The following is a 72089-nucleotide window of genomic DNA, read 5'->3' on the forward strand; positions in this document are numbered from 1 at the left end:
CACATTTCATCAGCATCTGTATATGAACCCTGGCTTTGCACTCCATCCTCGCCAGAAACTCTGCAAACCTTCCACGGTAAGCCTGGCTCCTTTGCTTATACTTACATATCTTTGTCTCTCAATGTTTCCACACATCAGCCTGAAGAACTACAGCTTATCACTGAAGCAACCTGATTGCTATCAATACTCTTCTGCAGCCTGTTATGGAGCTCCCAGGCTCACATCAGCCAAGCTAAGTGTTTGCTCTCCTTTTTGATCATATGAGCTGCTGCTCACTGAACACTGCCTGGAATAATCATATGAACTGAACTGTGAACTTTTCCTGATAAGAACCACTAGAAGAAGCTGAATTGAACCATCCTGTCTAATTGCCTGCATATCTGGACCAGCTGTGATAGTCGTTTCTGATTGATTGTGAAAACCACTTCAGTGACTGGCTCAGCACTCACCCTTCTGTGTATCTTCCTCAGCCTTGTCGACAGCTTGCGGCCACCTGGCTCCGGATCCAACCACTGGGACTGAAGTAGTCCGGACTGCGGACTCCCTGGTTCCACCTTTCAGCGGGCCGGTCTCCACTCGGCTAGGCAGCCTAGTTTATTTTGCACATTCTGTACTGTTACATTCCGAGCAATAAATCCGTGTTAACTGCTCATTTCTGCTTCCTGCTTCTGGGTCCGTCTTCCACTCGCGCCCGAACCATAACACTGAATTTTTGAAAAGTTCATAAGAAGACTTCTAATATTAAAATGTACAATAGAGAATATCCCATTGGTCAAAGAATAATCCTTAAATTGTTCTTCAGTAAAGTATTTACAATGATGAATAATATTTTTTAAGAAATAAACAATCTGGATCTATGTTATATTCAATATTATGAAAACTATGCTCAGTGTAATCAAAAATTTCCTGTGCAGAAGTAATTTTAAAGAATCAAGCTGACATCAGATAACAACAATAATAATGATAATAAAGCCACAGTCCAAAAAATGCAGTTAAGTAAAGTCTAACTTCACAATGTGAACTTAAAGATGATATACAATCAAGATACGTCCCATAACAAAAGATGAAACATCCTCATTCAGACCCCTCCAACTGACTCATGCTCCTAATGCACAGACCTCTGGCATTTTCAGGTGCATCCTTTTGTTTGATAAGAAAAACCTTACAGTTTCGGACCCAAGCTGAGTGGATTTTACCTGACCTAGGGACAACCAACAGGTTCTGGTCGGAGGATCTGAGAGACCTGCTTGTTATATAAGGGTGCAAGAGTTCACTTATGTAGAGTGGCATTTGACCGTGCAGAGCCCTAAAAGTCATCACGAGTATTTTTAATGCAAAGAGGACAGAATGGGTGTTATGTGAGGACCCTGTAAGAAGCTTTGCAGCAGCATTCTGGACCATCTGTAAGTGATCCAGGGAAAACTCACTGAGGTTAGGGAATAGTGAATTACAATAGTCGAAACTACGGCTGCAGCTATTGATTATTTTAGTAATCGAGTATTCTATCGATTATTCTGGTGATTAATCAAGTATTTGCATAAAAACAATTCATTAATTTACTTAAGTTGAATTTAACAGTTAAAGTATACCTGACAGAGAAAATGTCAGTTTAATGAACAACCAATTCAACTCCTATTAAAATAAACGTTTTTATTGGCAGACTTTGGTAGCATAACGTAACTTGTAGCTGCTTCTTTAAAGAAAGAAAAGGAGTCCATTTAAGTGGCATTGGTGTATTCTGGATTAATTTTATTTAAAGATGGCAAAAAAGATGACCAAAAAAACTTAAAACATGTTGTCATTTTAGGCCTGAATAGGCCTGAAAGAAGTTTCTGTTAGAAGTATTTTAGAAATAGGATGAGCAGGTTAGGTGAATTGGAAACTTTTATCATTGTCCAGGGCCCCCGTGACGAAATCCAGGCCGATGTGGGACCAGGGGCGATGAGGCACCGGTAGCGGCTGGAGAAGTCCTTGGGACCTTTTATGGTCTGCCTTGCCCCTGGTACAGGTCGTGCAGGCCTGGATATACTCACGGACGTCGGCCTCCAAAGACGCCCACCAGAAGCGCTGCCGGACAACTGCCACGGTCCTTCGCACCCCTGGATGACAGGAGAGCTTGGAACCGTGACAGAAGTCCAAGACTGCAGCTCTGGCCTCTGGTGGGACGTACAAACGGTTCTTCGGACCTGTTCCTGGGTCCGGGCTCCGTGCCAGGGCCTCCCGGACGATCTTCTCCACGTCCCACTTTAGGGTGGCCACGATAGTGGACTCCGGCAGGATGGGCTCCGGTGGATCCGACAGTGCAGTTTTGACCTCCTCTTCGTGTACCCGGGACAAGGCATCCGACCTCTGGTTCTTGGTCCCGGGGTGATAGGTGATCCGGAAGTCAAAACGCCCGAAGAACAATGACCAGCGGACTTGCCTGGGGTTCAGCCACTTGGCGGTCCTGATATACTCCAGGTTCCGATGGTCAGTGAAAACCGTGAACGGCACAGACGCTCCCTCCAACAGGTGTCTCCACTCCTCAAGAGCCTCTTTCACCGCAAGGAGTTCTCGATTGCCGATGTCATAGTTCCGTTCAGCCGGGGTCAACCTGCGTGAAAAGTAGGCACACGGGTGAAGAACCTTATCGGTCTCTCCACTCTGGGACAGCACGGCTCCTATCCCTGAGTCAGAGGCGTCCACTTCAACCACGAACTGGCAGCTAGGGTCGGGCTGCACCAAAACTGGCGCAGTAGAGAACCGTCGTTTCAACTCCTTGAACGCGGCTTCGCACCGATCCGACCAGGTGAAGGGGACTTTTGGAGAGGTCAGGGCTGTCAGGGGGCTAACTACCTGACTGTAGCCCTTAATGAACCTGCTATAGAAATTAGCGAAGCCGAGGAACTGTTGCAGCTTCCTACGGCTTGTTGGTTGGGGCCAATCTCTCACCGCCGCAACCTTGGCCGGATCAGGGGCGACGGAGTTAGAGGAGATGATAAACCCCAGGAAGGACAAAGACGTGCGGTGAAACTCGCACTTCTCGCCCTTCACAAACAGTCGGTTCTCTAACAACCGCTGCAGGACCTGACGTACATGCTGGACATGGGTCTCAGGATCCGGAGAAAAGATGAGAATATCGTCCAGATATACGAAGACGAATCGGTGTAGGAAGTCCCGCAAGACGTCGTTAACCAAGGCTTGGAACGTCGCGGGGGCGTTGGTGAGGCCGAACGGCATGACCAGGTACTCAAAGTGACCTAACGGGGTGTTAAATGCCGTCTTCCATTCGTCTCCCTTCCGGATCCGAACCAGGTGATACGCATTTCTAAGATCCAGCTTAGTAAAGATTTTGGCTCCATGCAGGGGGGTGAACACGGAATCCAACAATGGCAACGGGTATCGATTGCGAACCGTAATCTCATTCAGCCCCCTGTAATCAATGCAAGGACAGAGTCCGCCATCTTTCTTGCCCACAAAAAAGAAACCTGCCCCCATCGGGGAGGTGGAGTTCCGGATCAGCCCGGCAGCTAATGAGTCCCGGATGTAGGTCTCCATTGATTCGCGCTCAGGTCGTGAGAGGTTGTACAGCCTGCTGGACGGGAACTCAACGCCTGGAACCAAATCAATGGCACAATCGTACGGACGGTGCGGGGGAAGGGTGAGTGCCAGATCCTTGCTGAAGACGTCAGCAAGATCGTGGTACTCAACCGGCACTGCCGTCAGATTGGGAGGGACTTTGACCTCCTCCTTAGCCTGTAAACCGGGAGGAACCGAGGATCCTAAACACACCCGATGGCAGGTTTCGCTCCACTGAACCACCACCCCAGACGGCCAATCAATCCGGGGATTGTGCTTCAACATCCATGGGAAGCCCAAAATCACGCGGGAGGTAGAAGGAGTTACAAAAAACTCAATCTCCTCCCGATGGTTTCCAGACACCACCAGAGTTACTGGTTGTGTCTTGTGTGTGATTAAAGGGAGGAGGGTGCCATCTAGTGCCCGAACCTGCAATGGCGAAGAAAGCGCCACCAGAGGGAGCCCTACCTCCCTTGCCCATCTGCTGTCTAGCAAATTCCCTTCTGACCCCGTGTCCACCAGTGCTGGGGCTTGAAGGGTTAAATCCCCGCTCAGGATTGTAACTGGGAGTCGTTTGGCAATCTGTGTGGGTCTCACGTGAATGTTTTGACCCCCCCTTAGCCCAGTCTCTGAGGGCGGTTGTTGTTGTGGCCGTTTGGGGCAGTTTTTCTGTGTGTGCTCTTTTGAGCTGCAGAGAAAACACTCCCCGCGGATCAGCCTCACAGAGCGCTGCGGCTGTGGAGCGTGGGGAGGGCGGCCCCTTTTCGAAACCGGAAGGGAGAGGGGCGGCGCGTATCTGGCCACGTCCTTCACCTCGCTCCCAACGGCGTTCCTCCAACCGATTGTCTAACTGTATAACGAGATCGATAAGCCCATCTAAATCCCGCGGTTCCTCCTTAGCAACCAGATGCCCCTTCAGGACTAACGACAGTCCGTTTATGAAGGCGGCGCGGAGCGCAACGTCATTCCAGCCGGACCTCGCAGCCGCGATGCGGAAGTCGACTGCAAATTCGGCTGCACATCGGCGCCCCTGTCGCATTGACAGCAGCATTGTTGAAGCGGTCTCTCCTCTGTTAGGGTGATCAAACACTGTTCTGAACTCCCCCACAAACCCAGTGTATGCTGATAACAACCGTGAGTTCTGTTCCCAGAGCGCCGTAGCCCAGGCGCGTGCCTTACCCCGAAGCAGAGCAATCACATAAGCTATTTTACTAGCATCTGATGCATACATGACGGGACGTTGTGCGAAGATGAGCGAACACTGCATGAGAAAGTCCGCGCACGTCTCCACACAACCTCCGTACGGCTCAGGAGGGCTTATGTATGCTTCAGGGGATGGTGGGAGGGGTTGTTGAACCACCACTGGAACGTTCATATCCGGCACAGGGTCGGCAGGAGGAGGAGCTGCAGCAGCGCCCTGAGCGCTCGCCGCCATCTGCGCGGAGAGAGCCTCCACCCTGCGGTTCAGGAGGATGTTTTGCTCGGTCATTTGATCCAACCGAGCCGTAAAGGCGGTGAGAATGTGCTGTAGCTCACCAATCACGCCTCCTGCAGACGCCTGCGCTTCCTGCTCTACCATTGGTCGTTCAACAGCCGGGTGATGCCCCTCGGAGTCCATGACGCTGGCCGAGATATCCTGTTGTGAAAGTGTAGTGACACGGACCCACAACAGGGGGCGCAAATGAACAGTCAATAGATGAGCCAAAAAGTAACAATTTAATGTTGTGAAATGTGCACAACGAAATACAGACAATCTCAGAATATAATTACAGTCAAATCACAAAGGTGACGTGTGGGCAGGCTCGAGGACAGAAGACGTCTGTCCTGAGAAGAGCCGGAACCACACGATTTCCGCCACCACCGAACCTGGTGAATACTGGAGCCGCCAAGTCCCGAATTCCCAGGTGATCACCGTCCCCGACTGTCGGATCTGGTACTGCTGGCGAGAACAAAGACAGTCAAGTGTAGGTGTGTGTACACCCAGTAACAATAACGGTGGGAATGCCACCTCCACCTCTCACTCTATAACTTGCAGAGTACTGTAGATTCCTCAGGGGAAAAGAGTGCCTTCTAGTGCTCTCTCAGCTTCCACTGACAACGGTACCGGTACTCCTGCAAACACTCACAATATACAAACAATATTGTAACACAAAACCGCTGAGGATATTACCTCCAATGAAGTATGATATCTCGGCGATGAGGTGGAGATGACGTCTGGGTTTTATGGAGTGAGATGATGAAGAATGAGTGACAGCTGTCAGGAAGTAATGAGTAACAGCTGTCACTCCCGGCTGTGTCCGTGACGGCAGCGCCCTCTCCTGCCTGAAGCCCGCACTTCAGGCAGGGCGCCCTCTGGTGGTGGGCCAGCAGTACCTCCTCTTCTGGCGGCCCACACAACAACTGGCCATTCATTTGAAAGTAATGGCTCAGCATTTATTATTATTCAGTTCAGTGGACCTGCCAAGCAGACACTTGGAAAAAGTTGTGCATATGGTCCTCATTATTTTCTGGAACTATGTACTTTCGACTAGCTCACGCCTGTGCATGCACATCGCTCCGTTCAGTGACTTCTGTACAAAGACTAGACGATGGACACTTTCGCCCTTGACTTTTAATTTTTTTGAAAGACTCTGTCCAGAGATGTGTGGAGTGTGCTGTCTGTACCGGAGCACCACACTGTTTTAACCCAGCTATAACTGCCACTGCAGCAGCTGGAACTCTCCATGATGCTGTTTTTAAAGGCTGCCTGAACAGCTGTATTTCTTACACTCAGACACTGTCACTGCATTAACGATGGACACATGAGTGTGCACAAAACTCGCTCTAACAGACATTGTGATTTTAACAGGTTGCATTCATGACTGATCGACATGCACGTACATGCAAGCACGTCTCCTCACAGCGAAGAACAGCTGCTGTATTACCTCGACTGCATCAAAATGAACAGTTATCACTTTAAAAGCAAGTCATCATGACACAAAATCATACTTGTGCAAACTCTGGAGTTAATTGGTGGTTCCATTATTTTCATTAGCAGCAGTTTGTCTACATTCCATCCAGCTGCTACTGGCTGACAAAATTGTTCATGGACTGACACCTCCCTACCTGGCGGTCCGGGTTAGGCCCTACGTACTGGCTCGGGCCCTGCGTTTGCAGGGTATGGGACTTCTCTGTGTTCCCAGGGTGAATAAAAAGTCTGTCGGACACAGGGCTTTTACTTATCGTGTGCCTGCCCTGTGGAACAATCTCCCAGTGCATATAAGGAAATGAGACACTGAGAAGACTTTTAAATCAACACTTAAGACCCATCTGTTTTCCCAGTTTTATTATTGGTATTTTATGTATGTTATTATGTATATTATATTATTTTTATTATTTGTACTTTTTATGGGTTGCTTTTTTATTATGTTTTAATCTTTTAATTCCTTTTGTTGTGTTTTTCATGTTGTGTTATGTGAACCGCCTTGAGGCAATTTTATCGTGAATTGGTGCTATATATGTTAATACATTTAAAATTTGAACAGTGCATTCTGGGACATTTGCTCAGAGTGACATGCAAACACTTTCATAAACACAGAAACATTCGGAAAAAAACGTTTGGGTCATGGAAGTGCAGAAATTAATACTGGTATGCCATCATACGAGGTCTATTAGACAATAAACCGACCCTTTTATTTTTTTTTAACTATATGGATTTGAATGACGTGCGATTACACCAATCATGCTTGAACCCTCGTGCGCATGCGTGAGTTTTTTCACGTGTGTCCGTGACGTCATTTCCCTGTGGGCAGGCCTTGAGTGAGATGTGGTCCCGCCCTCTCGGCTGAATTCCTTTGTTTCACACGCTACTCGAGATGGCGCTCGTTGCTTTATCAAAATTTTTTCTGGACCTGTGAGGAATATCCGAGTGGACACTATTCAAAAAATTAAGCTGGTTTTCGGTGAAAAGTTTAACGGCTGATGAGAGATTATGGGGTGTTTCTGTCGGTGTAAGGACTTCCCACGGAGCGGGACGTCCTGCAGCGCTTCCAGGCGCCATCGTCGGCCTGTTTCGACCTGAAAACATCCTAATTTAAGGCTTAATTCACCCAGGACGTCGTGAGAGAACAGACAAGATTCAGAAGAGGCAGAAAAGGTTGGAAAACAATCCTAGTGAGACACAGTAATTTATTTATGTCTCAGCACAGAGAATGTTAAAAGACACATTAAAAGAGTTCAAATTAATTCAGCAGTTTGAAGGACATTTTAACACTACTGTGCTGCAGTACTTTGCAGTAAATTATGATTTAACGGACACTTTTAGCAACACAACATTGGAGTATTGGTTTACATTGCTGTCTTGTACACAGTAAAAATATACAGTAGTGTTCCAAATAATAGTCCCTCTGTTAAATAAAAGACATGTGCAGAAGAGGTTACAATTTGCCAAAGAACACATCAACTGGCCTAAAGAGAAATGGAGGAATATTTTGTGGACTGATGAGAGTAAAATTGTTCTTTTTAGGTCCAAGGGCCACAGACAGTTTGTGAGACGACCCCCAAACTCTTAATTCAAGCCACAGTTCACAGTGAAGACAGTGAAGCATGGTGGTGCAAGCATCATGATATGGGCATGTTTCTCCTACTATGGTGTTGGGCCTATATATTGCATACCAGGTATCATGGATCAGTTTGGATATGTCAAAATATTTGAAGAGGTCATGTTGCCTTATGCTGAAGAGGACATGCCCTTGAAATGGGTGTTTCAACAAGACAATGACCCCAAGCACACTAGTAAACGAGCAAAATCTTGGTTCCAAACCAACAAAATTAATGCCTCGCAGATGTGAAGAAATCATGAAAAACCATGGTTATACAACTAAATACTAGTTTAGTGATTCACAGGATTGCTAAAAAAGCAGTTTGAACATAATAGTTTTGAGTTTGTAGCGTCAACAAGCAGATGCTACTATTATTGTGAACACCCCCTTTTCTACTTTTTTTTACTAATAGCCCAATTTCATAGCCTTAAGGTGCATTTACACATAACCAAGACGCGTTACGAATGTCATTTTTCTGTAATTCGTGACATATTCCTGACATTCTTAACGTGACTTAACGCATCTGAATAGGTTTCTTAATAGGGCGTGTTGGTGCATGATATTCTTGATATTCGTGGAGCATGTTTTTGCCTGTCAAAAAATCTTCCACGAATGTCACACACCACCCTCATTTCGTCTCACGTCGTGGAGGTCGCAACTGAGCGTATTGATCCGTCTTGATGAGTAGTGATCCTTAATAGAACGTGACAACGTTCGTAGTGGTTCCTGTGATGGTTCTTGGAGTCCAAACTGTCACGCGTTATTACGAAGTGACACGGAAACTGTCAAGTTTTGACATGACTTGTAACGCGGCGTCACATTTCACTGCGCGCCACGACAAATCAGTTTTCTGTCACGTGTGCACAATTAAACTCAGCTCAGCTCAGCTCAGCTCAAACTCAGCAAGAATGTGTACTTCGTGGCATTCGTGACGTCGTTATGTGTAAACGCAGCATTAAGAGTGTGCATATCATGAATGCTTGGTCTTGTTGGATTTGTGAGACTACTGAATCTACTGGTACCTTGTTTCCCATGTAACAATAAGAAATATACTCAAAACCTGGATTAATCTTTTTAGTCACATAGCACTACTATTATTCTGAACACTACTGAACTTCTGTTATCAATTTAAAAAGTTAGTGTGAGCAGCAAGGTGGCTTAGTGCTTAGTACTGAAGCAAGGGCTTCATGGGTTCAATTCACACCTGAGGCCTTTCTGTGTGGAGTTCGCATGCTCTCTCCATCTGTGTGTTCTCTCCAGGTGCTCCAGCTTCCTCCCACATCCAAAAACCCGCGTGTTAGGTGAATTGAAAACGTTCGTAGGTATGCATGCAGGTGTGAATGTGTTTGTCTGTCTATATATGACCCTGTGATACACTCACGTCCTGCCCAGGATGTACCCTGCCTCATGCCATATGACTGCTGGGATTGGCCCCAAATCTACCAACCCCCGGTGACCCTGAACTGGAGTAAGTGAGTACTGAAAATGGATGGATGATGGATGGATCAATGGACGTTAATGTGAGCTGACGTAAAGTTTTAAGTCACTCCCTTGAGGTAACTGTTATAATAATTCAACCAACACAGTATCATGTCCATTTGTATCACAGTCACAAATGGTTTGTGCTCAGTGGCACCTATATTAGGAAAACAAATATAAGTACTTCACAACAGAAAATACAAACCAGGTAACTTTGTGTCTCTCTCTTATGTTCTGATCACTTTTTTTCACAATCTGTTTTGTATCCTACCCTAACCACCACAGACTTCTTTGTTGTAAAGCAAGTGCACTACTATATGCAAAGAAGAATATGTAATAGAAGTTATGGTTATTATTTCCCTTAACAGCATGATAGTGTGCTCTTAATGCATGTGGCTTACAGTAATGAAGTCATGGTTCAAAGCCAGCGGTGCACCTGTTTTCGTTGTGGAGTGTACTGGAGATACCTAATATCCCAGCAGGAAAATCAGTCTTAAACAACTGTCGCCGACCCAGTGGGACAGTACAACGGAGGTGTCAGTCAGTACCAAGGGGGAGGAACAAAGGGCTTTCATTTTTCTGTAAACAGGCTGAAGATCAATAGACCAAAGTCATTCAATTGCCTCACTGCAGATTCCTCAAACAAATGCATCCTTGTCTACCCTCAGAGCTTTCACAGCTGACTTTTTCAGCTCCCTATACAGCCTGGAAGTTCCCTCAAGTCATGCACTACACTATGACTCTTTTGTATGATTTTTAACATGCCATCAGACATGAAACACTTCCTCCTGTGGACACTGGTGACCCCAGCACAATACCCTGTAGGTTTCTGGGTCTAGCTGTGGAAGTCCAGACTTTTTAACACAATTTTTGTAATATGTGACTTTCACATTAATTTAGTTTAATTCAGTTTATTTGCATAGTGCCAAATCACAACAAACTGCTAGAAGGCATTTCACACGGGTAAGGTCTAACTTTATCATGTCCCCTGAGCATGCGCATAAGTGACAGTGATAAGGAAAAACTCCCTCTGTTTTTTGAGGAAGAAACCTTAAGCAGACCAGACTCAGAGGGGTGACCTACTACTTAGGCCATTATAACAGTAAGAGAGAACAAAAAGTACAATGAACAAAATGCAGACATAAACATCATCAGCATGCAAAACACAGTCCAGAACAAACGTGATTCAAAAAGTCCCAATTTTGTCCCAAAAGTCCCAAGTCAGTGTTGAATGTTTTGGGTCAGCAGTATCCTTCTAGCCAGTTTTGTCAGGCAAATGAGTGGTCATCCAGTGGTAGTATCCAGGCGTTAACAAAATCACTGGTCCCTGGTCCAGTTTCAACAACAGCAACAGCACCTCAGACAAAGAGAGAGAGACCCCAATTAGTCAGCTGGAGATAACAGCCCCTAAAGCAGTGGATCACATCAGTAAACCAACAGAGAAGCACAAGGGGTACTAATGTGTTTGCTGATAGTTATCCTTTTGCTGACAGACCCATAATTTAGATTATTACATCTTGGTTGTTTATGTATCCCTGCAGTAAGTGACACAGATGAAGTGATTGCATTGTGTTTGGCTGCAACATTGCCACTCATCAGTCCAGTAACAGTCCAGAGTATGTGCAAATGGTGCGAATTTCATCAGACAGAGACTAAATGGATTTTGCAGTGATGCCTCACATTTGCTTCCTCAGGCAAACCCATTTTCCATTGGGTGGACAGAGAAAATTCAGACTAAGATTAGGCTTAAAACTTTTCTTTTTGCTAAAGCTTATAGTTAGGGCTGGATCAGGTGACCCTGAACCATCCCTTAGTTGTGCTGCTGTAGACTTAGACTGCTGGGGGGTTCCAATGATGCACTGAGTGTTTCTTTCTCTTTTTGCTCTGTATGGTTTTTTCTGTAATTATTGTATGGCTTTTGCCTTACAATATAAAGCGCCTTGGGGCAACTGTTTGTTGTGATTTGTCGCTATATAAATAAAATTGATTTGAATTGATTTGACTAACTCAATCAATCAATCAATCAATTTTTTTATATAGCGCCAAATCAGAACAAACAGTTGCCCCAAGGCGCTTTATATTGTAAGGCAAGGCCATACAATAATTATGTAAAACCCCAATGGTCAAAACGACCCCCTGTGAGCAAGCACTTGGCTACAGTGGGAAGGAAAAACTCCCTTTTAACAGGAAGAAACCTCCAGCAGAACCAGGCTCAGGGAGGGGCAGTCTTCTGCTGGGACTGGTTGGGGCTGAGGGAGAGAACCAGGAAAAAGACATGCTGTGGAGGGGAGCAGAGATCGATCACTAATGATTAAATGCAGAGTGGTGCATACAGAACAAAAAGAGAAAGAAACACTCAGTGCATCATGGGAACCCCCCAGCAGTCTAAGTCTATAGCAGCATAACTAAGGGATGGTTCAGGGTCACCTGATCCAGCCCTAACTATAAGCTTTAGCAAAAAGGAAAGTTTTAAGCCTAATCTTAAAAGTAGAGAGGGTGTCTGTCTCCCTGATCTGAATTGGGAGCTGGTTCCACAGGAGAGGAGCCTGAAAGCTGAAGGCTCTGCCTCCCATTCTACTCTTACAAACCCTAGGAACTACAAGTAAGCCTGCAGTCTGAGAGCGAAGCGCTCTATCGTAGTACCATATCACCCCATATGGTACTACGAGGTCCCTAAGATAAGATGGGACCTGATTATTCAAAACCTTATAAGTAAGAAGAAGAATTTTAAATTCTATTCTAGAATTAACAGGAAGCCAATGAAGAGAGGCCAATATGGGTGAGATATGCTCTCTCCTTCTAGTCCCCGTCAGTACTCTAGCTGCAGCATTTTGAATTAACTGAAGGCTTTTTAGGGAACCTTTAGGACAACCTGATAATAATGAATTACAATAGTCCAGCCTAGAGGAAATAAATGCATGAATTAGTTTTTCAGCATCACTCTGAGACAAGACCTTTCTGATTTTAGAGATATTGCGTAAATGCAAAAAAGCAGTCCTACATATTTGTTTAATATGCGCTTTGAATGACATATCCTGATCAAAAATGACTCCAAGATTTCTCACAGTATTACTAGAGGTCAGGGTAATGCCATCCAGAGTAAGGATCTGGTTAGACACCATGTTTCTAAGATTTGTGGGGCCAAGTACAATAACTTCAGTTTTATCTGAATTTAAAAGCAGGAAATTAGAGGTCATCCATGTCTTTATGTCTGTAAGACAATCCTGCAGTTTAGCTAATTGGTGTGTGTCCTCTGGCTTCATGGATAGATAAAGCTGGGTATCATCTGCGTAACAATGAAAATTTAAGCAATACCGTCTAATAATACTGCCTAAGGGAAGCATGTATAAAGTGAATAAAATTGGTCCTAGCACAGAACCTTGTGGAACGCCATAATTAACTTTAGTCTGTGAAGAAGATTCCCCATTTACATCAACAAATTGTAATCTATTAGACAAATATGATTCAAACCACCGCAGCGCAGTGCCTTTAATACCTATGGCATGCTCTAATCTCTGTAATAAAATTTTATGGTCAACAGTATCAAAAGCAGCACTGAGGTCTAACAGAACAAGCACAGAGATGAGTCCACTGTCTGAGGCCATAAGAAGATCATTTGTAACCTTCACTAATGCTGTTTCTGTACTATGATGAATTCTAAAACCTGACTGAAACTCTTCAAATAGACCATTCCTCTGCAGATGATCAGTTAGCTGTTTTACAACTACCCTTTCAAGAATTTTTGAGAGAAAAGGAAGGTTGGAGATTGGCCTATAATTAGCTAAGATAACCGGGATCAAGTGATGGCTTTTTAAGTAATGGTTTAATTACTGCCACCTTAAAAGCCTGCGGTACATAGCCAACTAACAAAGATAGATTGATCAAATTTAAGATCGAAGCATTAAATAATGGTAGGGCTTCCTTGAGCAGCCTGGTAGGAATGGGGTCTAATAAACATGTTGATGGTTTGGATGAAGTAACTAATGAAAATAACTCAGACAGAACAATCGGAGAGAAAGAGTCTAACCAAATACCGGCATCACTGAAAGCAGCCAAAGATAACGATACGTCTTTGGGATGGTTATGAGTAATTTTTTCTCTAATAGTTAAAATTTTGTTAGCAAAGAAAGTCATGAAGTCATTACTAGTTAAAGTTAATGGAATACTCAGCTCAATAGAGCTCTGACTCTTTGTCAGCCTGGCTACAGTGCTGAAAAGAAACCTGGGGTTGTTCTTATTTTCTTCAATTAGTGATGAGTAGAAAGATGTCCTAGCTTTACGGAGGGCTTTTTTATAGAGCAACAGACTCTTTTTCCAGGCTAAGTGAAGATCTTCTAAATTAGTGAGACGCCATTTCCTCTCCAACTTATGGGTTATCTGCTTTAAGCTACGAGTTTGTGAGTTATACCACGGAGTCAGACACTTCTGATTTAAAGCTCTCTTTTTCAGAGGAGCTACAGCATCCAAAGTTGTCTTCAATGAGGATGTAAAACTATTGACGAGATACTCTATCTCCCTTACAGAGTTTAGGTAGCTACTCTGCACTGTGTTGGTATATGGCATTAGAGAACATAAAGAAGGAATCATATCCTTAAACCTAGTTACAGCACTTTCTGAAAGACTTCTAGTGTAATGAAACTTATTCCCCACTGCTGGGTAGTCCATCAGAGTAAATGTAAATGTTATTAAGAAATGATCAGACAGAAGGGAGTTTTCAGGGAATACTGTTAAGTCTTCTATTTCCATACCATAAGTCAGAACAAGATCTAAAATATGATTAAAGTGGTGGGTGGACTCATTTACATTTTGAGCAAAGCCAATTGAGTCTAATAATAGATTAAATGCAGTGTTGAGGCTGTCATTCTCAGCATCTGTGTGGATGTTAAAATCGCCCACTATAATTATCTTATCTGAGCTAAGCACTAAGTCAGACAAAAGGTCTGAAAATTCACAGAGAAACTCACAGTAACGACCAGGTGGACGATAGATAATAACAAATAAAACTGGTTTTTGGGACTTCCAATTTGGATGGACAAGACTAAGAGACAAGCTTTCAAATGAATTAAAGCTCTGTCTGGGTTTTTGATTAATTAATAAGCTGGAATGGAAGATTGCTGCTAATCCTCCGCCCCGGCCCGTGCTACGAGCATTCTGACAGTTAGTGTGACTCGGGGGTGTTGACTCATTTAAACTAATATATTCATCCTGCTGTAACCAGGTTTCTGTAAGGCAGAATAAATCAATATGTTGATCAATTATTATATCATTTACTAACAGGGACTTAGAAGAGAGAGACCTAATGTTTAACAGACCACATTTAACTGTTTTAGTCTGTGGTGCAGTTGAAGGTGCTATATTATTTTTTCTTTTTGAATTTTTATGCTTAAATAGATTTTTGCTGGTTATTGGTAGTCTGGGAGCAGGCACCGTCTCTACGGGGATGGGGTAATGAGGGGATGGCAGGGGGAGAGAAGCTGCAGAGAGGTGTGTAAGACTACAACTCTGCTTCCTGGTCCCAACCCTGGATAGTCACGGTTTGGAGGATTTAAGAAAATTGGCCAGATTTCTAGAAATGAGAGCTGCTCCATCCAAAGTGGGATGGATGCCGTCTCTCCTAACAAGACCAGGTTTTCCCCAGAAGCTTTGCCAATTATCTATGAAGCCCACCTCATTTTTTGGACACCACTCAGACAGCCAGCAATTCAAGGAGAACATGCGGCTAAACATGTCACTCCCGGTCCGATTGGGGAGGGGCCCAGAGAAAACTACAGAGTGTCATGTCCAAGGACATACTGTACAGGTATTTTCACTGCCAACTCATTGCCTTCTTGTGCTTGGTCAGTGCCCCTTTTCATCACTGTGTGATGAGTTATGTACCCCCATAGTGTCATTTAGTGGTGAGTGGTGGTTTTGAGAGCTGTGTCAATTCTGACAGTGCACAGAACTATCTGCTTCACTTGCAGGTCTTCAGGGAACTTCTATCTATGTTATGTTAGTGTTTCTCTGTGCCTTGTGGGCAAAAATGCACTATTTCTGTCCAAATGTGACTATCTGGGTGGACAGTCCGGAACATGAGCAGCATTTGAATGCTGGTCTTCACACTGGCAGGCCAACTCCTTGCCCACCAGACTAAATGCTCTATAAAGTACAGGCTCTTGATATTGTTGGTGGTTCATCAAGCTTTGCAAAAACTGGAAAAATACTTGTTTCTCAATTTCTTATGAAAAGTGAAGCTTCCCCAATGTCAAAAATCTAGAAGGAACAAGAGCCAGGAATCTAAATTCACTAATTACAACATTGCTGCTCCCCTTCTCTGCAGAAAGGGGGCAGAGTCTAGCAATAGCTCCTTTATATTTAAAATTACAGAAGAAGTGTTTCTTACAGAGTAGCGTTTTTTAAAGGATACATAAACTCAGTATCATTGGTTTAATTGCAGATGCAGATGTTAAAATCTGTCATTAAAACCCCTGGTTTCCCATATTAGCTTGATAAAAAATATTCACAATATGGCCCATTTCACTTATATAATTCAATTTAATTGAAGGGCTGTACAGGGCAGGTGCTAGACATTTGGGTGTCCTAAGCACAAATGCTTTGTGGTGCTCCTGCCCTCCCAAAATGAACAGTAATTCAGAATTTGTCAGTGCGGTTCTCTTTATTTCCAAAATAACTTCTCAATACTCAATATTAAATTAATCCTGAGTTATTATTTTATTAATAATTTATTAATATTTTGAAAATGGCTGCAAATAAATAATTTTGCATTAACAATGGCACTGAACATGACAAGAATATAAAATTCAAAATAAATAAATACCACTGCCATTACTTAAAAATGTAATTAACTGCAGTCTGTAGTTAATTAATTAAACTCCTCTCAGAAAAAAAAAAAGTTAGACTTTTTTCATGTTCCAGCTTTTAAAACAGGATTTTGTGGTTTTCATCCATTTAGATCATTGTCATTTCAATTCAGTTCATATTTTTGGATAATTTAATGGACGAAACATAAAGTCAATGGAAATTTTTTATTTGACATTTTACACACTAAATTAATTCTGAAAAAAAAAATCAGAGTAATAATGAAAAGAATCAGCAGCTGCAGCGTTAAACATGACGTACAGAGCGAAGACTTTTAGCAGGATCTACAACCGCAATTACAATGAAGTTGGGGCATTGTGTAAAATGTAAATAAAAACAGAATACGATTTGCAAATCCTCTTCAACCTATATTCAATTGAATAAACCACAAAGACAAGATATTTAATGTTCAAACTGTGCAAATTTTTGCTCATTTTGAAATGGATGCCTGCAACAGGTTTCAAAGTGGTATGTTTGCCACTGTGTTACGTCACCTTTCCTTCTAACAACACTCAAGCTTTGTAGGTGGAATTCTTTCCAATTCTTGCTTGATGTACAACTTCAGTTGTTCAACAGTCCGGGGTCTCCATTGTCGTATTTTGTGCTTCATAATGTGTCACACATTCTCAATGGGCGACAGGTCTGGACTGCAGGCAGGTCAGTCTAGTAGCCGCACTCTTTTCTACGAAGCCACGCTGTTGTAACACGTACAGAATGTGGCTTGGCATTGTCTTGCTGAAATAAGCAGGGACGTCCCTGAAAAAGATGTTGTTTGGATGGCAGCATGTGCTGCTCCAAAACCTGGATGTACCTTTCAGCATTGATGGTGCCATCAGAGATGTGGAAGTTGCCCATGCCATGGGCAATAACACACCCCCATATCATCACAGATGCTGGCTACTGAACTTTGGCTGGTAACAAACTGGATGGTCTTTTTCTTCTTTTGTCCAGAGGATACGACATCCATGAATTCCAAAAACAATTTGAAATGTGGACTCATCAGACCACAGCACACTTTTCCACTTTGTGTCTGTCTATTTCAAATGAGCTCGGGCCCAGAGTAGGTGACCGCGTTTCTGGATGTTGTTGATGTTTGGCTTTCGCTTAGTAGAGTAGTAGAGTTTTAACTTGCACTTGTAGATGTAATGACAAAGTGTGTTAAATGGTTTTCTGAAGTGTTCCTGAGCCCACGCTTTAAGAACCTTTGTACAATGATGTCGGTTTTTAATGCAGTGCCACCTGGAGGATCAAAGGTCACGGGCATTCGGTGTTGGTTTTTGGCCTTGCCGCTTACATGTAGAAAGTTCTCCAGATTCTCTGAATCTTCTGATTATATTATGGACTGTAGATGATGGAATCCCTAACTTCCTTGCAATTGAACGTTGAGAAACATTGTTCTTAAACTGTTGGACTATTTTTTCATGTAGTTGTTCACAAAGTGGTGATCCTCACCCCATCTTTGCTTGTGAATGGCTGAGACTTTTTGGGGATACTCCTTTTATACCCAATCATGAGTGTCCTCAGTTCCAAAACACTTATTGAGTGTTGTTAGAAGGAAAGGTGATGTAACACTGTGGTAAAAGTACCACTGTCCCTGGCATCCATTTCAAAATGGGCAAATATTTGCACAAAAACAATAAAGTTGATCAGTTTGAACATTAAATATCTTGTATTTGTGGTGTATTCAATTGAATATAGGTTGAAGAAGATTTGCAAATCATTGTATTATGTTTTTATTTACATTTCATACAACGTCCCAACTTCATTGGAATTTGGGTTGTAAACCATGAATTCGAAGTAAAATTTTCAATTACACAGCAATTAAGGATTATTTAACATCAGTGAGCAAAAGTGGGAAAGCATTAAGTGTTTCAAAGCCCTGGCTGTGAACAAAGGCTCATTCAGCTCTCTGTAGCCTAATTCCAGATCCGGGTGAGGTTGCACTACAGACTATTAAAGTGATGCAGTGGCTTAACAAAAATATAATCTGGATCTGAAAGATTCAAGTTCTTACATGAAAAACAGCAGAAAAAACCCTCACTAATCTTCCAAGTCATTATACTTTCGCTCTCCTGAAATGTTAAAGACGAGAACAGCACAGTTTTCTTCTTTAAAAAAATAAAACTGGCAACATTCCGATGTGGCAACAATGATTCTGGTGCACAGTCCGGATCATCACCTTCACGATCAATCGGGCAACCTGATAATAATGAATTACAATAGTCCAGCCTAGAGGAAATAAATGCATGAATTAGTTTTTCAGCATCACTCTGAGACAAGACCTTTCTAATTTTAGAGATATTGCGTAAATGCAAAAAAGCAGTCCTACATATTTGTTTAATATGCGCTTTGAATGACATATCCTGATCAAAAATGACTCCAAGATTTCTCACAGTATTACTAGATGTCAGGGTAATGCCATCCAGAGTAAGGATCTGGTTAGACACCATGTTTCTAAGATTTGTGGGGCCAAGTACAATAACTTCAGTTTTACCTGAGTTTAAAAGCAGGAAATTAGAGGTCATCCATGTCTTTATGTCTGTAAGACAATCCTGCAGTTTAGCTAATTGGTGTGTGTCCTCTGGCTTAATGGACAGATAAAGCTGGGTATCATCTGCGTAACAATGAAAATTTAAGCAATGCCGTCTAATAATACTGCCTAAGGGAAGCATGTATAAAGTGAATAAAATTGGTCCTAGCACAGAACCTTGTGGAACTCCATAATTAACCTTAGTCTGTGAAGAAGATTCCCCATTTACATGAACAAATTGTAATCTATTAGATAAATATGATTCAAACCACCGCAGCACAGTGCCTTTAATACCTATGGCATGCTCTAATCTCTGTAATAAAATTTTATGGTCAACAGTATCAAAAGCAGCACTGAGGTCTAACAGAACAAGCACAGAGATGAGTCCACTGTCTGAGGCCATAAGATCATTTGTAACCTTCACTAATGCTGTTTCTGTACTATGATGAATTCTAAAACCTGACTGAAACTTTTCAAATAGACCATTCCTCTGCAGATGATCAGTTAGCTGTTTTACAACTACCCTTTCAAGATTTTTTGAGAGAAAAGGAAGCTTGGAAATTGGCCTATAATTAGCTAAGATAGCTGGGTTAAGTGATGGCTTTTTAAGTAATGGTTTAATTACTGCCACCTTAAAAGCCTGTGGTACATAGCCAACTAATAAAGATACATTGATCATATTTAAGATTGAAGCATTAAATAATGGTAGGGCTTCCTTGAGCAGCCTGGTAGGAATGGTTTGGATGAAGTAACTAATGAAAATAACTCAGACAGAACAATCAGAGAGTAAGAGTCTAACCAAATACCGGCATCACTGAAAGCAGCCAAAGATAACGATACGTCTTTGGGATGGTTATGAGTAATTTTTTCTCTAATAGTTAAAATTTTATTAGCAAAGAAAGTCATGAAGTCATTACTAGTTAAAGTTAAAGGAATACTCAGCTCAATAGAGCTCTGACTCTTTGTCAGCCTGGCTACAGTGCTGAAAAGAAACCTGGGGTTGTTCTTATTTTCTTCAATTAGTGATGAGTAGTAAGATGTCCTAGCTTTACGGAGGGCTTTTTTATAGAGCAACAGACTCTTTTTCCAGGCTAAGTGAAGATCTTCTAAATTAGTGAGATGCCATTTCCTCTCCAACTTACAGGTTATCTGCTTTAAGCTGCGAGTTTGTGAGTTATACCACAGAGTCAGGCACTTCTGATTTAAAGCTCTCTTTTTCAGAGGAGCTACAGCATCCAAAGTTGTCTTCAGCGAGGATGTAAAACTATTGACGAGATACTCTATCTCACTTACAGAGTTTAGGTAGCTACTCTGCACTGTGTTGGTATATGGCACTGGAGAACATAAAGAAGGAATGATATCCTTAAACCTAGTTACAGCGCTTTCTGAAAGACTTCTAGTGTAATGAAACTTATTCCCCACTGCTGGGTAGTCCATCAGAGTAAATGTAAATGTTATTAAGAAATGATCAGACAGAAGGGAGTTTTCAGGGAATACTGTAAAGTCTTCAATTTCCATACCATAAGTCAGAACAAGATCTAAGATATGATTAAAGTGGTGGGTGGACTCATTTACATTTTGAGCAAAGCCAATTGAGTCTAATAATAGATTAAATGCAGTGTTGAGGCTGTCATTCTCAGCATCTGTGTGGATGTTAAAATCGCCCACTATAATTATTTTACCTGAGCTAAGCACTAAGTCAGACAAAAGGTCTGAAAATTCACAGAGAAACTCACAGTAACGACCAGGTGGACGATAGATAATAACAAATAAAACTGGTTTTTGGGACTTCCAATTTGGATGGACAAGACTAAGAGTCAAGCTTTCAAATGAATTAAAGCTCTGTCTGGGTTTTTGATTAATTAATAAGCTGGAATGGAAGATTGCTGCTAATCCTCCGCCTCGGCCCGTGCTACGAGCATTCTGGCAGTTAGTGTGACTCGGGGGTGTTGACTCATTTAAACTAACATATTCATCCTGCTGTAATCAGGTTTTTGTAAGGCAGAATAAATCAATATGTTGATCAATTATTATATCATTTACTAACAGGGACTTAGAAGAGAGAGACCTAATGTTTAATAGACCACATTTAACTGTTTTAGTCTGTGGTGCAGTTGAAGGTGCTATATTATTTTTTTCTTTTTTAATTTTTATGCTTAAATAGTTTTTTGCTGGTTATTGGTGGTCTGGGAGCAGGCACCGTCTCTATGGGGATGGGGTAATGAGGGGATGGCAGGGGGAGAGAAGCTGCAGAGAGGTGTGTAAGACTACAACTCTGCTTCCTGGTCCCAACCCTGGATAGTCACGGTTTGGAGGATTTAAGAAAATTGGCCAGATTTCTAGAAATGAGAGCTGCTCCATCCAAAGTGGGATGGATGCCGTCTCTCCTAACAAGACCAGGTTTTCCCCAGAAGCTTTGCCAATTATCTATGAAGCCCACCTCATTTTTTGGACACCACTCAGACAGCCAGCAATTCAAGGAGAACATGCGGCTAAACATGTCACTCCCGGTCCGATTGGGGAGGGGCCCAGAGAAAACTACAGAGTCCGACATTGTTTTTGCAAAGTTACACACCGATTCAATGTTAATTTTAGTGACCTCCGATTGGTGTAACCGGGTGTCATTACTGCCGACGTGAATTACAATCTTACCAAATTTACGCTTAGCCTTAGCCAGCAGTTTCAAATTTCCTTCGATGTCACCTGCTCTGGCCCCCGGAAGACAATTGACTATGGTTGCTGGTGTCGCTAACTTCACATTTCTCAAAACAGAGTCGCCAATAACCAGAGTTTGATCCTCGGCGGGTGTGTCGTCGAGTGGGGAAAAACGGTTAGAAATGTGAACGGGTCGGCGGTGTACACGGGGCTTCTGTTTAGAACTACGCTTCCTCCTCACAGTCACCCAGTCGGCCTGCTTTCCCGGCTGCTCGGGATCTGCCAGAGGGAAACTAACGGCGGCTAAGCTACCTTGGTCCGCACCGACTACAGGGGCCTGGCTAGCTGTAGAATTTTCCACGGTGCGGAGCCGAGTCTCCAATTCGCCCAGCCTGGCCTCCAAAGCTACGAATAAGCTACACTTATTACAAGTACCATTACTGCTAAAGGAGGCCGAGGAATAACTAAACATTTCACACCCAGAGCAGAAAAGTGCGGGAGAGACAGGAGAAGCCGTCATGCTAAATCGGCTAAGAGCTAGTAGCTGCGCTAAGCTAGCGGATTCCTAAAGACACACAAAGTGAATAATGTGTAAATAATTTAGAGGTGATTCAGCAGAGGGAGTGCTTTAGTTAAGGCACGTGAAGATTACACTGTGAAACAAATCGTTATCTAGTTAACTAGATCAATCTAACTGCGCAGATTAAACAGCTAACAGATACAGAAAAACACTGCTGTGCTCCAGAACAGGAAGTGATACAATACCGCAGTGACAGCCAACCACCAGTAGAGGCAAGCTCTTGCTTCCCCCTTGTGCAGGATGCAATGAACGAGCAATCAAGAAGAAACAGATGCATCAAGGGGGTTGGAAGACAAAGGAAAGTATGGAGATGTAAATAAGGAGGCACAGGAGAAGATGGATGAAGAACTGCAAACACAGGTGAGAGACAGACAGAAAGGTTTTGGGAAAAGCGGTAGCAAGTTAAAACAAGAGCAAACTGAGATTTCTGACATCCGCCAATCCGGAGTGGGATCACCTCCAAAATTTAGTGGAGTTGCCCATGCCCTAAAATCTATCTGTGGTGCAAATTGGGTGAGAATCCGTGAAGTAGTTTTGACCTAATAGCCTATGAAGTGAAATCCTGACCCAGAATCTGGATCCAGATCTGGATCACCTCTCAAATTCAGTGGAATCTTCTACGCCTTAATATCTATCTGTGGTGAAATTTTTTTTTCAAAATCCAGGCAGTAGTTTTTTAATCCTGCTAACAGACAGACAAATAAATAAATAAACACTGATAATTTTATTACATCCTTGACAAATGTAAAAATGTGAGGAAGGATTTCAGCCAGATAACACAGACTCACATGAACAATTTTGGTTTTGAGTGAACAGTGTCATGGACTGATCTGGCAAGTACAAGGAGACACTAAAAAAATAAAAATAAGAGTTTTGTTTTACCCAATAATCAAAAAATATTTACAAACATATAAGGCCCCATTAAAGAGGTCAAATAAACAGAACTCAACCTATAATAATTAGTGATGGAGAAACCAAAGCTTTTTGTCATGGTTTGCCTTTGTCTGCCTCTCTCCTTCCCTTTTTTAACCTTGTGTGTAGTTTGTTAGTTCTCTCCCCAGATGGCACGCTGCAGAGCCGAGGAACACCTGTAACTCATCATCTCCTCGCATCTGAAGCTTAAGCACAGCTCATCAGGAGCGGGCGACTTAATCCCTGGCTTTCAGCTCATTCACTGCCAGATTCTTGCACTGCATCCTGATTGTGAAGCTTCCATGACCGTGACCTCATCTTTCCTGCCGCTTCCATGCGCTCTGACGTCTGAACTCTCTGCAGCTTGTCCCAAGGTAATCTGGCCAATTCGAGTTTCCGTATTACAGCTCGTTGATGTTTTTGGTGTTTCCAGACACTCTCTTCCTTGTCGCATACGTTCCTGGCTCCCGCGCACCACATTCTACACGACCTCACTTTGGAACTCTCCAGCTCTCAGCTACAGAGCAGGTAGCTCTGCCACACTTAAGTTCCTGCTTGTCTGTGAGATCCCGTTCTCACGCTGTTCCTGTTTCTGACTGTGCGTGACTAAGAACTGTTTCCAAGAACTGTTTTCTCAGAACTCAAACCAATAACTACTTCCAAGAGCTGTTTTCCAAGAACTGTATGAACTCTGATATCGAACCACTGAGAACTTTCCAAGTCGTTACAAAAGTCAAGTCTTGCTTAACTGGAACTGTGTCACAAGACGCACCTGACCTCTGAACACCGAAGATATTCATGAACTGTGAACTATTCCTGAACAGCAAACCTTGTTTCCTCGAAAGCGAACTTTATTTCTGGACCTGTGAACATTAAGTCTATCACCTGTAGCAGTCTGGTTCCGTCCGGACCCCTAACCTCAACATTTTTTGAAGCACTGAATCAATATGAAGCAGTTGTGTTGAAATTGTTCAGTGTTTCAAAGCATTTAATACAGTTAAATATGGCCACATCTGATGGCCAATATTCAACAGAGCACTTGCATGTAACAATATAGGGCAAGGTGTCATGAAACACAAAAGGCAGTTAAGCATGTTTAATAAATAAAGGTTCTAGTATGTTCTAGTATGTTCCGGGCATGTCCCACTGGGAGGAGGCCCCGGGGAAGACCCAGGACACGCTGGAGGGGCTACATCTCTCGGCTGGCTTGGAAACGCCTTGGGGTTCCCCCGGAGGAGCTGGGGGAGGTGTGTGTGGATCGGGAGGTCTGGGCGGCTTTGCTTGAGCTGCTGCCCCCGCGACCCGACTCCGGATAAAGCGGAAGAAAATGGATGGATGGATGGTTCTAGTATGTGCATCTTGAAATTTTTGAATGCAGGGAGTCAATGTTGGTATGTGCTAATAAAGTTTGGCTTGTTCCAGTGCTCACTTGTCAACTTACTTTGGCAATATTCGAACAACACTTCTGTACAGAACAGAAATTGGCGATGAGGGTTGGGATACTACCTTGGAAGTGAGCTTTGAGCTGAAGCATGAACTCTGGTGAGATGAGCTTATGAAATGGGCACAAGTTCCTGAAAGCCAACAGCATTTTCAAGAGAGCTGTTCCTTTTGGTGCAGGTGCAAAGGAAAAGGACACGTGCCAGATAACTGCCATTTTAAGGAAGCGGAGTGCTGGAGCTGCAACAAGAAAGGGCACATCGCTAGGGCTCACAACCCACTCACAACCAGGCCATGCACAACCAGAGGAGGTGGATCATTCCTGACTGGCAAAGAAAGGTGCCAGACAGCCTAAGTGGGCCAATCATCTGACAACAGCAAAGCAGAATGATGATCGCAATCGGGAGGCATCACATGAGGTGCCACATGCAACAGTCAACACTCTGACAGAGGTGAAAGCTTCATCTTCATTCATCTGAAATGCCCAAGGTCACATCCAAACCAGACCCAACATGTAAAACAGAGAAGATAAATACAAGGGTCTGGAGCTGTTTGAACTAGAGCCAACTGGTGAGATTAAACGTTATTATGTCTATGTAAACAAATGAAAATGGAGTTTGACACTGGGGCAGCCATATCAGTTATATTTGAGTCATTGTACAAGCATAGGTTTAAAACTTTTAACTTGTACATTCCACCTGCAAACTAAGAACTTACAGCAAACAAACACTGGAGGTTAAAGGGCACCTACCAGTGGTGGTAAAATGTAAGGGAATCAGTCATACACTAACCTTGTTTGTCGTAAAAGGAAATGGTCCAGCCTTAATGGGAGGAGATTGGATTGAAATATTAAAATTGGATTGGTCTTGTGTAAACAGAGTGACACCAGAGAGTGTACACTCAACCTGAATTAGTTGAGTTTACTAGAAAATTGCGTGGTAACCCGTTGCCTTAAACCGCTTTAGCTATAAGCTAAAACTAATCAGGTTAAGTTGTAGTAACAAATCACAGTAGTAGTTGCTACTCAAAATCATTAGTTCACATAAATGGTTTCTCATTGGTGTATAAAATTGTTATGTGTCGACGCGGGTTGAGGAGCGGACCTGCGTCAGACAGAACCCAGCGCTAAAAATAACCAGAAAGCGGTTCCAACAACAGAAACAATTTATTTTTCACCTATGCATAATAATGTGTACAAAACTGAAAGAACGTCCTTCTGGTGGAGTGACTGTTGGCGCGCTCTTAAGCGCCCAAAAGGATAGAAGCCCGGCGTTCCTGGACCCACTACCACCAGACAAACACCCCCCAGGTGGACACGACAAACTGACTCTCTGTGAAGCAAAGAAGAGGTGAGGTAAGTCAGCAGTTACAACAATATCTTTCAAAAGACACATGCTATCAGCAACACATTCAGGTCTGTATCTTTTTAACTTTATGCAAATGAGCAGCTTCTCACAACAGGTGGAGGATCACTTATCCGCACGCCACAGCAGTGAGAAGCAAACTGCACAATTCTCATCACAATTCAAGTATACTGTGTAACAAAACACCAAGTTACTATCAACAATTAATCAAACACTTAATTACCTTTAACGTGTGCTGACAGCATGTGTCCTCACCCTTCCTTGCTTCACGGGCTCGATGTGTCAAACCCAGGCGCGGTCCTCAGCATCTCACAAACGAACATCACAAGGTCGAGTTCCCGGCAGTTCTGCTTGAATCACACATGACTTAAATGCAGAACGCCATCCAATTATCTGCTTCAGCTGAAAGTCTTTAAGGTTGCATGTGAGCACCAGTCACAGGTGCTACACATGATGTTGATGAGGGTGAGGACTCTTCAGCCAGCACCTTCTCCACAGACAAATCAGTTTCCATGCCACCTGAAGAGCAAAGAAAAGAAAAGAACACCAAAACATCCAGCCACACCCCCCAACACACAACAGTACCCCCCCATCAACAGGAAGCCTCCCGGCGACCGAACAGACCAGGCCCGAGAACAGCACCTCCCTCCGGGGTCCTTGTCAGGAAGCAGACAGCACCACGCTCCTAAGGTCCACCACAGACAGCAGGACAGGCACCGCAGCTGGAAGGCCGGCTGGAATCAACAAAAGCCCCAAAACATTCCCCAGTACAATTCCACACACACACAAAAACATAAAACCCACCCAAAACCTCCCCAGGGGACCGTCCCATCAAACCCCGGGAAGAAAAGAAAAACTCCCAAACGCAAAAACCCAACACAGCCCCACAAACACAATACAAACGTAAATGCATAAAAGAAAAATAACAAACAACCCCCCCAGAATGACCTGCAGAGCCCAACCCCCCCCAGAAGGCCTTCATCGCCAGTTCCAGGAGGAACAGCCAGAACCATAATCCCACAAAGGTCCCCAGGTGTACATGGAGCAAAACGGCGCCCCCCAGGGGACCGTACCATCAACCCCAGGAGGTACCCTCCCCACAACCCCGGAACCCCAGACCCGGTCACACTTGGCTAGTTGGCCCCAAGCCAATTCCCCCCCAGAGGACCGTCCCATCAACCCTGGAGGTGGAACCCGGAAGGAAACAGAACAAAATCAAAAATCAACCCCCGGAGGACTACCAAAAACAACCCCGGGGGGATATAAAACGACTGTAAACCCTGTTACCCTCCCCGGCACCCCGAAAGACCCCGGGTCCCTCCCAGAGCCCCTTGGCGGCTCAACTTTGGCGAACGGCTCAAAACATTAAGCCGGAGAAGGGAACAGGAAAAGACTAACCCAGCTCCAACCCCAAGGCACAGCAGAGAACCGGAAATACGTCCGGTGCCCCAACTCGACCATACCCCAGCCTCTCGGGAGGGGTGGAACTACCGAAATGGCGAACGGCAACAGATCAGCCCACCCCTCCGACCGAGGTAAGTCTCCGCTGCACCACACCCCGGCAACACCAATAACGAACGGTACAAAGGCTCACCGAGGCTGGAGTGGAACCGGGCCCTAACCAAACCAAGAAAAACGCCTCTAACACCCCCCCCCCCCCCCTAGGTGCAGAGGTCTTCTGAGAATGCTCAGCGTGACCAACCTGCACCACCCCACAACTCACAAGACAAACGGTCTTGGGGCAAGTGAGGTTGGGGTTAGGGATGTAGAGAAATAAAAAACAACAAAATAAAACGACCCAACAACCCAAACACAAAATACCTAAAAACACATAAAAAATTAACGATTAAGTGAGCCCAGGCGGACTTCTAACCGCATAACAATCACTCCACCAGATACGCCTCTGACTCCCCATACAATTATAACTGTTGGGAAGGTGTCGTAGCACGGACCCACAACAGGGGGCGCAAATGAACGGACAATGTTTAAGCCAAAAGGTAACAATTTAATGTTGTGACAATACACAACTAAACACACAAAATCTGCAAAGTCAATTAACACCAGGTGACGTGTGGGCAGGCTCGAAGATAGGAGACCCCGATGAGAGAGAGGCCGTGTCCCACACGGCTTCCACCACCAACGGACTGAAGAACACCGGAGCCGCCAAGTCCCGAATCCCCAGGTGACCTCTGTCTTCGGCTGTCGACCCTGGTACTGCTGGTAAAAAGCAGAAACAAGATGAATGAGTGTAAGTCTGTACACTCAGTGGTCCTCGGTCTGTACACCGTTAGGAGGGGGAACCTCCACCTCCGAATCACACACTCGTGCAACTCTTGTGTAACCACTTATCTGTCCAGAGAGTAAGGCGCAGTCGTCGTCGTTACGCCAAACGCCGAAGTCCCAGATAAGGCTCCGTCCACAAGAATAGGGCTGCAAATGAGAACTGGATTATAACACAATGTGTCAGTAGCAGAGAACGTACCTCTCGGTAGTCGATTTCTCGGCGGGGAGGTGGAGTTGCAGTCCGGCTTAAGTGGTGGTGTAGATGAGTGACAGCTGGGGTGATGAGTGACAGCTGTCACTTCCTCTGGGTCTGGCGCCCTCTCGTGCTTGGAGCCCGCACTCCAAGCAGGGCGCCCTCTGGTGGTAGTGGGCCAGCAGTACCTCTTCTTCAGCGGCCCACACAACAATAACCCCTATTTAAAGAAAACAAAACATTTACTCGTGCTAGATTTTTTTTTTTTTTTTTATGTGTGTTATTTCAAATTTGTCTATATTAATAGCACCAGTGACTGGGTTGCAACACGATGTCAAAAGGGAGTGGACAGAATCATGTCAAAAGGATTTTAGGGAAGCCAAGAAACAGCTGATTTCAGACAATCTTTCAACCTAGATCTGCCACTCATACTGGCATGTGATGCTTCACCAGTAGGTGTCGGCACAGTATCCTCTCACCAAATGCCAAATGGAAGTGAAAAGCCAATAGCGTTTGCTTATAGAATGCTCACAAAAGCAGACAAAAAATACTCAAAAAATGGAAAAGAAGCATTAGGCCTAATTTTTGAGGAATGAAGTTTCACAAGCACTCTGATTACTGATAACAAAACATTACTAAAAATCTTAGGTCCAAAAACAGGAGTACCACAATTAGCAGCAGCGAGGATGCAGAGATGGTCCTTGATTTTAGCAGCATACTCCTATGAAATCAGGTACAAATCTTCAGAACAACATGGGAATGCAGATTCATTATCCAGACTGCCAATAGCAGATGAAAAATTTCCAAAGTCAAATCCAGTATTTCGAGTTTCTTACCTAGACAGTCTGCCTATCACAGCTCAGCAGATTGCACGTGAAATCGAGAGACATCCCACACTGGTGAAGGGGAAACAATATGTTTTGTCAGGTTGGACAAAACATGTGTCTGAAGTTATTCGGCCATATGTAAGACAACAATTTGATGTGACTGTGGAAGATGATTGTTTACTTTGTGGATTCAGAGTAATCATTCCAGATAGTCTTGAAAACAGGTTACTGTCAGCGCTACATGAGAGCCACTGGGGCATGGTAAAAATGAAGTCCTTGGCTAGGAGTTTACTGTGGTGGGCTTCATTGGATGAAGACATTGGAAATGAGGTAAATCAGTGTGATGTCTGCAAACATCAGTGTAGTGTTCCAGGTACACTCCAGCATTGCATCGCTCAGCTGGGGACTCATGAGTATCCCCCCATCCGCCCGGCACCTCACACCCTGGGCAACTCTAGAGAAGAATAAGGTCCAACCCCTATCAAGGAGAGTGGTTATGGAGCCGAGGCTGTGCGTGGAGGCGAGGCCCTCCAGATCTAACTGGTATCACTCCACCTCCACACAAGCTCCCGCTCATTACCCCACAGCAAGCTGATGTTCCACACCGCCAGAGCTAGCCCCTGCTGCTCATCTTTGTAACAATGTATTGCAAATTTCTTGTGTGGTTCTCGAAATATGCCACACGTGACAACTGGAAAACACTGGTAGAACTCTTTTTGAAAAAGAGGTTGTCTTCACCAGGTTGTCTTGGCTGAAATCAAATTTCTCTCAATTCATCCAGGATCGGCAGGTTCAGAAACAGTCAAATGCGAAGGGTAGGAGTTTCACTGTGGGACAAGCAGTGCTTGCAAGGAACTACAGGGGAGGAGAGAAATGTGTGAATGGTGAAATTACCCCGGTTTTGGGTCCAGTTACATATTTGGTGTCGGCAAATGGAAACAACATGTGACTCAATTATTGGAAGAAAACAAATAGATGGTAAATCCAGACATTGTCAATGATGATGATGATCATTTTGCTTATGAGTTTGAAAATGAACTGAATGATTTGGAAAATGAGTCAAAGGATACTGCGGGTGGACAAATAATCATTTGTCCTCAGAATGAGGTTCCTCAAGTTTTAGTGGAAATAGACCAAGCTGAGGAAAATCCAGCGGGTACACAACATGTGGAGCGTCCAACAAGAAATGTCCATCCTCCACAACATCTTGACTTGTAACGGGATGTTGCTAGAAAAATGTAAGTAATGACAATGTGTAAGTTGTAGTATGTTGAGAAAAACTGCACGTGTATTATTATTGCATGGCCTTGCCTTACAATATAAAGCGCCTTGGGGCAACTGTTTGTTGTGATTTGGCGCTATATAAATAAAATTGATTTGATTTGATGTATGTTAAAGAAAAGAAAAAAGACAAGTGCAGTTAACATACAGAGGAGGTCACAGTGGCATTTGGAAGGTTCCATGGGTGCAGTACCTCAGGTTAACTGCAGGGGCGCTAAGTGCCACTGTATAATTTTGTGGCTATGAAGAGCCCAAAGCTAAAGCAGGAGGAAAGTGAATGGAGACCAGTCGGTTGCTACATGTAAATATAGACCTGGAATGGACGTGCGCACCTCAGTCTATTAGCATAGCTCAGGACAGGAAGGCGCCATTGCTAAGGGTGGAGATGTGCCGATAATAAATAATAAACTTACCGCTTTTTTTGCACTAGAGTCAATATTTCTTAACGGATTTTAATAAATGTAGGTGTTGTGAAAGTGTAGGAACACGGACCCACAACAGGGGGCGCAAATGAACGGACAATGGAGGAAGTCAAATAACAACACTTTACTGTTGTGAATAAGCACAACAAACACAACGGATCACAACAATAGACAGAGAAGTCAATTCACAAGAATGTGTCACGTGGGCAGGCTCGAAGATAAGAGACGTCTGTCCAAAGTAGAACCGGAACCACACGATTTCCTCCGCCACCGAACCCCGGGAATACTGGAGCCGCCAAGTCCCGAACTCCCAGGTGGCCACTGCCTCCACGTGTCGGATCTGGTACTGCTGGCGAGGAACAAAAACAGTTAAATGTGGGTGCGTTTGCACCCAGTAATCCGTAAAGCGGGAAAACCACCTCCACCTCTCGTTGGAAGAATATCTGCTAGTTAACGCACAAAAGTAGTAAAGGGTTACTGTCAAAAAACACAGTCAGCTGAGTACGGTACCTTCTAGGTAGAGCGATATCTCGGCAAAGAGGTGGAGATGTCGTCCTGCTGATGTACCCCTGCTGATCAGGTGATTGGTAACAGCTGTTGCAGGTGATGCGTGACAGCTGTCACCCTGGCTGCTCCTGTGAGGCGGCTGCGCCCTCTGGTGCCTGGAGCCCGCACTCCAGACAGGGCGCCCTCTGGTGGTGGGCCAGCAGTACCTCCTCTTCTGGCGGCCCACACAACAGTAGGCTTGTTTTAAAGCCCCTTGAAAGCGCTTTCCAATGAACCTATGCATGTGTGAGTGAAAAAAAAACTTTTATATAAATTGCAGAAATTTGGGGAAATTATGACAAACTGTGCTGCTTTTCTCACTCTATTGTCGCTATTTGTTAACAGATTTTAATAAAAGCAGGCTTGTTTTAAAGCCCTTTACTTAAAAAAATGTAGAAAAAAATGTTTTACATTAAGTGTGGAAATTTGGGGAATTTACTGTTTTTTGTTTTTTTTTTCCTGACATAATTCTCGATGGATTTTTATAAATGAAGTCTTGTAAGTTGTATTCAAGCTGATTAAAAGCTCGGATAAAAATAATCCTTATGTATTAAAATATAAATCTGAAGTATGCCTTGCCATTATGGTCATTTACCTTGCTTTTTTTCCACTGTAATATTACTGCTAGTCTTTTAATGACAACAACATATATATATATATATATATATATATATATATATATATATATATATATGATTTTTACTAGCATTTTATTACAAGTAGATATAAAGCCATTCACCATTCCTGGTTCTCAAGACCAGGCACCTAAGTGGCTCTACTCTACTCTTTATACTCTCCTATTTTACTCCTCCTTTTAAGATACCTTTATATACTAGCATAGTTCCACCTTAGAATTGGAATATAATATATAAGATATATCTTACTGAATTCTAATATCATATTAAACAACTGCAACTATATATATATATATATATATATATATATATATATATATATATATATATATATATATATATATATATATATATATATATATATATATATATATGAACATTTTTGTTTCCGTATTTGTATGCATGTGAACGCAGCTTAATCAATCAATCAATCAATTTTATTTATATAGCCCCAAATCACAACAAACAGTTGCTCCAAGGCGCTTTATATTGTAAGGCAAGGCCATACAAAAATTACGTAAAAACCCCAACGGTCAAAACTGTTGTGAAAGTGACGTGACACGGACCCACAACAGGGGGCGTTAATGAACGGACAATGGATAAGCCAAAAAGTAACAATTTAATGTTGTGAATCACACAACGAAATACAGACAATAACAATATAGTGACTGTCAATCATACACCAGGTGACGTGTGGGCAGGCTCGACGATAGAAGACGCCTGGCGAGAGAGAGGCCGGATCCACACAGCTTCCACCACCAACGGAGCTGAAGAACACCGGAGCCGCCAAGCCCTGCGCCCCAGGTGGACGCTGTCTTCAGCAGTCAGACCCGGTACTGCTGGCAGAGAACAAAGACAGTCCTGATGAGTGTGAGGATACACACTCAGTAATCCCACAGTCTGTATGCAGTAAGGAGGGAGAACCTCCACCTCCAATCACACACACTCGTGCAGCTCCTGGTCAACCACTTATCTGGGTTGGGGTGTGAGGCGAAGCCGTCGCTGTCACACCAAACGCCAATCCTCCAGATAAGGCAACACTCCAGGAAAACGGCTGCAATAGAAGTTCAGGTTATTACACACAAAGTGTTAGTCAGCAGAGAAATTACCTGATTGGTAGTTGATTTCTCGGTGGGGAGGTGGAGTTGCAGTCCGGTCTTTATGGTGGTGGTGATGAGTAGTGGATGAGTGACAGCTGGTACGGATGATGAGTGACAGCTGACACTCCTGGTCGCTCCGACGCCCTCTCGTGCTTGAAGCCCGCACTTCAAGCAGGGCGCCATCTTGTGGTGGTGGGCCTGCAGTACCTCCTCTTCAGCGGCCCACACAACAAAAACGACCCCCTGTGAGCAAGCACTTGGTGAAAGTGGGAAGGAAAAACTCCCTTTTAACAGGAAGAAACCTCCAGCAGAACCAGGCTCAGGGAGGGGCAGTCTTCTGCTGGGACTGGTTGGGGCTGAGGGAGAGAACCAGGAAAAAGACATGCTGTGGAGGGGAGCAGAGATCAATCACTAATGATTAAATGCAGAGTGGTGCATACAGAGCAAAAAGAGAAAGAAACACTGAATTGGGAGCTGGTTCCAGAGGAGAGGAGCCTGAAAGCTGCAGGCTCTGCCTCCCATTCTACTCTTACAAACCCTAGGAACAAGTAAGCCTGCAGTCTGAGAGCGAAGCGCTCTATTGGGGTGATATGGTACTATGAGGTCCCTAAGATAAGATGGGACCTGATTATTCAAAACCTTATAAGTAAGAAGAAGAATTTTAAATTCTATTCTAGAATTAACAGGAAGCCAATGAAGAGAGGCCAATATGGGTGATATAAATTAATGAAAAGAACTTATGGTGTTGAGTTATAGTCTCAGTATATCGATATTAAATTGCGACATAACGACTTTAAAATAGACATTTGTTTTACATAATAACATTAAGGTTATTGTACAGTTCATTTTAGTATTCAGGAATTTCTTTTTGTAGTTGGTGCAGTTGATGGTGAAGCACTGGCTGCCTTTTTTCCCCTCATTTCACTTCTGTTTAACAGGTGCCTTAACTGGCTCAAGGTGCTCTCTCCACCCTTAGTAATGGCCGCCGTGCGGCATGCCGCTAGTCACGTGACGTCCATTCCAGGTCTCTATTTCCTTGGGTTACTATGTGCTAATAAAGTTTGCCATGTTCCAGTGCTCACTTGTCAACTTCCTTTGGCAATATTCAAACAACACGTCTGTACACAACACTTTGCATTATTACAAAAGATTAAAATCTTTAACTTTACCTTGCCTCCTGAGTTTTTGTGGTAGGGTTTGAGTGAGGAGAAGATCCATGTTTCTGTTGTTGAAGTCCCAAAAAAGAGCAGCCAAAAGAATGCAGGACAAAATAGAAAAAAGGATCATGCTGGAAATGCTATTCACTCAACATAATTTGTTACATGTTTTGATTGTGTGCATGACAAATAATTTTGCTTGGGCATGTGGACATTAAAATAGGTGAGCTGGCTCATGTGCTGCAGCGTTCTCTCTGCACACACATCAGTTCTGTGTTCAGTGAATAATTTGTGCTTATTGTTATCTACTTAAACACCCAATTACAGCATCTATCACATAGGGTGTTATTTTCTATTTTAGGTCACACATTATGTGCACACAAACTACTGAATTTTCCAGAATATAAGTTGCACCTTTTTCCTGTTCTTTGAGCTTTTTGACATTTTCCCCCATTGGTGAAGAGTACTTTTATTATTTGGACTGATTATTTGATTTATTGTTATTATCTTAGGGACCTCGTAGTACCATATCACCCCAATAGAGCGCTTCGCTCTCAGACTGCAGGCTTACTTGTAGTTCCTAGGGTTTATAAGAGTAGAATGGGAGGCAGAGCCTTCAGCTTTCAGGCTCCTCTCCTGTGGAACCAGCTCCCAATTCAGATCAGGGAGACAGACACCCTCTCTACTTTTAATATTAGGCTTAAAACTTTCCTTTTTGCTAAAGCTTATAGTTAGGGCTGGATCAGGTGACCCTGAACCATCCCTTAGTTATGCTGCTATAGACTTAGACTGCTGGGGGGTTCCCATGATGCACTGTTTCTTTCTCTTTTTGCTCTGTATGCACCACTCTGCATTTAATCATTAGTGATCGATCTCTGCTCCCCTCCACAGCATGTCTTTTTCCTGGTTCTCTCCCTCAGCCCCAACCAGTCCCAGCAGAAGACTGCCCCTCCCTGAGCCTGGTTCTGCTGGAGGTTTCTTCCTGTTAAGAGGGAGTTTTTCCTTCCCACTGTTGCCAAGTGCTTGCTCACAAGGGGTCGTTTTGACCGTTGGGGTTTTTCCGTAATTATTGTATGGCTTTTGCCTTACAATATAAAGCACCTTGGGGCAACTGTTTGTTGTGATTTGGTGCTATATAAATAAAATTGATTTGATTTGATTATTTGATATATTAGTCACAGCTGAGTGACAGTAATCAAATGTTGGAAATAATAAATTTATTTGTTTCACAATGGAACTCTGCATCCTATCAGTGTGTGTGCAGCCTTGGACACACTCCACAGCTGCTGCTTGTCCTTCTTTGCACAGATCGAGGTGCTGTGTTCTGGGTTTCTTCTGATATTGCATTTGTCTATTGCGTTGATCCAGTCATGTACTACATTTGATAAGGCACACACCATATTGTAGCATTGTGTATTGGATGATCTATTGGTATATTACATATTAGTTGCAACACCAACCCCCCATCTCCCAAAATAAATCATCAAATAAGTAATTCAGTCTGGTGTCGCAGACCGAATGGTCCGCCCCTAAAAATTGGTCCAACTTTTGCATCTGCGCATGCGTGATTTCGGAGCTCTGCCGCTCATCTAAGACAGAGTCTCTTCACCCAAAATGATCAAATGGATTAATGGGATTATTAACCATCAACTGACAAGGTAAAACCTCTTAAATCATTATAAAGTCAGTTTTAAGCAGAAACAAAGCCGTTTTAAGCAGAAACGGGGTCATTTTAAGCAGAAACGAGGCAAAGTTCCGTGCCAATTTGAAATGGCTGACGTGAAGTGAATGCATCAGCTAGCAGATTGTTTAGCTGCAGCACTCCTATCGCTTCTCCCGCCTTTTATGATGAAATAATGCTGAATTTATGTGGAAATGACTGTTGTGCAAAAGCTTCAGATATCTGTCGCTGAGATAGATGATGACTGGAGCAGAAACAAGGTTTTAATCCATGAACCGTGGCTAATGACGCATACGCAGATGCAAAAAGGGGAGTGATTTTTAGGGGAGACCGTTCTGTTGGCAACACCGGTATATTAGTTGTAAAAAAAAAAGAAAGAAAGAAAGAAAGACAAATGAAAATCCTACATTAATTGGAGCTTAGAACATAAGAGCATACATGAATTTTAATTTATTCCTTGATTCATCCAATTAAGGATCATGGGAGAGATGGAGCCTGTCCTTGTGGTCACTGGGCAGGAGGTGTGGTACAGCCTGGACAGGGAGACAGTTTATCACAGGATCATGCCATCATTGCTAACCCAAACGTTTTCACCAGCGATGCCTTTGAAGTACGCATAATGTCCGTGACATTTCCCACTCTGTGTTGACTGAGTGACCTTTTATATCACAGAGTCTTTGAAAAGCCCCTGACAGTGAGTAAAAGGGGGGATCCCTTAATAACAAAGCTGGACAATTTTCTCCTGGACAACCTGAATTGATTCGGCAATGAGTCAATCAAGTGAAACATTATTTTGAGACGCTTCTCCTGCTGGTTGTTTGTGGTTTTGAGGACGGCTCTTTCATTGTAATTGTTCGGTGAGGCTTTAACCTGAAGGCAATGTCAGGAAAGGGAAGCAGCAGTGTCATCCAGACACAAAAGCTGGTGGACCAACTGCGGGTGGAAGCGACCATGGAGAGAATCAAGGTATGTAAGAAAGTAGGAATGGATGCACAGCACCACAAACTGATGATTTTTTAAAATCATGTAAAATATGATTCTGCTCACCTTTGTCTGAGCAGATATCCTTAACAGCAGCCGACTTGGTCCAATACTGTCAGGACCACAGACACAGTGACCCCCTGATCTCCGGCTTCGCTGCCTCGTCCAATCCTTTCAAAGAGAAGAAAACCTGTGTGCTGCTGTAACAGCTGTGAAAGCTACATCGTGGATGTTCATCTTCACACATTATGTTTCTGTCACACATACTGTATGCAGAGTTGTGTCAGATTACTTTGGAATTCAATCAGTTACTGAATACAAGAACATGGACATTTCTGTAATTATTAACTAAAACTACTGGATTACAGCAAAGTAACGAATTCTAAATACTTTTGGATTACTTCCGTCAAATACTGAAAATGATGCACATTAGATGAAAAAAATGGACACAATCAATATTTTGTTTTCTATTTTTCATATTTCTACTTAAATTATAAATTAAAACTATCTCATTTTATGACGTGTGTATTTTTTTTCCAAAATAAATCACATTTTTCACCCCTGTGTTGCACATTCTTAAGATCACAATTATGTTAATATTACTAGCAATCGAAAGCTGGGTTTTTTCACATTACTGCTGCTTCATGAGTTTTCTTTTTACTTGCAGGCATTGTGATTGGAGTCTTTAAAAAAGGAGAACTACAGCATTTCAGTTGCTTCCTTTCACTTCTAGTTCATCAGTTAATATTATTAGATCAGTGAAAAAAGGTTTCAGTGGCACCATATTTCAATAATCAAAATGTAATCAAGTAATCTTTGATAATGTAACTATAATCGAATTCCATATTTTTAATAATAATAATAATACAGCCTTTATTGTCATTGTACATATTTCATACATACAACAATATTTGTCATCTGCATTTACAGGAGGAAGAGCTGAAGATGTTGAGATTCTCTTTGGGAGTGACGAGAATGGACAGGATTAGGAATGAACATATCAGAGGGACAGCTCAGGTGGGACGGTTTGGAGACAAAGTCAGAGAGGTGACACTGAGACGGTTTGGACATGTGGAGAGGAGGAACCCAGAGTATGAGGTCTGTTAGAAAAGTATCCGACCTTTTTATTTTTTGCAAAAACCTGATGGATTTGAATCACGTGTGCTTGCATGAGCCAACCTTGAACCTTCGTGCGCATGTGTGAATTTTTTCACGCCTGTCGATTGCATCATTGCTGGCAAGCAGCCTTTGTGTGAGGACGTGTGTTGTGCTCTCGGTGGATTTTCATTGCAAGGAAAATGACGGAACAACTGGAGCAGCGCTACTGCATCAAATTTTGCCAGAAACTGGGCGACAGCCAGGTGGAAACCATTCGGAAGATTCAGACGGCTTTCGGTGACGATCCTCTGGGCATCACACAGATTAAGGAGCGGTACAACCAGTTTAAAGACATCTGCACAATGGTGGAGAGCGAGCCACGCTTCGGTCGGCCATCAACATGCTGAAATGACCAGATAATTTCCAAAGTGAACGCTGTGGTGATGCGGGACTGTCGTGTGACTATCCGAGAAATTGTAGAAGAGGTGGACATCAGCACTTTTTCAGCACATTCCACAGTGACAGAAGATTTGGCCATGAAAAGAGTGGTGGCGAAATTCGTGCCGAAGCTGCTGACAGCAGAGCAAAAGCACCTTTGTGTTGAAGTCTCACAGGACATGCTGGACTCCGAAAAATGATGCCCACCTCGTCCACAATTTCTCGGATAGTCACACGACTGAAAAGCCACAGAGCCCGTCTGAATCTTCCAAATGGTTTCCACCTGGCTGTCGCCCAGTTTCTGGCAAAATTTGATGCAGTAGCGCTGCTCCAGTCGTTCTGCAAAAAATTCACTCATGTGCACGAAGGTTCAGGTTTGGCTCATGCAAGCACATGTGATTCAAATCCATCAGGTTTTTGCAAAAAATAAAAAGGTCTGATACTTTTCTAACAGACCACATATATAGGGAGAATGATGCTGAGGATGGCACCACCAGGCAGAAAGAGAAGAGGGAGGCCAAAGAGGAGGTTTATGGATGTGCTGAGGGAGGAAATGCAGGTGGTTGGTGTGACAGAGGAAGATACAGAGGACAGGGTGAGATGGACGAAAGAAAAAGAAGATTTATTGTGGCCTCAAACAGGCCAACCAGGTAAGCCTCACAAGCCTCCTGCAGAGCCGTCATCAGGGCGGCACGGTGGTTTAGTGGTTAGCACTATTGCCTCACAGCAAGAAGGTCATGGGTTTGATTCCCACCTGCGGTCTTTCTGTGAGGAACTTGCATGTTCTCCCCATGTTTGCGTGGGTGTGCTTCGGTTGCAGCTTAGGTGAATTGGAGATGTCATAACTGTCCAGGTCTCCCCTGCAAAACAGGTCTTGATCTGAATGGGACTAAGCCGGTTAAATAAAGGTTAAATTAAATTTAACCATGTGCTTAAATTTAACCAATTTTAACCATCCTAAGTACAGTTAGACAGTAACAGTCCGGTGTGGCTGACTGAACAGTCCTCCCTAAAAATCGGTCTTCCCTGCCTTCACTGTGCATGCGTCATTAGCCGCGGTTCACCGATTATCACCTCATCTCTGCTTAAAACTGCAGTCCAGTCATCATCTATTTCAGCGACAGATATCTGAAGCTTTTGTACAACAATCATTTCCACATAAATTCAGCAGTATTTCATCATAAAAGACAGAGGAAGCGATCAGAGCACAGCAGCTATATGAGCTGTTAGCTGATGCATTCACTGCATATCGTCCATTTCAAAGCGTCACCAAGTATTGCCTTGGGTCTGCTTAAAACTGAATTCAGAATGATTTAAGAGGTTTTACCTTGTCATTGCTTTGGGTGAAGAGACTCTGTCTCAGATCTCCTAAATGACGCATGCGCAGTGGAGGCAGGGCGGATAAATTTTTAGGGGTGGACCGTTCGGTCTGTGACACCGGTGCCTGGGAACTCCAGATGTAGAGACGCTGCTTGGCAGGGTGCAGAGAAAAGAGCAGACCCTAAATTAAACATATTTCATTTTTTACAGTGTCATATGGTATGATTATAGTTGCTTGTGTGCACCGGCAGTGTGTAGCAGCTGCTTTAGTTTGCAGTTTAGAGTTGGCAGTTTCCAAAATTCTGTGAAAACTGTGTATCAGTTGTGAAGCTACTACAATGTAGCACATTACCTACAAAAAGAAATTTGTATTTATTTTTTTGTATGCTTATCATAAATAAACACAGCCTTCTTTGTTATGGTTAGAGGTTCGGGTGGAACCGGACCGTTGGAGGCAGTGGACCCAAATGTAGGGGCTGGACACAGAGAAGAGTACAAAGGAAAATCTATTTATTTATAATAAAGTAAAGGCGCCGCGCTGGGGTGCCTGCAGTGTGGAGAGATGGCCCGCCTCCTGGTGGTGAAATGAGGGAGCTGCAGGATCCCAAACCAGTCTTGAAAGGTAATATCAACTAGGAACTATGGGGAATAAAGACACACAGGGTGAGTGAATGCAGTCGTAATGCTGGAGCCTCAAAACAGTTACAGTTCATAAGAGGTTGTTTCAGAGATCAGGAAATAAAGTTCTCTTCTTAAGAAATAAAGTTCACTGTTCAGGAATTGTTCATAGTTCTTAAAGGGTCCCTGCCACGCCATGACGTTTTTACATATTCTTGAAGAATAAAAAAAGCTTTTTCCACATGTTTTCTTTTTGTTTTTTACCATAAAATTACACTGAACAAGGATTTAGACGTTTCGTTACCCATCTAAGAATTTGAATTTACCGCCTCGGAGTTGACCTACTTTTTCGCTGCGACGGCTGTGACGTCAGGCGAGTAAATGTGTCGCAGCGCGGCTCTGTTTACCAACACGGCAGACATGGACAGCGAAGGCATAGTGCGCGATTATAGCAAAGATTTAAGTGACATATCGATTGTTTTTGAAGAAAATGAGGAAGTTTGTCATGAAAGGAAGCCACGGTAAAAATAATGACGGCTCCAAACCGTGTATGTTCCAGCCGAACATGACAGAAAGAGGATGTGAAGCGCAGCTGTCAGGGAATGGCAACAACAATGCTGTCGGATATAAGCTGCTTACAAAACACAGAATGGTTTGTTCACTCACCACCTTTTGTTATAAATGATCATTTATTCCTGGCACGGTGTGTTTGTGTATGAAAAAATTATTTGAGCAGCACAGTGTGCTTAAACTCAGGAGTTTGTTCTAAAATCACTGAAAATAAAGGGATCCTTTAAGTTGTATACAAAGGTTAGAGGTCAAGTGCTGCGTGTTGTAACGCAGTTCCAATCAAGCAGGACTTGATTGTGGCATTCGCTGTTGGTGAGTCTGCATGGAAATCCAGGTGTTTTGTTTGTTTATTCACTGAGAATGCCGGGTTGTTGTGTGTTTGGATGCGTGGATGGACACAGGCAGGGGCTTCAGGATGTGCAGATTCCCTTCGGACTGAACAGAAGAAAATTTTGGGAGAGTGGAGTCAGCCTTGTAGGATGGAAGCAACTTCATCATCTGAGCTTTGGGAGGTGGGTTTGCTGTTTGGTCCCATGTGCAGTGGAGCTCACCTAGATCGTCATCATGTGGACCAGATGTTCGCAGTCACCAGACAAGAAGGTCTCAAGGTTTTTATGTTGTTTTCCGTGTAGTGAACGCCGTATGTAGCAGATTTTGTACAGCGGATTTTCACTCGCATCGGATGGAATGTCCTGTCCGATCCCAATGTATTTACATTGAGAGCCCAGTGCAGTCTGGACATGCAGAGGTACAAATTGAAGAGGTCAAGGCCCGGGTTAACAACGTCCACCACCAGTGCTGTTGCCCAACAGGGTGCCGGTGGAAATTGGGCTGCTGGGTGAAGACAACGAAGAAGAGGATGAGAACGTTTCCACAAACAGCGGGAGAAGAAGAAAACTAGAAGGGTGGAAATGAGAGTGGGGACTTTGAATGTTGGTAGTATGACTGGTAAAGGGAGAGAGCTGGCTGATATGATGGAGAGGAGAAAGGTAGACATATTGTGTGTGCAAGAGACCAAGTGGAAGTGAAGTAAGAGCAGGAGCATCGGCGGTGGGTACAAGTTGTACCATGGTGAGGACAGGAAGAGAAATGGTGTTGGGGTTATTTTAAAGGAAGAGTACATTAAAAGTGTGTTGGAGGTTCAGCAAGGGTCTGACAGGGTGATGAGTGTGAAGTTGGAAATTGAAGTGGTGATGATGAATATCATCAGTGCGTATGCCCCACAGGTAGGTTATGAGTTGAAGGAGAAAGAAGATTCCTGGAGTGTGTTAGATGAGGTGGTGGAGAGTATGCCCAAGCATGAAAGAGTGGTGATAGGAGCAGACTTCAATGGGCATGTTGATGAAGGGAACAGAGTTGATGAGGAAGTAATGGGTAGATATGGTATCAAGGATAGGAATGGGGAAGGACAGATGATAGTTGATTTTGCAAAAAAGGATGGAAATGGCTGTGGTGAACACCTCCTTTAAGAAAAGGGAGGAGCACAGGGTAACATATAAGAGTGGAGGAAGGTGCACACAGGTGGACTACATTCTTTATAGGAGATGCAAGCTAAAAGAAATCACAGACTGTAAGGTGGTGGCAGGATAGAGTGTCACTCGACAGCATAGGATGGTTGTTTGTAGCATGAGTTTAGAGGTAAAGAAGAAGAGAGTGAGAACTCAACAGAGGATCAGATGGTGGAAGCTGAAGGAGGAAGACTGTTGTGTGAAATTTAGCGAGCAGGTGAGAGAAGCACTGGTTGGAGGGGAAGCAATTTTGGACAACTGGAAAAGTACTGCAGATGTGGTGAGGGAGACAGCTAGGACAGTACTGGGTATGACATCTGGACAGTGGAAGGAAGACAAGGAGACTTGGTGGTGGAATGAAGAGGTCCAGGAAATCATAAGGAGAAAGAGGTTGGCAAAAAAGTTTTGGGATAGTCGGAGAGATGAAGAAAGTAGACAGGAGTACAAGGAGATGCGGCGTAAGGCGAAAAGAGAAGTGGCAAAAGTGAAGGAAATGGCATATTGCAAGCTGTACAAGAAGTTGAATAGTAAGGAAGGAGAAAAGGACTTGTACCAATTTGCCAGACAAAGGGACAGAACTGGAAAGGATGTGCAGCGGGTTAGGGTGGTAAAAGATGCACATGGTAATGTGTTGACAAGTGAGGAGTGTGTGCTGAGAAGGTGGAGGGAATATTTTGAAGAGCTGATGAATGAAGAAAATGAGTGAGAGAAAAGGCTGGATGATGTGGTGAGAGTAAGTCAGGAAGTACAAGAGATTAGTAAGGAAGAAGTGAGGGCTGCTATGAAGAGGATGAAGAGTGGAAAGGCAGTTGGTCCAGATGACATTCCAGTGGAGGCATGGAAATGTCCAGGAGAGATGGCAGTAGAGTTTCTAACCAGACTGTTTAATAAAATCTTGGAAAGTGGGAGGATGCCTGTGGAGTGGAGACGAAGTGTGCTAGTTCCTATTTTCAAGAACAAGGGTGATGTGCAGAGCTGCAGTAACTACAGAGGCATAAAGTTGATCAGCCACAGCATGAAGTTATGGCTTAGAGTAGTAGAAGCTAGGCTTAGAAAACAGGTGAAGATCTTTGAGCAGCAATATGGTTTCATGCAGAGAAAGAGAACTACAGGACTTGATACAGCTGGGTTCGCAATGGTTTGATATCAGAATTCATGCAGTTCTTAGGAAGAGTTCTTAGAACAGTTCTTTATCATAGCACAGTCACAAATAGGAATGAGTGAGAACGAGATCTCACTGAGACGAGGAGGAACTTATCTGGCGAGTAGTCGAGACGCGCTCTGCGCCAAGAGCCAAGGAGTTCCAAAGTGACATTGCTGTGCAGTAGTCAGAGCCAAGATCCAGGTCCGCTTGGGAACCATACTGGAATCATCTGGAACATTGGGAAAAGACAGTTCACTCTAATACAGGAATTAGAGGGGAGGCCAGGTTACCTGAGCTTTTGCTGCAGGGTACTTTGATGTCTTAAGCGCACAGCTGGAAGACGCAGTCAAGGTCACAGGGCGGCAATCAGGTTTGATCCTCTTGGAGACTGCCTGAATCATCGAAGGTGGCTCTAGAAGCTGGCGAGGCAAAATGAGGCACGCAAGGCAATGGACAAACAAGGCACACATGTATCTGGCAATACATGAACAGAAAGTCAGGATTTTAATAGTCTATCAATAATCAGTCACTCATCTGATCCAGGTGTGAAACAGAACTGAGGGTGCCATCTAGTGGAGAAACTAACACATGACACTGGTAAAACAGCATTAAAACCAGGCTCTGAGGGAAATCCTGACACTTCTTGTTGCACATGTGAGAGGGCCATGACTGACAAAGCTAGTTTTGGGCTATTAAAACATGATGTGTCCATCGCTAATCCTCTGTTTTGTGCAGCACCAGTGGGTTAGAGAAGAATATTCTTTAAACAAAACAAATCAAATCAGGGTTTGTGCCTTCTGGCAAATTGTAGCTAAATTTTCAGGTCTTACTTATAATCATAAGAAAATCCTTCTCTAAACTACTTCATCATGAAGCTGTATAAATGCCGATGCAAAATTAAAAACATTTTCTTCAATCACAGCCACAGGCTGTCTGAAGGTTGTCTGGGTGTCTTGATGGCTTTCCTCAGTAGTCTCCTTCTTACAGTGTCACTTAGTTTTTGAGAACTATCTATTCCATGCAGATTTACCATACAGTACTAAGCTTGTGTGGTGTGTTGTACAAATATACACAAACATACACACACCAAAAATTGTGACGCGAGCACATTGTGGGACTTGGTCATTATTGAGCCTGCAGTCTGAGAGCGAAGCGATCTATTGGGGTGATATGGTACTATGAGGTCCCTAAGATAAGATGGGACCTGATTATTCAAAACCTTATAAGTAAGAAGAAGAATTTTAAATTCTATTCTAGAATTAACAGGAAGCCAATGAAGAGAGGCCAATATGGGTGAGATATGCTCTCTCCTTCTAGTCCCTGTCAGCACTCTAGCTGCAGCATTTTGAATTAACTGAAGGCTTTTCAGGGAACTTTTAGGACAACCTGATAATAATGAATTACAATAGTCCAGCCTAGAGGAAATAAATGCATGAATTAGTTTTTCAGCATCACTCTGAGACAAGACCTTTCTAATTTTAGAGATATTGCGCAAATGCAAAAAAGCAGTCAATAAATCAATCAATTTTATTTATATAGCGCCAAATCACAACAAACAGTTGCCCCAAGGCGCTTTATATTGTAAGGCAAGGCCATACAATAATTACGTAAAAACCCCAATGGTCAAAACGACCCCCTGTGAGCAAGCACTTGGTGACAGTGGGAAGGAAAAACTCCCTTTTAACAGGAAGAAATCTCCAGCAGAACCAGGCTCAGGGAGGGGCAGTCTTCTGCTGGGACTGGTTGGGTCTGAGGGAGAGTTCCAGGAAAAAGACATGCTGTGGAGGAGTCCTACATATTTGTTTAATATGCGCATTGAATGACATATCCTGATCAAAAATGACTCCAAGATTTCTCACAGTATTACTAGAGGTCAGGATAATGCCATCCAGAGTAAGGATCTGGTTAGACACCATGTTTCTAAGATTTGTGGGGCCAAGTACAATAACTTCAGTTTTATCTGAGTTTAAAAGCAGGAAATTAGAGGTCATCCATGTCTTTATGTCTGTAAGACAATCCTGCAGTTTAGCTAATTGGTGTGTGTCCTCTGGCTTCATGGATAGATAAAGCTGGGTATCATCTGCGTAACAATGAAAATTTAAGCAATGCCGTCTAATAATACTGCCTAAGGGAAACATGTATAAAGTGAATAAAATTGTTCCTAGCACAGAACCTTGTGGAACTCCATAATTAACCTTAGTCTGTGAAGAAGATTCCCCATTTACATGAACAAATTGTAATCTATTAGATAAATATCATTATATGATAAAAATTGTCCAATTAAACATGACTACAGAAAACAAAAAATCTAAGCTCGACCATGGATGACGAAAGGGTTACGAAATGCATGTAATAAGAAAAATACACTGTGTAGAGAATTCATAAAACTAAAGACTAAAGAGGCAGAAAATAGATATAAGAAATACAAAAATAGATTAACTAATATTATAAGGGTATGTAGGAAGGAATATTATAGTAACATATTATATAATAACAAAAACAATATTAAAGGAATATGGGATATATTAAATAGCATTATCAAAAATGGTAATAAAAAACAGAGTTACCCTCAGTATTTCATTGATAATAATATCAAGAAGGAAAATAAGGATGAGGCAGAAAAAATTCCAAATTCCCAACCTGAGGATTGGGATAATAATCTCATAGAAATAAATCCCTGTTCAATGTTCCTCACAGCAGTGGATGGAAAAGAAATTATAGACATTGTGAATAATTGTAAATATAAAACATCTACCGATTTAAATGAAATTGATATGGTGGTGGTAAAACAGGTCATTGAATGGATTGTAGAACCATTAACATACATCTGTAACTTATCATTTCAAACCGGTAAATTTCCCAATCAAATGAAAATAGCTAAGGTTGTGCTGCTGTATAAGACTGGGGATAGACACCACTTCACAAATTATAGACCTGTTTCTTTGCTTCCACAATTTTCCAAATTATTAGAAAAGTTATTCAATAATAGATTAGACAAATTCATAAATAAACATAAATTACTTACTGATAGTCAATATGGATTCAGAGCACATAGTTCAACATCACTTGCATTAATAGAATCAGTTGAGGAGATTACAAACGCCATAGACCACAAATTACATTCAGTTGGAATATTTATAGACCTTAAAAAGGCTTTTGATACAATCAATCATGACATAGTAATCAGTAAACTTGAACAGTATGGGATTAGGGGGTTGGTGTTGCACTGGGTGAGAAGCTAATTAAGTAACAGAAAACAGTTTGTGAAGTTGGGGGAATATACATCATCATGCTTGGACAATGCTTGTGGCGTCCCACAGGGGTCAGTATTGGGTCCAAAACTGTTTCTAATTTATATAAATGATATTGTCAATGTTTCCAAAATATTAAAATTAGTATTATTTGCAGATGACACAAGCATTTTTTGTTCAGGGGGGGATTTGCAGGAGTTACTGAGGAGGTTCAGTATAGAAATGGGAAAATTGAAAATATGGTTTGACAAACAAATTATCATTAAACTTAAGTAAAACAAAATACATGTTATTTGACTATTGTATTACAGACATACAGGTTCAGTTACAAGTCGAGGGGGTAGATATTAAAAGGGTACATGAAAATAAGTTTCTGGGGGTGATAATAGATGATAAGATAAACTGGAAGACTCATATAAAACATATACAAAGTAAACTGTCAAGAAGCATTTCAGTTCTAAACAAAGCGAAACATATTCTGGACCACAACTCACTCTGCATTCTTTACTGCTCACTGGTTTTACCATATTTACAGTACTGTGCAGAGGTATGGGGTAATACTTATAAAGGTACAACACAATCACTATCAGTAATGCAGAAAAGAGCTATAAGAATTATTCACAATACTGGCTATAGAGATCATACAAATCCACTATTTTTACAATCCAAATTCTTAAAATTCACAGACTTGGTTCATTTTCAAACAGTACAAATTGTGTATAAAGCAATAAACAATTTACTTCCAGCAAATATTAAAAATATGTTTTTAACAGATCAGGGGATTGCAGTCTGAGGGGGAAATTTAATTTAAAGCATCAGTGGGCACGAACAACATTAAAAGGTTTCTGTATTTCTGTCTTTGGGGTGAGGATGTGGAACAGATTGGGAGTGGGGCTCAAGCAATGTCCAAGCATGAACCAGTTCAAACAGCGGTACAAAAATATGTTTTTTTCTAGGCATAGGGAGGAGGAAGGGTAATGAGGGTTAGGGTGTTTTTGTTTTTTGCTTCGGCTTGTAAATATATAGTATTTTGTATGTAAGTAGGTATGTGTAGGTGTATATTTATGTTTGTGTATATATGTGTGCATATGTGTATGTGTATATGTGTGTATGTATATATATATATGTATATGTGTGTGTATATGTGTGTATATATGTATATATATGTGTATGTATGTTGAGATATATATATATATATATATATATATATATATATATATATATATATATATATATATATATATATATATATATATATATATATATATTGGTTTAGGTGTGTAGGAATCTATGTGTATATGTGGCAAAGGGTATTACTGGTTGTGGGGAAGAAGGGGTAGGGATAAACAAGCTGATGCTTCACCCTACCCCTTTTCGGACATGTTGGGTACACAGTAGGAACTTTTTTGTTGTTGTCTTTACTGATCTATCTTGTAATTGTTGTATCAAATGTTCGAAATAAACAGTTTCCATCATCTTTTCATCAAATATGATTCAAACCACCGCAGCGCAGTGCCTTTAATACCTATGGCATGCTCTAATCTCTGTAATAAAATTTTATGGTCAACAGTATCAAAAGCAGCACTGAGGTCTAACAGAACAAGCACAGAGATGAGTCCACTGTCCGAGGCCATAAGAAGATCATTTGTAACCTTCACTAATGCTGTTTCTGTACTATGATGAATTCTAAAACCTGACTGAAACTCTTCAAATAGACCATTCCTCTGCAGATGATCAGTTAGCTGTTTTACAACTACCCTTTCAAGAATTTTTGAGAGAAAAGGAAGGTTGGAGATTGGCCTATAATTAGCTAAGATAGCTGGGTCAAGTGATGGCTTTTTAAGTAATGGTTTAATTACTGCCACCTTAAAAGCCTGTGGTACATAGCCAACTAATAAAGATAGATTGATCATATTTAAGATCAAAGCATTAATTAATGGTAGGGCTTCCTTGAGCAGCCTGGTAGGAATGGGGTCTAATAGACATGTTGATGGTTTGGAAAAAGTAACTAATGAAAATAACTCAGACAGAACAATCGGAGAGAAAGAGTCTAATCAAATACCGGCATCACTGAAAGCAGCCAAAGATAACGATACGTCTTTGGGATGGTTATGAGTAATTTTTTCTCTAATAGTTAAAATTTTATTAGCAAAGAAAGTCATGAAGTCATTACTAGTTAAAGTTAAAGGAATACTCGGCTCAATAGAGCACTGACTCTTTGTCAGCCTGGCTACAGTGCTGAAAAGAAACCTGGGGTTGTTCTTATTTTCTTCAATTAGTGATGAGTAGTAAGATGTCCTAGCTTTACGGAGGGCTTTTTTATAGAGCAACAGACTCTTTTTCCAGACTAAGTGAAGATCTTCTAAATTAGTGAGATGCCATTTCCTCTCCAACTTAGAGTTTGTGAGTTATACCACGGAGTCAGGCACTTCTGATTTAAAGCTCTCTTTTTCAGAGGAGCTACAGCATCCAAAGTTGTCTTCAGTGAGGATGTAAAACTATTGACGAGATAATCTATCCCACTCACAGAGTTTAGGTAGCTACTCTGCCCTGTGTTGGTATATGGCATTAGAGAACATAAAGAAGGAATCATATCCTTAAACCTAGTTACAGCGCTTTCTGAAAGACTTCTAGTGTAATGAAACTTATTCCACACTGCTGGGTAGTCCATCAGAGTTAATGTAAATGTTATTAAGAAATGATCAGACAGAAGGGAGTTTTCAGGGAATACTGTTAAGTCTTCAATTTCCATACCATAAGTCAGAACAAGATCTAAGATATGATTAAAGTGGTGGGTGGACTCATTTACATTTTGAGCAAAGCAACTGAGTCTAATAATAGATCCCTGATAAGTTGGGCTAGCGGTTCTATGCTAATAGTGAACAATAGTGGAGACAGTGAGCAACCCTGCCTACATCCACATTCCAGAGCAAATCTGTCTGATCTATACCCATTAACCCATACTGCTGCTTGTGGCGATGAATAAAGTGTTCTTATCCAATTAATAAAATTTGGACCGAATTTGAGTCGTTTTAGTGTCTGCAGTAGATATTGCCAAGACACTCTATCAAATGCTTTCTGTGTGTTATGGATTTGATCCCCAAAAGCCTGGGTTAGACTCCAAAGCAGGGAGGCTGAATGGAAAAAGAAAACCAGATTTATTGTACAGGAACAAATGCTGTGGAAATGGTGAGTTCAGTCTTGAAGGTTAGCCGAGTGAAGACTGGGCCCGCGTCGCGGTAGAAACTGGAGGTCGCAGCCCCAAGTGGATCCGGTGTGCAGATAGGGTTCCCAGGTGTGGAATGGTGCGAGGTCCGCGGTCCAGGTGGCCTCCAGTGGAGCTGATGGAGGGAGGTGTCACTACAGAGACGGAGAAACAGTATGAGGGTGGCATTGTGCAAGAGCTAAGAACCAAAAATAGCACAGGAGTCAAAAATCAGATCAATAACATTCACTGAGTCCAGGAGTAACTGCGACGGAACGCAAATAGTTGACTCTATCCAGAAATAGAGCGGCCAGGTACCAGGTCATGAACACTGAGTTTCTGGCACCGATGAGCTGTTGGACCAGGGTTTTTATGGAGGCAGATTGATTGAAGACAGGTGTGCTCATCAGCTCCACAAGGAATGCCACCTGGAACAGAGAGAGAGAGAGAGAGAGAGCAGAGGAGCAGAAACCAGGGCAACACACAACAGTACCCCCCCCCCCCCCCCCCCCCCCCCCAATTGGAGCACCCAGGCGACCTGCCGGGCCGATCAGGATACTCCCGGTAGAAGTTCCGGAGGAGGGAAGGGTCCAAGATGAGGCCCCGTTTGACCCAGAAGCGTTCTTCAGGCCCATAACCCTCCCAGTCCACCAGATTCTGAAAACCCCGACCACGCCGACGAACATCCAAGATCTTGTTGACCATTGACAATCCGGGTGGGAGGAGGCGGTGGAGCCGGTGGACAAAGAGGACCGGAGCATACAGGCTTGAGCCAGGACACATGGAAGACTGGGTGGATCTGCAGGGAACGAGGCAGACGGAGACGCACAGGGGTAGGTTTGACCACCCGATCAACCACAAACGGACCAATGTAGCGAGGAGTGAGCTTGGGGGACTCCGTCTGTAGAAGAATGTCCCGCGAAGAGAGCCACACCTCCTTCCCAGGCTGGTAGACAGGGGCCGGGGCGCAATGACGGTTAGCATGACGTTCCATCCTCTCCTTTCGCCCGCAGAAGGGCGGAACAGGCTGTCCTCAACACCCGACAGCAATGCCTGAGGTGGGGCTGAACTGAAGGCACTGCAGTGTCTGCTTCCTGTAGAGGGAATAGGAGAGGTTGATAACCCAGTGACACTTTGAAAGGAGTAAGACCAGTTGCCAAGGAGACCTGAGAGTTGTGAGCATATTCAATCCAAGGAAGGTGGGTGCTCCATTCAGTCGGATGGGAGGAGGAGACACACCTCAGGGTGGATTCCAGGTCCTGGTTGGCCCGTTCCGCCTGACCATTGCTCTGAGGATGGTAACCGGAGGAGAGGCTTACCGAGACCCCGAGGGCTGCAAAGAAGTTCCTCCAGACCTGAGAGGTGAATTGGGGACCTCGGTCTGACACCACATCCGAGGGTATGCCATTCAATTGCACCACGTGGTGGACTAGGAGGTCTGCTGTCTCCTGGGCGATTGGATTAACCGGCAGAGCCACAAAGTGTGCCGCCTAGGAAAATCGATCCACGATCGTGAGGACCACAGTGTTAACCTGGGATGAAGGTAGTCCTGTGACAAAGTCCAGGCAGATGTGGGACCAGGGGCAGCCTGGTGTGGGAAGTGGATGAAGAAACCCAGCTGGTGGACGATGAAGAGACTTGCCCTTGGCACAGATGGTACAAGCTTGGACGTAGGCATGCACATCCGCCTGGACTGAGGGCCACCAGAAGCGACGATGTACCAGGTCTATGGTTCGGTAAAACCCGGGATGGCAGGCGAGTTTAGACACATGGCAGAAGGTGAGGACTTCCGACCGAGCTTCTGGCAGAACAAAAAGCCGCCCGGGAGGCCCTCCTCCAGGATCCGGATGTCTGTCCAAAGCCTCCCGGATGACTCTCTCAACATCCCAGGTAAGGGCCCCCACGACCATGGAAAGAGGCAGGATTGGGTCCGACGTGGAGGGGGGAACTGTGAGTTCGAACTGGTGGGATAAGGCGTCTGGTTTTCCGTTCTTGGTTCTGGGTCGGTAGGTACATATGGAAGTTGAAGGACCACCTGGAATGACAGGAATTGAGACGTTTGGCTGTCTTTTTGTATTCCAGGTTCTTATGGTCTGTCCAAATGGTGATTGGAACTGCGGCCCCCTCCAGCCAATGTCTCCACTCCTCCAGAGCCTCCTTAACAGCCAGAAGTTCCTGGTTCCCAACATCATAGTTCCTCTCCGCAGGGGTCAGTCGGTGGGAGAAGAAGGCACATGGATGGAGTTTGTTGTCTGTGGTGGACCGCTGAGACAGGACGGCACCAATACCGGAATCAGAGGCATCAACCTCCACAACAAATTGGCGGTCCGGATCAGGTTGGAGTAAGATTGGTGCAGTGGAGAACCACTGTTTAAGGTCCTGGAAGCTCTGTCAGCTGAGACGGACCACTGAAATGGGACCTTAGGGGAAGTGAGTGCTGTAAGATACCCTCTCTACTTTTAAGATTAGGCTTAAAACTTTCCTTTTCGCTAAGGCTTATAGTTAGGGCTGGATCGGGTGACCCTGGACCATCCCTTGGTTATGTTGCTTTAGACGTAGACTGTGGGGGGGTTCCCATGATGCACTGTTTCTTTCTTTTTTTGCTCCGTATGCATCACTCTGCATTTAATCATTAGTGATCGATCTCTGCCCCCCTTCTCGGCATGTCTTTTTCCTGGTTCTTTCCCTCAGCCCCAACCAGTCTCAGCAGAAGACTGCCCCTCCCTGAGCCTGGTTCTGCTGGAGGTTTCTTCCTGTTAAAAGGGAGTTTTTCCTTCCCACTGTGGCCAAGTGCTTGCTCATAGGGGGTCGTTTTGACCGTTGGGGTTTTTCATGGTTATTGGATGGCCTTGCCTTGCAATATGGAGCGCCTTGGGGCAACTGTTTGTTGTGATTTGGCGCTATATAAGAAAAAAGTTGATTGATTGATTGATTGTAAGAGGTGAGACAACATTACTGAAGTTTCAAATAAATCTGCGATAGAAATTTGCAAAACCAAGAAACTGTTGTAATTGTTTTTGGGATGTTGGAACTGGCCATTGAGTAACAGCTGTGACTTTACTGGGATCTGGCTTAACTGTGTTGGGAGAAATGATGAAGCCAAGGAAAGAAATAGTGGACTGATGGAATTCACATTTCTGGGCCTTCACAAACAACTGGTTCTCCAACAACCACTGGAGTATTAAGTGCACATGCTTGATGTGTTCACTGAGAGATGGAGAAAAAATGAAGATATCGTCAAGATAGACGAAAACAAACCGGTTGAGGAAGTCCCGAAGGACATCGTTGACTAGAGCTTGGAAGGTGGCGGGAGAATTTGTGAGACCGAAAGGCATGACCAGATATTCAAAATGTCCGAGAGGAGTGTTGAAGGCTTCCACTCATCACCATCCCTGACCCGAACCAGGTGATAGGCATTTCTAAGGTCTAATTTGGAAAAAATCGAGGCCCCCTGCAGGGGACTGAATGCAGAATCTAAACAGGGGAGTGGGTACCGATTGCAGACCGTTATGGCATTCAGCCCTTGGAAGTCAATGCAGAGTATCATCCTTCTTCCCGACAAAGAAGAAGCCTGCCCCAGTGGGGACGACGAGTGACGTATCAGCCCAGCAGAAAAGGAGTCCCGGATATAGCTCTCCATTGCCTCATGTTCCGGGCGCGACAGATTGTAGAGTCGACTGACCGGATACTTAGCGCTCGGAAGTAAGTCAATGGCGCAGTCATAAGGACGGTACGGGGGGACTGACAGAGCACGATCCTTGCTGAACACCTCAACATGATCGTGATACTCTATGGGGACTACAGACAGATCAGGAGGTGAAGTGACCGCCTCCCTGACCTTAACACTGGGCGGAATGGATGATCGAAGACACTCACGGTGGCAGGCCTTGCTCCACTGTGTGACAGACCCGGTCGGCCAATCAATATGGGGATTGTGTTTGATTACCCAGGATGACCTAAAACCAGGGGGGATGTGGAAGAAAACACAAATAACTGGATGGTTTCCAGGTGGTTCCCAGATACCACTAGAGTGACCGGTTCAGTTTGATGTGTTATAGCAGGTAGGGGAGTCCCGTCTAAAGCATGCACTGAAAGGGGCATGTCCAATGCCACCACCGGGATGCAAAAATTGATTACAACCTTGCGATCCAAAAAATTCCCCTCTGCCCCAGTGTCAATTAGTGCAGGAATAGATAAAGAATGGTCATTAAACAAAAGAGTACCCGGGATTTGGGTGCGTCCAGATTGAACACCTGTGAATGTTATCTGGCTCATCCTTAGCCCGGAGTCTAAGGATGAGCATTGGTTTTTGGCCACACGGGACAAGAACTGCGGATGTGGCCAGTAGCAGCACAATATAAACATTCCCCAGCCTCCAGTCTCCGCTGGCGCTCCTGTGGTAATAATTTGGCCCTGCTGAGCTGCATAGGCCCCGTCAACGGTGGGAGCTGGAGGTCTGGGAATGGACACAGCCGTGGAGCTCGGGAAAGAAGGACCTGGTCCAGACCGTGGAGGGATCAGAGCAGCAGCACTCCGGTCAGCCTTCCGGCTTTTCTCTCGCCGATGCTCCCTCAACTGGCTATCAGGTCGGATGGCTAAAGAGATTAATTGGTCCAGTTCGTCCTTTAATGTCTCCGATAACCCGTTAACGAATACGCTTTGGAGCGCCGCGGAGTCCCAGCCGGGGACCTAGAAGAGAGAGAGAGAGAGAGCGAGAGAGCAGAGAAGCAGAAACCAGGGCAACACACAACACTGTGCATCCAAAGCTATGATCACAGATTCTAATTTTTTGAGAAATTACATTTAACAAACGGCATACATTATTACCATAGTACCATCCAGGAATAAACCCAGTCTGGTCAGGGTGTATAATTTGGGTCATTATCTTATTCACACGCCTGGCCAAGACTGCTGTTAATATACGCAAGTCTCCATTTAATAAGGATACAGGCCTATAGGATTGGCAATCTGTGGGATCCTTACCTTCTTTATGGATTACAATTACTGTGGCTTCTGACCATGATGGTGCCAGCTTTTGTGTCTCCAAAGCGTATATATAAGCCTTCAGTAATAAAGGTGTAAGTCTTTAAAAGCTTTATAAAACTCATTAACATAACCATCTGGGCCTGGACTTTTGTTGCTCTTAAGAGACGAGATGACCTGCTTAATTTCAGTTTCCTCAAGGGGTTTATCGAGTTCTACTGCTGATTGATTTGTCAATTCTGTGATGTTAATATTTTCTAAATATTCTGCAAGTTCTGGCTCATTTGAGCATGTGTCTGTGTTTTTATACAGTAATTTGTAGAACTCTGCAAATGCTTTGGATATATCATTTGGTTTTGTAACATAAGTTGATTGGACTTTGATTTTCTGTACTATATTTGATACTTGCTGTTTCCTTAGTCTGAAAGCCAACAATTTGCTGGCCCTGTTTCCATCCTCATAGTATCTTTGATTTGTAAACTTAGATTACCTTCAACTTTATCAGCTAATAAGCTATTAAGTTGTCTTCGTGTTGCAATCTACAAAAGCTGCTATTACAATAGCAGCTTTTGTAGATTGTTTATGTTCATTCACATTTTTTTTGCGTTCCAGTTCCTTCTGTTTGGCTTCTCTCTCCCTCTTCCTTGCCGATGCAAATGAAATAATTCTGCCTCGCAGATATGCTTGAGTACAGTCTCATAAAATTAAGGGGTTTGTTTGTGGTGTAGAGTTATTATTCAGATATTCCTTGAATTCACAAGTGATAAAGAGAACAAATTCTTTATCATTCAGCAGGGATGTATTCAGCCTCCATTGTTTGATTGTTGGCCTGAGACCTGTGTCCCATTGCAAAAGGACTGGTGCATGGTCGGAGATTGTAATTGGCATAATCTCAATATCTGTTACTCTGTCCAAAGTAGCCTTAGAAACAAAGAAATAATCTATCCTAGAGTAAGACGCATGTCTATTTGAATAAAAAGTGAATCTCTAATGCTTGGATGCTTACTTCTCCAAACATCGACCAAACCTGCCTCTGAGGCATGATGTTTAAGGGCTTTACTTATTTTAGACATTGGTGTTCTGGAGGGTGGTTGTTTATCAGCAAATCGGGACATTGTACAATTAAAATCACCTCCTATCAGTAACAGTCCAGTACTATGTTGAAGTATTGTGTTAAATAATGTCTTAATGAAGCCTGGTTTATCTTCATTATACCTCCACACCATCAATTACACCATTGACTATTAAAAATCTCCCTTCAGTATCCTTATGCAGTGAATTTTTAGTAAAGTTACTCTGTTTGTGGAGAAGTATTGAGACTCCTCTTTTGCGCCCAGATTGGTGGGAGGAGTAAAATACTTTGTCTGCCCATGACTTTAACTTTTCATGTTCTGCATCAGATAGATACGTTTCCTGAAGAAAGGCTATGTGGCAGTTGAGTTGTTTTAGCTGGAGTAATATTTTCTTTCTCTTTATTGGGCTATGAAGCCCTTTCACATTATAACTTACAATTCTCAAATCACTCATTGTATGAATTTAGTTTGTTTATTAAATTGTTGGTCTTGTAGATGGGATAGAAAGCAGGGATGTGTAATATGAAACATGACACCAAAAATTAAATAAATAATAAAAGCCCTGTTGTTTGAAACTTTAACTCAGAGTCCCTGGGGAAAGAGGGGGACAAAACCAGAACACTAAACCAAAACCTGTCTAGAAAAGATAAACACATTATTTTGAATAATGAATGTTTTGGGAAACTCGTCCCTAGCCACCTAAATACACAAATGCACAACCTGGATCTAACTCGGCTGCACTTGTAGTTCGCAAAGACAAAAAATCTAAAATAACAAAACAAAACAAAAAAATAAAAGCGCAGGAGCAATGCCATGGTTTCCTGCAGATCAGTAAATAAAACAGCTGTTTGCTATAAGTTATTTTTATAAACAGAATAATAAAAAAAATGTATTGGAATATAGTAACATAAAACACAATTATATAATTATGTAAAGAGTATAACTACAACTTAGAAACCTTGTAACCCTAATAGTCTTTACCATTGTGTTTTAGCAGTATGTCCTAGGATGAAGTCAGTCACCTGGCACAGGTTGCTCCTTCATTAAGATCTGCTTGGCATAGTCCATAGCCTTCTGATGGTCCACAAACTCTCTGGTGTCGCCATTATACGTTATTAGAAGCCGGGCTGGAAAGAGGAGACCGTAGCATATGTCCTTTCGTCCTCGTAGGGCACTCCGCACCTCCAAAAATGCAGCTCTCCCCTTCGCAACACTTGCAGTATAATCTGGGAAGATGGAGACGCGCTGTCCATTGTAAAACAACGGTGCTTTGTCACGGGCCTTTCGTAGTATCTCCACAGCGTCATCGTCATAATGTATTTTGGCAATTATCATCCGTGGCTTTTCTCCATCTCTTGCGCGCCCAAAAACATGATGAGAGCGATCCACTTTAACCTCTTGGTCAAGCTGTAGCATTTCTCTCAGGGCGCTAGCAATAGCCTTCAGGGAGCTGGGGTTAGCCTCTGGGATGCCTGCTAGCCGAATGTTAGCACGCCTCATTCTTCCATGTCCTCACATTTGACTCTCATTGTCTTCACCTCTTTCTGGAGGCTTTCCACTGTCCCTTGTAGGGTTGACACTTCATCAGACCATGTACACAAACCATCCCTCACCTCCTGCACGTCTGCCTTCACAGTCCCCAGGTCGGCACGGACAGCGGTGATGTCGTTAGCAATTAGCGTTTTTAGCCCCTGTAGATAGTTCTTGATTGAGCTTATCTCGTCTACTAGCGCCGACTTGAGCTTGTCTCTAATAACTTCTTTAATGTCATCCCTTATGTTGGTTAAAATCGCTGCTTTTAGGTCTTCAGCCATACCTGGGTTTTCACTTGGGGTGGGTGAGGTCTGGTTCGCGTCACACTGCGTAGTTAGCTTGGTAGTTTTCCTCGTTGTAGGCCTCAGGTTAGCTTGGCTGCTAGTGCTTGCGGTAAATTTGTATTTCTGGAGTTTGTCCTCCATTAATACAGCAACGAACAGGCTCAGGTTTCAATAGACGTCCTCAATAGTACATTGTGTCAAATTACGTTCAAAGATAGCTGTTTTTATGGTATAATGTCGTGGATTCTGCAGGAGCACCGACAAATGCGACCTACTCCATGCTTTGCTCACTAGTGCCCCCATTCCATAGTAATTTTACCCGCTGTAAGTCATAAGCAACAGAGAGCATCCAGGTGTTGACCTAGAATCCAAACTGTGGTCTGAAAGCTAGTTTAAAAGCCGTGTTGGTTCACCCGTGTTATTGCAGAGAGCCTAAACGCTGCATGTGTTCATGAACTCAGTAATTCCGCACACTCTAGTGATTTAAACCCTGTGATTTAAACCACTTTTGTGCCTCACTGTGTTAACTAGCTCCAGTATAACGATGTAGTTTTCTGTGATGTTCCAAGATCATGTCTAGAGGCAGGAGTTTAGTCAGCAGCATGCAGGATCAAGGAGAAAGAGAGAAAGAGAGAAAAAAAGAGCCACTGAAAATGGAGAAAAATGCCACACAGTACCCCTAGGTAGGAAATAAATTGCAGACGATAACTAGTGAAGAAAGGCACAAACAGCATAATAAATTGTTGGAGATTTTTGCTCTCAATTTGCAGAGCCAAATCAAACTTTGGAGTGCTCCGCTGGCAGGCCATTAAAAGAATTACTTGATGCTGTGAAAACAGAGGGCTTGTGTCAATGCTATCTCACACAATAAGACAGCGCGTCCCTTTATGTTTTCTGTTGTACAGGTGGGAACAATGATGAGCTCACATCACAGCAACACAAATATCCTAAGTGATTTGGAAACAGCTTTCAAATGAACATACTGCTGTTGAAGAAGGAGCTAAAACCAATGTTAATAGGCACCGGCAAGGAATAGATAAATATTCATGTCTAAATATTCACATCTTACAGTTTTCCAGTATATCAATATTAATGATCTGAATTCCATGTGTTTAATATTTGTGGCTAATCTATAAATATTTAGCAGATTTGTAGAAATTTGTGTTGTCTTCAAGTTATTTTTTGTTGATCGTAGCAGTCTTTGAAGCAACGCAGATCCTAAGATATATTTGCTGTTTTATCCAAACGTTTGTGCTTTTGAAAATCAAATAGTGCAGACATCACACAGTCATTTCAATATGATGATAACACAGCCACCAATGTTTTATACAATAAAATGTATTACACTCAAGAATCAAGGCTTTGAACTGGATCAAAGAGCAACAAAGAAAACAAGAACCTTTATACTTGACACACTCGATAGCACAAAGTGGTAGGACTTAAAAGCAGGATACACAAATCAGCGTTACAGAGTTTAATGTCAGTGCACGCAGGATTTGGGACACAAAAAGGCAGACCAAAAAGAGCAACAGCAGTCAAAGCATTAAGCAGAGACAGGATCCAAAAAAACAGGCAGACAGGTTGATACATGGGTAAACAAAACAATACTGGAATGCTCAGAGGACAAATGCCTGAAAGAGGCACAAGGCAATCTCGCAACTGGAAGAGGAAAAGGGAGTGACTGATATAGGAGGAGTGATAATGAGGAAATGCAGGACAGGTGTGAGAGGAAGGTTTAGCAATGGTGAGTGGGAAGAAGGAAAAGAGGACAGGAGGGACACGCCCAACACCAAGCATCTGACACCAGACAAGAGAAGTCCCTCCACTCACACCAGAGCACAAAAAATAGCCTCAGAGAGAAAATATACAATAACACACAATAAGCCCCACAGACACAATCATAACATTACCCCACCAAGACTAAAACCTGACAGCCCAGGAGCCCCAGGATGTCAGGCGTGGAAGTCCTGTGAAAGTCCTGTGGAAGTCCTGGGTCCAGGATGAACCGGTAAGGCACCCAGGAATGCTCCTCTGGACCGTAACCTTCCCAATCAACCAGGTAATGCATTCTCCAGCTCTGATGTCGAGAAGACAGGAGAAGGCGTACAGAGAAGATGGGGCCACCATCCATGAGCTGGGCGGGTGGAGGGTGCTTGGTCGGACAGCACAGAGGACTTGTTTTCACAGGCTTGACATGACAAGAAGAAGGAAGGAAGGATGGACCCGTAGAGCCCCGGAAGTCAAAGATGAACAGACACCGGACTGATGTGGAATGCCCCAGAAATCTGTGTGCGAGCTTACGAACCATCCCATGAAGCGGCAGGTGGTGGGTTGACAGCCACACCTGCTGATCCGGTGTGTAGGATGGGGCTGGAGCCCAGCAGCAATCCGCTGCTGTTTTGTACTATCTATCTATCTACTATCTATCTGTATCAGCAACAGATATTTGAAGCTTTTGTACAACAATCATTTCCACATAAATTCAGCATTATTTCATAATAAAAGATGGGGGAGCAATCAGAGCACAACAGCAGCACGTCTGAGTCTGACTCTGACTTGCTACACCCAAAGTGATCAAAGGGAATAATGTGATTATTAACCATCAGATGACAAAATAAAACCTCTTAAATCATTCTAAAGTCATTTTTAAGGAGAAATGAGGTAGGAGAGGTGATGGTCTAGGAGCTATATTAAAATTGCCGGCGCTAGGTCGACCAGGAAATGCTTCTGTGTCTCTATTTGTGGCCCAAAAATGGAATAAGCTACCTGAGAAACTCCAACTATGTCCAAATATCCATCCATCCATCCATCCATCTTCTACCACTTAGTCCAAATAAGGGTCGTGGGGGGCTGGTGCCTATCCCAGCAGTCATAGGGCGTGAGGCGGGGTACACCCAGGACAGGACGCCAGTCTGTCGCAGGGCCACAAACAGACACACCCACATGCACACCTAAGGACAATTTAAAGATTCCAATCCACCTAACCCGCATGCCTTTGGAAGTGGGAGGAAACCGGAGCACCTGGAGGAAACCCACGCAAACACGGGGAGAACATGCAAACTCCACACAGAAAGGCCCTGGGAATTGAACCCACGACCTTCTCGCTGTGAGGCAACAGTGCTAACCACTAATCCACCGTGCCACCCCTGTCCAAATATCAACCAGTTTAAATATTTATACAAAGAAATGGTGTTCACCGGATATGTATCTGATAGAAACCGTTGAGTTGTGGTGTATGATGAATGAATTTGAATTCTTACTATTGAATATGTACTGGGGTAACTAGAATGAAATAGGAACTGTTGTGAAACACTCACTTCCCTCTGTTATGTGGGCCGCCCAAAGAGGAGGTACTGCTGGCCAACGCCAGAGGGCGCCCTGCCTGTAGTCGGGTTTCAGGCACCAAAGGTCGCAGTCACCACCCAGGAGCCAGGACTACCAGCTGTCAGAAATCATCTCATCATCATCCCATATAAGACTGGAGGAGACATCACATCTCTGCCGAGATATCAGTTTACCACTCAGTTAAAACTCTCAGCCGTGTCTGTGCTGAACGCACGTATCATTGTCTTTTGAAAACCTTTGCAGGAGTACCAGTTATCTTCAGTCAGCTGGGAGCTGGGTTTTGAAAATAGAAGAGTGACGGACTTCACTCCTCTTTCCAAACCAGAGAAGTAACAGTTGGTCTCTGCACGTTTCTGTGTTTTTGTGTCGGAGGTGGAGATTCTCCCACAAAAGGAACTGAACTGAATTGCTGATTGTTCTGCTGGGTGTGCACACACCCACCATTAACCTGTCTTCTGTTCCTGCCAGCAGTACCGGATCTGACAGCTGAAGTAGAGGCCACCTGGGGACTCGGGACTTGGCGGCTTTGGTTTGCTGCAGGTCTTCGTTGGCAGCGGAACCTTGTGGGCCCCGGCTCTTCTCTGGATAGGCATCTCCTACCCTCGGACCTGCCCACACGTCACATGTTGACTTTTGTAATTGACTGTCTAAAAATAGTATTCGACCTGTTGTGCACATTTGCCACAATAAATTGTATTTATTTGACTACCCATTGACCGTTCATTTGCGCCCCCTGTTGTAGGTCCATGTCATTACACTTCCCCAACAAGATATCTCGGCCAACGTCATGGATCCCAAGGGGCGTCAACCACCAGTTGAACAGCCAATGGAAGAGCAGGGTGCACAGGCGTCTGCAGGAGGCGTGATTGGTGAGTTGCAGCAAATCCTCACTGCCTTTACTGCTCAGTTGGATCTAATGACCGAGCTGAACGTCATCCTCAATCGTAGAATGGAGGCTCTCACCGCGCAGGTTGAAGCGCTCGCTCAGGGCGCTGCTGCAACTCCTCCTCCTGCTGACCCGGTGTCGAATATAGACATTCCACTGGTCATTCAACGACCCCACCCACCATCCCGTGAAGCATACATAAGTCCCCCAGAGCCGTACGGGGGTTGTGTGGAGACGTGCGCGAACTTTTTAATGCAGTGTTCGCTCGTCTTTTCACAGCGTCCCGTGGTGTACGAGTTGGACGCCAGCAGGGTGGCTTATGTAATTAATTTGCTTCGAGTCGAGGCATGCGCCTGGGCTACGGCACTCTGGGAGCAGAATTCACAGCTCCTTACCTCTTATACTGGGTTTGTGAGGGAGTTCAGAACAGTCTTTGATCACCCAAACAGAGGCGAGACTGCTTCAACGACGCTGCTGTCAATGAGACAGGGGTGTCGGAGCGCAGCTGAGTATTCGGTCGACTTCCGCATAGCGGCTGCGAGGTCCGGCTGGAATACCGCTGCACTCCACGCCGCCTTCGTAAACGGACTGTCGTCAGTCCTGAAGGAGCATCTGGTGGCTAAGGATGAGCCGCGGGATTTAGATGGGCTTATAGATCTGGTTATACAGTTAGACAACCGACTGGAAGAACGTCGACGGGAGCGAGACGAAGGACGTGGCCGGGCATGCGCCGCCCCCCTCCCTTCCCGTTCCGAAGCAGCCCCGCCTTCCCCACGCTCCAAAGCCCGAATGCTCCGTGTGACAACAGCTCCCCCTGCTGACGAAGCTACGGACAGGAGCCGGGCCAAAATAAAATTAGAAAACAGACAGAGGAGGCTGGCCCGCGGAGAGTGCTTTTTCTGCGGCTCTAACGAGCATCTGCAGAAACAATGCCCCAAGCGGTCAAACACCAACGCTCACCCTTAGAAATTGGGCTAAGAGTGGGCCATAACACACATGCGGGTACTGCACGTAAATCCGCACGAATCCCAGTTGTGATCCTCTGTGGGGATTTAACCCTTCTAGCCCCAGCACTGATTGACACGGGGTCAGAAGGGAATCTGCTTGATAGCAGATGGGCTACAGAAGTAGGGCTCCCTCTAGTGGCTCTTCCTTTACCAGTGAGGGTACGGGCACTAGATGGCACCCTTCTTCCATTAATCACACACCAGACACAGCCCTTAACACTGATTGTGTCTGGGAATCACAGGGAGGAGATTGTGTTTTTTGTGACACCTTCTACCTCCAGAGTAATTTTGGGCTATCCGTGGATTAGTAAACACAATCCCCGGATCGATTGGCCATCTGTGGTTGTGGCTCAGTGGAGCGAAACCTGCCACCGGGAGTGTTTACGATCCTTGCTTCCACCCGGTGTGACTGCTAAAGAGGAGGTTCGAGTCCCCCCCAATCTCGCGATGGTGCCTGTTGAGTACCATGATCTTGCTGACGTTTTCAGCAAAGATCTGGCACTCACTCTACCCCCACATCGACCGTATGATTGTGCCATTGATTTAATCCCGGGTGCTGAGTATCCGTCCAGTAAACTGTACAACCTCTCATGCCCCGAGCGAGAATCAATGGAGACCTACATCCAGGACTCATTAGCTGCTGGGTTGATCTGGAACTCCACCTCCCCAATGGGTGCAGGTTTCTTATTTGTGGGCAAGAAGGATGGCGGACTCCGTCCATGCATTGATTACAGAGGGCTGAACGAGATCACGGTTCGCAAACGATACCCGTTGCCTCTGTTGGATTCAGTGTTCACGCCCCTGCAGGAGCCAAAATATTCACTAAATTGGATCTTAGGAATGCGTATCACCTGGTTCGGATCCGGAAGGGAGACGAATGGAAGACGGCATTTAACACCCCGTTAGGTCACTTTGAGTACCTGGTCATGCTGTTCGGCCTCACTAATGCCCCCGCGACGTTTCAAGCATTAGTAAATGACGTCTTGTGGGACTTCCTGCTTCGGTTCGTCTTCGTATACCTAGACGATATCCTCATCTTCTCCCCGGATCCTGAGACCCATGTTAGGCATGTACGTCAGGTCCTGCAGCGGTTGTTGGAGAACTGGCTGTTTGTGAAGGGCGAGAAGTGCGAGTTCCATCGTACTTCTTTGTCCTTCCTGGGGTTCATAATCTCCTCCAACTCCGTCACCCCTGATCCGGCCAAGGTAGCGGCGGTGAGAGATTGGCCCCAACCGGCAAGCCATAGGAAGCTGCAACAGTACCTCAGCTTCGCTAATTTCTATCGGAGGTTTATCAAGGGCTATAGTCAGGTTGTTGGTCCCCTTACAGCCCTGACCTCCCCAAAAGTTCCCTTCACCTGGTCGGATCGGTGCGAAGCCGTGTTTAGGGAGTTGAAACGCCGGTTCTCTACTGCGCCAGTTCTGGTGCAGCCTGATCCTAGCCGCCAGTTTGTTGTGGAAGTAGATGCCTCTGACTCAGGGATAGGAGCTGTGCTGTCCCAGAGCGGGGAGTCCGATAAAGTACTCCACCCCTGTGCCTATTTCTCCCGCAGGTTGACCCCAGCAGAGCGTCTGAACCCCAGGCAAGCCCGTTGGTCTCTTTTTTTTTGGCCGTTTTGACTTTAGGATCACCTATCGCCCCGGGACTAAGAACCAGCGGTCAGACGCACTGTCCCGGGTGCATGAAGAGGAAGTCAGAGCAGAGCTGTCGGATCCACCAGAAAACATCATCCCGGAGTCCACTATCGTCGCCACACTGACCCGGACCCCGGCGGTGGACCACCTAACCGTTTGTACGTCCCACCAGACGCTAGGACTGCAGTTTTGGACTTCTGCCATGGTTCCAGGCTCACCTGCCATCCAGGGGTGCGGAGGACCATGGCAGTTGTTCGGCAGCGGTTCTGGTGGGCGTCTTTGGAAGCCGATGTCTGGGAGTATGTCCGGGCCTGTACCACCTGTGCCAGGGGCAAGGCAGTCCACCAACCGGAGAAGGGACTCCTCCAGCCGCTGCCTGTGCCTCATTGCCCCTGGTCCCATATCGGCCTGGACTTCGTCACGGGTCTCCCTGCATCCCAGGGTATGACAACCATCCTGACGATAGTGGACCGGTTCTCCAAGGCGGCCCACTTCGTGGCCCTCCCGAAGCTCCCGTCGGCCCAGGAGAATGCAGACCTCCTGGTCCACCACGTCATACGTCTGCATGGTATCCCTACGAACATCATCTCGGATCGTGGTCCTCAGTTCTCCTCCCAGGTCTGGAGGAGTTTCTGCAGGGAACTGGGGGTCCACCATGAGCCTTTCGTCCGGGTACCACCCACAGATCAATGGACAAGCAGAGCGGGCTAATCAAGAGCTGGAACAGGCCCTGCGGTGTATGACCTCCACGCACCCGACGGCCTGGAGTCAACATCTGGCCTGGATCGAGTACGCTCATAACAGTCAAGTTTCCTCAGCAACCGGCCTCTCCCCATTTGAGGCGTGTTTGGGGTACCAGCCCCCATTGTTTCCAGTGGTGGAGGGAGAGGTCGGGGTTCCCTCGGTCCAGGCCCACCTCAGGAGGTGCCGTCGGGTGTGGTGTACAGCCCGCTCTGCCCTGCTGAAAGCCCGGACGAGGGCGAAGAGCCATGCAGACCGCCGACGTGACCCGGCCCCGGAATTTCAGCCCGGGCAGGAGGTCTGGCTGTCAACAAAGAACATTCCTCTCAACACGGAGTCGCAAAAGCTGATGGACAGATATATCGGACCATTTCAGATCACCAAAATCATCAGTCCAGCCGCAGTGAAGCTGAAACTCCCAGCTTCACTGCGGATCCATCCTGGTTTTCATGTCTCCAAGATCAAACCATACCACACCTCGGACCTTTGCACCCCCGGACCTGCGTCGCCTCCTGCCCACATCATCGACGGCGAGCCTGCGTGGACTGTCCGCAGGCTCCTGGATGTTCGCCGGAGGGGTCGGGGTCTCCAATATCTGGTGGACTGGGAGGGTTATGGACCTGAAGAACACTCCTGGGTGAAGAGGAGCTTCATCCTGGACCCGGCCCTCCTGGCCGAGTTCTACCAGCGACACCCCGACAAGCCGGGTCGGGCGCCAGGAGGTGCCCGTTGAGGGGGCACCTCCTGGTCCTGTTATGTGGGCCGCCCAAAGAGGAGGTACTGCTGGCCAACGCCAGAGGGCGCCCTGCCTGTAGTCGGGTTTCAGGCACCAGAGGGCACAGTCACCACCCAGGAGCCAGGACTACCAGCTGTCAGAAATCATCTCATCATCATCCCATATAAGACTGGAGGAGACACCACATCTCTGCCGAGATATCAGTTTACCACTCAGGTAAAACTCTCAGCCGTGTCTGTGCTGAATGCACGTATCATTGTCTTTTGAAAACCTTTGCAGGAGTACCAGTTATCTTCAGTCAGCTGGGAGCTGGGTTTTGGACGTAAAAGAGTGACGGACTTCACTCCTCTTTCCAAACCAGAGAAGTAACAGTTGGTCTCTGCACGTTTCTGTGTTTTTGTGTCGGAGGTGGAGATTCTCCCACAAAAGGAACTGAACTGAATTGCTGATTGTTCTGCTGGGTGTGCACACACCCACCATTAACCTGTCTTCTGTTCCTGCCAGCAGTACCGGATCTGACAGCTGAAGTAGAGGCCACCTGGGGACTCGGGACTTGGCGGCTTCGGTTTGCTGCAGGTCTTCGTTGGCGGCGGAAGCTTGTGGGCCCCGGCTCTTCTCTGGATAGGCGTCTCCTACCCTCGGACCTGCCCACACGTCACCTGTTGACTTTTGTAATTGACTGTCTAAAAATAGTATTCGACCTGTTGTGCACATTTGCCACAATAAATTGTATTTATTTGACTACCCATTGACCGTTCATTTGCGCCCCCTGTTGTGGGTCCGTGTAATTACACTTCCCCAACACCCACAGCTGTAGTTATGAGCTACTACTGGTCAGACTTTGTTGGAAATGAACGTGTATGAACTGTCATTTAGCTTGAGTTGATTTGACTGTACGAGTTGGTGTAGGTATTGATAAGCATTGCTTCTGCCTACACCTTTTGGGCACCATGTTTATTGTTTTCTTGTTCTTTCTTCCTGTAACTTTTGTTTTGTTTTGTTTTGTTTTGTTTTTGTAGTGATTTTGTGGTCTATAAATCAGTGGTTTTTGTTTGTTTGTTTTTTGTTTTGTTTTTTTGTTTTGTTTTTTGCATTGGTACCTAATAAATTCAACTCAATTCAAAAAGAAAAAAATTCAGTTCAATTCGAAGTGAATCTGTATTTACAAGGTTCTCTGCACAGCAAATGTTGAAATGTTCCTGATGTGAGACAAGTAAAGAATTATATTTCTTAAAATATAAATTCATACAAAACAGAGCTGTTCTATTTTCTTTAAGGTCTTACTAGATAGTTAAAAAAAATAATTAAAAAATCTAAGTTACTTAAAGTTGAGACATTTCTTGTAGTCACAGTAGTAACAATTAAGAAACTGTGTAAAAATAGATTGAAAATTTTACAAATATAAAACGTTCACTTAGCTTGACTGAGTGAATCTGCAGCAAAAGGCTAAAAGGCTAAGCTAACATTCACCGATAAAACTTTAGTAGTGCACTACGTCATGTTTTATTTTCAATTACTCACTCACATCAGACAAATTTGCAGAAGCTCCCTAAATCAAAGTGGGTGTGTGTACATATCCAAAACTGAAGAATTTGTGATCTGCTTGATCACACTAGGTGCTGTGTCTCACTCTGCCCAGGTCTGTGACCTAAACACCAGCCGCTTCAGTTCTGACCAGTCCCTTCAATCAATCAATCAATCAATCAATCAATCAATTTTTTATATAGCACCAAATCACAACAAACAGTTGCCCCAAGGCGCTTTATATTGTAAGGCAAGGCCATACAATAATTATGTAAAACCCCAACAGTCAAAACGACCCCCTGTGAGCAAGCACTTGGCTACAGTGGGAAGGAAAAACTCCCTTTTAACAGGAAGAAACCTCCAGCAGAACCAGGCTCAGGGAGGGGCAGTCTTCTGCTGGGACTGGTTGGGGCTGAGGGAGAGAACCAGGAAAAAGACATGCTGTGGAGGGGAGCAGAGATCGATCACTAATGATTAAATGCAGAGTGGTGCATACAGAGCAAAAAGAGAAAGAAACAGTGCATCATGGGAACCCCCCAGCAGTCTACGTCTATAGCAGCATAACTAAGGGATGGTTCAGGGTCACCTGATCCAGCCCTAACTATAAGCTTTAGCAAAAAGGAAAGTTTTAAGCCTAATCTTAAAAGTAGAGAGGGTGTCTGTCTCCCTGATCTGAATTGGGAGCTGGTTCCACAGGAGAGGAGCCTGAAAGCTGAAGGCTCTGCCTCCCATTCTACTCTTAAAAACCCTAGGAACTACAAGTAAGCCTGCAGTCTGAGAGCGAAGCGCTCTATTGGGGTGATATGGTACTACGAGGTCCCTAAGATAAGATGGGACCTGATTATTCAAAACCTTATAAGTAAGAAGAAGAATTTTAAATTCTATTCTAGAATTAACAGGAAGCCAATGAAGAGAAGCCAATATGGGTGAGATATGCTCTCTCCTTCTAGTCCCCGTCAGTACTGTAGCTGCAGCATTTTGAATTAACTGAAGGCTTTTTAGGGAACTTTTAGGACAACCTGATAATAATGAATTACAATAGTCCAGCCTAGAGGAAATAAATGCATGAATTAGTTTTTCAGCTTGGACTTACTCTTTTTCAGTTGCTGAAAAACGCTTCTCCCAGCAGGGGGATGTCTGTCACTCTTTCTTCTGCATGTTTCTCTTAATATTGTGGTTATGACTGACAGCCTGAGTGTTTTGTTTTTTCCTGTTGTGAAATGCAGATTGTTCAGGTTGTTCACTGGGACCTCAAACAGCCAGATAATAACAGAAATTTTTTGTCCTCTCTGCACGTCGTTGCCGCATCCAACACGTCCAGCACAAGCAAAGGCATCAAAATGATCGACTGACGCATTCAATGTGAAAGGCCCTTTATTCTTCACTGTGTCCACTGTGTATTTTTACCGTCTGACCTTTGCTTAGTCTCTACATATATTTCCCTCTAGTGAGCAGTCTTTTCGTTTCTTTTCTTTAGTAATTGCCTTGTGTCTCCTGTTTGTTTCCACCACACCTGTCACCTGTTTGTAGTTACAAATCTGAGGTACATTATCTTGTGATTCATCACCTCATCAGTTTTCAGTTTCTGTCTGTCTTTGCTAGTGAATTTGTCATGTCTTCTGTTTACATGTACTGCAATGTTAAAGTTATACTCTAGTACCAGGTTTTATTGTTGTCTTGGTGTGGTTTAAAAGTTGCAGTTTAGAATCATTCATTCATTCATTTTCAGCCACTCATCTGGGTCTGAGTCACTGTGGCAGCAGAGCAAGTAGCTCACCCTACACTTCCGTATCCTCTGCCAAGTCCTGTAACTCTTTCAGGAGGATCCCAAGGCGTTCTTAAGTCACCTAGGAAATTTATTCTCTCCAGTGTGTCCTACATCTCCCGGTGCCTCGTCCCAGTTGGACATGCTGGAAGACCTCCTTAGGGAGATGACCAGCTCACGATCAGGATTGGGGCAGCCCTGGCAGAATCCAGCACCCACTGGAAACAGGTCAGATGTAATAAAAAGAATGTAGAAACAGCTCCCACTTTGGTTATGTAGAGACTGGATCACACCTTGCAGTGAATTCAGTACCCTATATACCTGCAGCACCCCCCACAGGATACGTCAAGGGACCCAGTCATACTCCTTTTCCAAGTCCACAAAACACATTTACACTGGTTGGTCACACTCCCAAGACCTTTCTAATATCCTTGTGAGGGATAAAAACAGCTGGTCCACTGTTCCATGACCAGGATGGAATCCACAGTATTCCTCCTGAATCTGAGCTTCGACTCCCGGTCTAAGTCTGCACTCTAGTACCCTGGCATAGGATTTCCCAGGGAGGCTGAGAAGCATGATTCCTCTAAATATCGAACACACTCTCCTGTATCCCCTTCTTTAAAAATGGGGACCATCACCCCAGTTTGCCAATCCAGAGATACTGTCCCTGACTTCCACACAACATTGTATAAGTGTGTCAGCCATGATATCCCAACAACATCCAGATACTTCAGCATCTCATCCACCCCTGGCAACTTTTCACCAAGGAATTTTTTTTGACTAGCTCGGTGACTTCCACTAGTTTAGAATCAGTTTTCTGTTAAACTCCTCTTTAGTTTGTTTGTCACAACCAGACCCATCTGTGCCCATCTTCTTTCTGCTACCTTATACCAACACTCATCTCACCACACCTTCATTACTACACAACTGTCCAACCTCAAGACTTGATTTCTGGTTTGTCTCATCAACAATGTCTTCACTGCTACTCAGCACACGCAGAATTTCATCATTCATCATAAGCCATGGTACTTCATACAGTCTGGATTCCTTATTCACTCCTGACCACCGCTCCTCACCTGCCTCCCCACAGCAAGCCGAGCTACTACAAGTGACAAGGTTGGTACCTTGTCACTTGAAGTAGCTCTGTTACTGTTGCATTCATCTTTCCCTCAATCCTGACTAGTCTCCCAGTTCCTGTCACTGAAAAACATCCCAACGGCATGATGCTGCCACCATGCTTCACTGTAGGGATGGTGTCTGGTTTCCTCCAAACATGACGCCTGGCATTCATGCCAAAGAGTTCAGAGTAAGGGGTTTGTGTCATCAAACCAGAGAATTTTGTGTCTCATGATCTGAGAGTCCTTAAGGGGTTATGGTTGTGACCCAAAAACCAGAATTGGACTCCAAAGCAGGGAGGCTGAACAGATGAAGGAAACTAGATTCCTTGTAAAGGAATGAGTACAATGTTGAATGCTGCAGAAATAGTGTATACAGATAAGGAGGTTTGGAGAGTGGAGACCCAGCCCACGTAGCGGTGGAAACAGGAGGCTGCAGCCCAATGACACCAGGTGTGCAGGTGAAGATCCTAGGAGAGATGAGGTAGTGGTTGCTGATGGAGGGTGGTGTCACTGCCAAGGAGGAGAGACAGTATGTGTGAAGGTGTGTGTACACCTGAGCATGACAGCTCAGGTGTTGTGCTCACTCAGTAACCAACTGAACAAATGGCTATAAAAATGCAAGGCATCAGAGCACAGCAAAAATGCAGTTTGCAAAACAGCGAGTCAAAAAAGCAAAGCAATGGAACACAGACAGAAAGGCTCCATGCAGAAATAGAGAGGCCAGGTTACCAGGTTGTGAACACTGAGTTTCTGGTGCTGATGAGCTGTTGAACCCAGGTTTATATGGACACAGGTTGATTGCAGGCAGCTGTGCTCATCAGCTCCACAAGGAATGCCACCTGGAAAGAGAGAGAGAGGGGAAGCAGAGGAGCAGGTACCAGGATGACACACAACATCAGGTGTCTTTTGCCAAACTCCAGGCGGGCTGTCATGTGCCTTTTACTAAGGAGTGGCTTCTGTCAGGACCATGCTACCATACAGACCTGATTGGTGAATTGCTGCAGATATGGTTGTCCTTCTGGAAGGTTCTCTTCTCTCCATAGAGGAATGCTGGAGCTCTGACAGAGTGACATTGGGTTCTTGGTAACCTCCATGACTAAGGCCCTATCCTGCGATTGCTCAGTTTAGATGTGGGACCAGTCTTAGGAATAGTCCTGGAGGGTCCACACTTGTTCCATTTAAGGATGATAGAGGTGACTGTGCTCATTGGGACCTTCTAAGAAGCAGAAATTTTTCTATACACTTC

General features: G+C 44.2%; 1 protein-coding gene and 2 long non-coding RNA genes across 3 annotated transcripts; 2 read left to right on the top strand and 1 right to left on the bottom strand.

Moving 5' to 3' along the window:
- Positions 1–10629: 10629 nt before the first annotated feature.
- Positions 10630–15250, top strand: LOC117518338. Its single transcript, XR_004562955.1, has 3 exons — positions 10630–10719; positions 14012–14014; positions 15240–15250. It is a non-coding gene; the product is annotated as an uncharacterized LOC117518338 (long non-coding RNA).
- Positions 15251–29056: 13806 nt separating this feature from the next.
- LOC117518060 lies at positions 29057–47381 on the bottom strand. Its single transcript, XR_004562908.1, has 3 exons — positions 47369–47381; positions 47101–47105; positions 29057–29150 (listed from the first exon to the last, which is right to left on the bottom strand). It is a non-coding gene; the product is annotated as an uncharacterized LOC117518060 (long non-coding RNA).
- On the top strand, positions 36826–37304 carry LOC117518059 (guanine nucleotide-binding protein G(I)/G(S)/G(O) subunit gamma-12-like). Its single transcript, XM_034179134.1, has 2 exons — positions 36826–37047; positions 37143–37304. Exons 1-2 carry the CDS (start codon positions 36961–36963, stop codon positions 37266–37268), a joined length of 213 nt encoding a protein of 70 aa, XP_034035025.1. The 5' UTR covers positions 36826–36960; the 3' UTR covers positions 37269–37304.
- Positions 47382–72089: the final 24708 nt, after the last annotated feature.

This window comes from Thalassophryne amazonica, chromosome 10 (genome assembly GCF_902500255.1).
Source record: "Thalassophryne amazonica chromosome 10, fThaAma1.1, whole genome shotgun sequence".
NCBI classification, from domain to species: domain Eukaryota; kingdom Metazoa; phylum Chordata; class Actinopteri; order Batrachoidiformes; family Batrachoididae; genus Thalassophryne; species Thalassophryne amazonica.

Excerpts from the sequence above, each read along its gene's own strand:
- LOC117518059 (XM_034179134.1), top strand. The coding sequence starts at position 36,961 with ATGTCAGGAAAGGGAAGCAGCAGTGTCATCCAGACACAAAAGCTGGTG. Across the intron at positions 37,048-37,142 it reads CGACCATGGAGAGAATCAAG|ATATCCTTAACAGCAGCCGA; the intron begins GTATGTAAGAAA and ends TTGTCTGAGCAG.